Consider the following 58488-nt stretch of genomic DNA (forward strand, 5'->3'; position numbering starts at 1 on the left):
TCAGCCTCTCCCTATACCTCAAAGCGTCCAACCCTGGCAACTTCCTTGGAAATCTTATCTGAGCCATTTCAAGTTTCACAACATCCTTCATATAGCTGAGAGACCAGAACTGAACGCAGTTTTCCAAAAGTTATCTAACCAACATCCTGTACAGCCGCAACATGACCTCCCAACTCCTATAGTCAATGCATTGACCATAAAGGCAAGCATTCCAAATGCCTTCTTCACTATCTTCCAGTGTGCTTTCAAGGAATTATGAACCTGCACTCTTACATCTCCTTGTTCAGCAGCACTCTCCATACCATTAAGTGTATAAGTCCTGCCCTGATTTGCCTTTCCAAAATGCAACACCTCACATATAGCTAAATCAAACTCCATCTGACATACCTCCGCCCACTGACCCATCTGATCAAGATTCCGCTGGTGTGTAAGCCTTGATTTCTACACTCAAGCCATAGTGTGGAACTTAAACCCAGAAAAATGTGACTCAGATACCAAATATGAGAGTGCTGTACCAATTCAGCCACAGTGAACAGTCTAAATTCAATACTGCAAAGCTTTTCAAAAATGACACTATCCCTGATGTTACTATTATGAATAACATCAGATTCTATTTAAATTGTATTTGGTATTTGGTTTAATTTGGTACATGTACCAGATTATAAAGATGTGCACGTTTATATAATGTACACATCGTTAAGAATTTCAAACTCATGCATTACATTAGAAGAACTAAGTTCCATTATACATTCAACTGGGTCTAACAACAGAATGTCCTTTAACATAAATTGTGGTCCTACTTGTGCCTATTGTGGGAAAGCTCATTTTGCACAACAGACTGTTTATTTTTTGTGTGTGAACTGGGGAGCAACATTCAAAGGTTTGTTTATTTTTTCAGTCAGATCCTGATTCATGGCTTATAACTAAAACTCCAGATCCTTCTATTCATTACATTGGTTAATGGAAAAGTTGTAATACATTTTCTTGGGTTTGACTGTGAATGTTAGAGATAAGATTTATTTGTGTTCTTTTACCTTTCCAGTTGAATGGTACCAAGTGCCTCTAGAGTTTGAAGTGATTTTGCTAGGTTAGGTGCATTAGCCAGAGGTGAATATAAAGCAATACGATAGGGGAATGGGTCTGGGAGGGTTACTCTACGGAGGGTTGGTGTGGGCCACATGACCTGTTTCCACCTGACCCTGTAGGTATACTATTCTATTCTATGAATATTTATATTGAATTGATGAAGGGTCACTGGCCCCAAAACATTGTCTCTGCTTTCTCGAGAGTTCCTCCAACAACTTCTGCTTTTGTTTTTATTAATGATTATGTGGCACCTTTAAGATAATGAAACATTCTAACAATGACACCAAGCGACTTAAGGAGATAGAATAAAAAGCTTGGTGAAAGTGGGAGGTTTTAAGTGGGACAGAGAGGTGGGGAGAACTGTCCTGGATTTTCTGGGGCTATTCCATATTTTGGCTTTTCATCCTTTGTTGCAGATCAGGTCTTTCCAGGACGGTTCATCCCAAACTCTGCCGTCAGCGCACCCCTCTGCCTGTCTGTGAGTCAGTATCCTGGTTGGGCAAGCAGGTGTGTGTGCACCAACAGACCTGAATGCTGCAAGTTACCAACCAAAAGACCCCAGTCACCAGGAGGGCTGCTTCCAATCTGAAAGTTGCCACTGTTATTATTCTGAATTCCACCTCCATATCAATTTGTCCCTTCAGTTAACTCAAGAGTTGGTCAATCTGCTTATTACACAAGGTGACTTTTCTTTTGCATTTTTAAAGAAATTTTTTTTAAGCAAAACAGGGCAGCATGGTGGGTCAATGGTGGGCACTGCTGCCTCACACCCCATGGACCCTGGTTCAATTCCAACCTCGGGCGACTGGCTGTATGGAGTTTTCAAATTCTCCCTCTGTCTGTGTCAGTTTCCTCTGGCTGCTCCGGTTTCCTCCTTTAGTCCAGATATGCAGGTTAGGGTGGATTGGCTATGCTATATTGCCCATAGTGTCCAGGGATGTGTAGGTTAGGTGGATTAGCCAGGGGGATACCAGGTTATAGAGATAAGAGATAAGGTGGGGGGGGGGGGGTGAGTCTGAGCGGGACACTCTTTGGAGAGTCAGTGTGGACTTGTTGGGCAGAATGGCCTGATTCTACACTGTATATATGCTGTGTACATCCTTTTTTAATTATTTCAGGAAAGTAGGCATGACTGGCTTGGTACTGGACTTCCTTCTTGGAACATAAGCACACCAACAGTACTGTTGGGAAGGAAGTTCCAGGATTTTAACTACAGTGAAGGAACAGTGATAAAGGAGCCTTGGTGAGTTCTTATGGTGCATCTTATAAATGGTACACACAGCTGCCACTTGATGCCAGTAGTGGACGGAGTGAATGTTAAAGATGGTAGATGTGGTTCCAGTCAAGCAGGCTGCTTTGTCCTGGATAGTGTCAATCTCCTTGAGTGTTGTTGGAGCTGCCCTCATCTACTCCTGAACTCTGTCATGTACTTTGTGAACATTAGAAATTCAGGTGAGTCACGTGCCTTAAACTTCCCAGCTCCTGACCTGTTCTTGTAGCCACAATATTGATGCGGCTGGTCCAGTTTGGTTTCTAATCAAAGGTAATCTCCAGGATGTTGACAATGGGGGATTCAGTAATTATAATGCCACTGAATGTCAAGGGGAGAAGGTTAGATTCTTTCTTTTTGAAAACAGTCATTGCCTGTCACTTGTGCAGTGATATTTACTACTTATTATTGTCCCAAGCATGGATATTATCCAGGCCTTGCTGGACACGGACACAAACTACCTCCACATCTGAGAATGGTGCGGAACATTGTGCAATCATTAATGAACAACTTCACTTCTGACCATACAATGGAAGTAAGGTCATTAATCAAACAGCTGAGAGGTTTGGATTGAGGACTCAACCCCAAGAGACTTCTGAAGAGCTGAGATGATTGACCTCCAAGAATCATGACCATCTTCCTTTGTAGTAGATATGAGTCCAACTAGCAGAAAACTTTTCCCAATTCTCATTGACTCCAGTTGTGCCAAGACTCCTTGATGTCACACTCAGTGAAATGCTGCCTTGATGTCAAGGGCCATCACTCTCAGCACACTTTCAGAATTCAACTCTTTTGACAATTTTGAACCAAGGCTGTAATGGTCAGGATCTGGTGGCCCTGGGGGAACCAAAACGGAGTCTCACCGTAAGGAAGTGCGCCTTGATAGCACTGCCAATGACACCTTCCATCATTTGAGTGATGATTGAAAATCGATGGGTGAGGCAGTGATTCTCAGGCTGGATTTGACTTGCTTTTTGTGGATGGAATATATCCAGGCAATTTTTCACATTGTGGGGAATGCCACTGCTGTAGCTTTACTGGAACAGCTTGGAACTAGGGTGGGGGGGGGGGGGGGGGGGGTGCCGATTCTAATGCAGAACACTTCATTATTATCGCCAGAATGTGGTCAGGGCTCAAGGAGTGCTTGAACAGGGATCTGGAGTTCTATTGGAACCGCTGGCTTAGTTAAAATATGAAGAGGAGTGGAATAAAGTTTTTAAACTGTATATTTCAAGGGAGATACACCACGTTCTAGAGGAGTTATGCTGCATTCTAAAACAGATACACAGCGTTCTAAAAGAAATACACCGCGTTCTAAAACAGAAACACGGTGTTCTAAAGGAAATACACCGTGTTCTAAAACAGAAACACGGTGTTCGAAAGGAAATACACCGTGTTCTAAAACAGAAACACGGTGTTCGAAAGGAAATACACCGTGTTCTAAAACAGAAACACGGTGTTCTAAAGGAAATACACCATGTTCTAAAACAGATACACCGCGTTCTAAAGGAAATACACCGTGTTCTAAAACAGAAACACCGTGTTCTAAAACAGATACACCGCGTTCTAAAGGAAATACACCGTGTTCTAAAACAGAAACACGGTGTTCTAAAGGAAATACACCATGTTCTAAAACAGATACACCGCGTTCTAAAGGAAATACACCGTGTTCTAAAACAGAAACACGGTGTTCTAAAGGAAATACACCGCGTTCTAAAACAGATACACCGCGTTCTAAAAGAAACATCGCATTGTCAAGGAGTGATGCCATTTTCAAAAGGCCGCGGGTTGATGCAGGAGCTGAGGTTCCGCCCACCTGGAGGTGGAGCTCACTGAGGATCATTACCCGGTGTGGTAGAGGAGGCCGAGTTTGGCGAGAAGCGGAGGGTTCCGGAGCCACTAATGGTTTTCCTGTCGCTGTCCCGCTGGATCCGGAGCCGAGGGCCTGACCGCTACTGGCGGGTCCAGGAGGTGTTGAAGCATGCCCGGGTGAGAGAGGCCGAAGTAAACTGCATCGGGTCCTGGCCTAGCGGGTGGGTGAGAGAATCGAATCAGAGTCCGGCACCTGAGACCTCCTGCTGGATGCCTTTGGCTGTCCCGGGCCTTTCCCATGTCATTGAGACCCGATCCTCATGAGAGTCTTTCTTTTTTCCCCAGCATTTCCGAGGCAGGAAGAACCGATGTTACAGCCTGGCTCTGCGGGCGGTGAGGAGAGCCTTCCTCTATTCCACCAAGGCCAGGAGACTCAAGAAGCGGAACATGAGGACGGTAAACGGGCAGGCGGGACAGACCAGGGGTGGCCGCACGGACTGGGCCGGGGCCGGGGCAGGGGCCGGGGCCGGGGCCGGGGCAGGGGCCGGGGCCGGGGCCGGGGCAGGGGCCGGGGCCGGGGCAGGGGCAGGGGCCGGGGCAGTCGAGTGAACCCTGACAGGCAGCCAGCCCTCCCTCCGAGGGCCGTAGGAACTGATGTGGTTCTGCTAAAGATCGGCAAGTCGTACCGAGTAGATATCTACCTCCCAGTCATGGTCACAGTCTGTGGGTCAGGCCCGTGGGGAGAGAAGGGGTCTGTTTGAACAAATTTGAGGTTCGGTCATCTGTACACTTGGGAAGGTTTGAGTAAATACAACCAGGAGGCAGTTTGAATGGGAAGGTGGTGAACTGTGAGGCTTCAGGTCAAACAGCCTCTCTTAAATATTTTAGGACCATGATCAAGAGTTGAGTCCACGCACAGTGGTAGACCTTCAGAGTAACAGAGCAAGAACTAGTTTATACATTTGTCTTCATCCCTAGGGTACTATATTGGCAGTTTTCCAATTATCTGGGACTTTCCCGAATCTAAAGGTTCTTGGAAGATTACTACCAGAGCATCCACCATGTCTGTTGTTATTTCTTTTAAAATCCTATGAAGCAACCCATCAGGGCCTTTTGCCCAAGTCTTCCGCCTCCTCCTCCCACCCCCCTCCTTCTACATTTAACTCTGTGATTATTTAGTAAGTTTGGAATGATGTTAATGTCCACCCGATGAAGACTGATGCAAAGTACTTCTTCAACTGCTTGGCCATTTGCTCTTTCCTCATTATTATTTCCCCAGCCTCTTTTTCTTTAAAGGAGTTATGTTCGCATTGGTCTCTATCATGCTTTTCATAAATTTACAGAAACTGTAATTGTTTATTATTATATTATTTGCTCGTTTGCCCTCCGTGTACTTGCTTTTTGTCTGGTCGTTTTTAGAGCTTTCTGAAACCTCCTGTTTATCACTTTGCCATGTTATTTTTTTCTCTTTCAATCTGGAACTATCCTTTCCTTTCTTGGTTCATCGTGGTTAGTTATCCCCTCCCCTGGAGTCCCACCTTGCCTGTCCTCAGCGGGTAACTGTTAAGTATTGTTCCTGGTAATTATGTCTCTGTTTTAAGTGTGCTGGTGTTTGGAGATTAATAGGAATTGGGTATCGGGCACTAGACTTCCATTTATTGCTCACCCCCAATTGCCGTATCCCACCTGCTGCACAAAGCTGCCTCACTTTAATAGATTTACAAACCTGAACTATTGACTGCAAGAGAGAGTGAACCCAAACCCACGTTAGGGAGATGCTGTATTTTAAATCATCAGAATGGGCACAAGTAGGCAAGTACAAAAACAAATTGCTGAAAAAGCTCAGCTGGTCTGGCAGCATTTGTGGAGACAAATCAAGAGTCAACATTTCGGGTCCAGTGACACTTCCTCAGAACAGATGCTGCCAGCCCTGCTGAGTTTCTCCAGCAATTTCTGGGGGGTTTTCTGATTTCCAGCATCTACAGTTGTTTTACAAATAGGAAGTTGATTCACCTGACTTCCGTTGAAAATGTACCTATCCTAAACCTCCTGTATTAACCCAGTTAAAAGGAGATCTTGAAAACTGTTTTGTTCTGTTTCAGCTTTGGATAAACAGGATAGCAGCTGCCGCCCGGGAGCATGGACTGAAGTACCCCATGTTGATCAGTAACCTGGTTAAGGTGAGGTTGCATGTCTAAACGGACCTGACTGACTTTCAAGGGTCAACAGGTTAAATTTAATTGAGGCCATAGTCTCTGGCACTGTATATTATATTTGATTCTGTTGGTAGCAGGCACCTTGTGGACTCTAGGCCCATTCAGGACACAATCTAGCTGCCACTTCAATTGAGGACACAACAGAGGCATTGACTTTTGTATGTGGTGTCGGGCAACTCCAGCTGACAGGACTAAAGACCAGTGTGGGAGTTCTCCCAGTGCCTTGGCCAACAGTCACTGTTTTTGTATTTAAAAAATCATTATTCCAAGTTGCTGCTTTAGAATCATGCTGAGCATTGCCACAACCACTGTTTGGAGAGCAAAAGGCTTTCTGCTTGCAAAATAAAACAACTTTCTTCCTTTTTGAAAAGCTTTAGGATGGGCGCCATGAAAATACGAAGTCTGTAAGTGGTTCATCTTTCTGCCATGTGAAGTCCAAAAGAGTGCAGGAAAGCTAAAGTAAATATTTAGAGCAGGAACGATCACTTATTTTGTTCCATCTTGTGTATTAACATTTTGGGGGAAAAAGAATAGATCTCGCTAAAGGAATTCAGTTGCAGGTTAGAAATGACGGTGAAGAGCAGAACCATCAATACATTCAGTTCCATCTTGCATATCCATTGTTCTCTCGAGAGCATCAACCTGAGCTGCTTACTCTCTGAGGTGGATATGTTGCAGGGCTCAGCGAACAAACATAAACATTAAGTTGCCAAAGGTGTTGACAGAAAGTGGCCCAGAGTGTAGTCTGCCTGATGGCTGCTGAAGCAGAGACAAGGTTTGAGAGTAGTGCAGTCAAAGGTCAAAGACCAGGATCGTTAGCAACTTTCCAAAATGATCAGTGGTATAATGTTGGTGTTTGACCAGGCTTGACGTGGACCTTTCCTGTGTATTTCTAAATTGAGTATCACAATGAACTGAGCATGCCTAACTGGTGTGGCTTCATCAACACATTGTTGCACCAGCTGAGGTTACCATGGGAGACTCTCCTGAGGCATGGTCACCCTCTGGTTAAACCACTACCAGCTCACACACTGTCTGCCTCTCTCTCTCTCTCTCTCTCTGTCTGCCTCTCTCTCTCTCTGTGTCTCTCTCTCTGTCTCACACTCTCTCCCTGAGCCACTCTCTCTCTCTCTCTCTCTCTCTCTCTCTCTCTCTCTCTGCCTGTCTATCTCTCTCTCTCTCTGTCTTACACTCTCTCTCTCCCTGAGCCACTCTCTCTCTCTCTGTCTCTCTCCCTCTCTCCGCCTCTCTCTCTCTCTCTCTGTCTCTCTCTCTCTCTGTCTCTCTCTCTCCCTGAGCCTCTCTCTGTCTCTGTCTCTGTCTCTCTCTCTCTCTCTCTCTCTCTGTCTCTCTCTCTGTCTCTCTCTCTCTCTCTCTCTGTCTCTCTGTCTCTCTCTCTCTCTGTCTCTCTCTCTATCTTCTGAGCGTGGGTATCCCAATGACCAGGACTGCATTTTAATAAGTCATTTATATCCTATGACTTGAAACATAAAGCTACTTTTGAAAATTGTATGAGGTGCTTTTCTGCTAACTGAAATGCTTGTTCCATGTTTAATAGTGTCAGGTGGAGTTGAACAGGAAAGTCCTTTCGGATTTGGCCATTTATGAACCAAAGACATTTAAGTCCCTGGCAGCATTGGCTAAGCGAAGGAGAGAAGAAGGCTTCCATGATGCACTGGGTGATGGCCGAGAACCCAATGGTGTGTTTTCACGCATTGTACATTCGAGTTAAGGACGGAATGTGAATACTTGATGCAAACACTTCTCACCATGGCTGACTTTACTCCCATTTTAACTAAATGTTTATGACGGATATTTGCTTTTCCCAAGACTTTTGGTCACTTTATGGACTTGACTGTGTTGAATGAGAATTATGTGTGGAATTCGTTGAATAAAGATTTTTTAATATTGAAATGCAGTAACTTGCTGGGTGAGGGAGAGGTGGGCATGCTGGCTGGAGAAAGAAGCATTTGAAATCCTCCTGAGGACTTTGGTTCATTCACAGGAAATGGAGTGGAAAGGGGTGATGTTGTTGTGCTGTGGAATGAGTGAATATGTCGGCAAGCAGGGAGTTTTGTGAGAATCCTATTTGTCAGATTGCAGGTTTTGTTGCCTACGTCTGTCTCATTGTTTCCTTCCAATACTGTTTACAGCTTAACCCAAATTGTAAGTTGTTATGTTGTATTTCGTCATTGGCTGCCTTTTTATGACATGACATACACCTGGTCAATCAAACACAATGCAGTTTTTACATAATGCCTCTTCTATAATATCAATGTAATTGAGTTAACACTTCACTAGTGCAGGAATGTCTATGAAAATGAGACACATTATAGTGGGGAATCCAGAACTAGAGGGCATAGGTTTGGGGTGAGAGGGGAAAGATATAAAAGAGACCCAAGGGGCAACTTTTTCACGCAGAGGGTGGTACGTGTATGGAATGAGCTGCCAGAGAATGTGGTGGAGGCTGGTACAATTGCATCATTTAAGAGGCATTTGGATAGGTATATGAATAAGAAGGGTTTGGAGGGATATGGGCCAGGTAATGGCAGGTGGGACTAGATTGGGTTGGGATATCTGGTCGGCATGGATGGGTTGGACTGAAGGGTCTGTTTCCATGCTGTACATCTCTGACTCTACTGTTAGCTGGGTCATTGTTTCTGTAAGGGAGCTATGACCTGGCATTCTTAAGTAGAGCTAACTCCGAGTGCCTCCAACAGTTGCTGCTGCTAACCGTTTGGTAAGTCAGCCTTTGACCGAGGTCACAGATTTGAAACCATTGAAGGAAATAGAGCGCAAAATGGGATTTTCTATTATGGAGAAGGTTGTTCAGTTGGGATACCAGACCCCTGGAAGCAAATTCCCTGGGAAGCTTCAAACATGTAACAAGTTCTTGAAAAGTTAAGATTTGGGTTCTAGGGACAGAGGAACTGGAGCATGCGATTAAATTGGACCTCTCCAGCCTGGACACGGAAGCCTGATTTGGTCCAAATTCTGTTACTGAAATTTGCAGAGATTGACAGCAAAAGTTTTCAAAGTGGCTGGAAGTGTTGCATGTTTTAAACAAAAACAAATCACAGAGACTCTCCCTCTTCACTTTAATGGATGTACATTTTCTCCTGCTCCACGGCTGTGTCCCATCTCTTGCACTGATATCCATCCACTCTCTCCCTCTGTGTCTTTCCCTCAGCTTTCCTATTCCATCATTTACTTTCTTTTGTTCCCCTCTTCGCTCACTTTCTCCTGTGCTCTCCGAGTTTCCTCTATCCCTCACCGCCTCTATCCCACACCGCCTCTATCCCACACCTCCTCTATTCTTGTTCCTTTCTGTCCTGCTAAGAGAGAAAGCTATCTGGAATTTCATAGGATTGACTAATGAAAGATTTGCCTGGGTGTGAGGTAAGTGTCAAAGATCAGTGATTGCTCGCTACACACTGAACTACAGACCCTGACTTCAGTTCCCAAGGTTTGTCTGGATGGGATTGGGAAAAGTTGCTGTCCTGGATGGGAGTCCTAGATGAAAGTGACATCTGATTATCTGAGCTGCTGAGTCAGTTTGTGTCTGGAAGCTGAAGGATCGTGCACACGCACACACACACGCACAGACACGCACACACAGACACACACGCACACACACACGCACACAGACACACACGCACGCACACACAGACACACGCACGCACACACGCACACACAGACACACACACACGCACAGACACACACACAGACACGCACGCACACACGCACAGACACACACACACACGCACAGACACACAGACAGACACACACAGACAGACACACACACAGACAGACACACACACACACGCACAGACACACACACGCGCGCACACACACGCGCACACACACACGCACGCACACACACACAGACAGACACACACACACACACGCACAGACACACGCACACACACACACAGACAGGGATATATGTGTTTCATGTCCGTTAGTGACCACATCACAGCTAGTCTGGTCAGTTGAGGCTTGGGAAAAGCTGTGGTGGAGTGGAATTTCTGTGTTACCTGTTGAAGGAGTTGGAGAGCAAGGATGTCTTGCTGCAATTAAACAGGGCCTCAATGAGACCACCCCCAGAGTACTCTGCAGTTTTGCTCATTTATCTGAGAAAGGATGTCTTTGCTAAAGAGAGAACACAGACTGACGTATCAGAGGTTGAATCACTTATGTTGGCTGGAATTCAGAAAGAGGGCGAGCTCATAGAAACCTGTAAAATTGTAATAGGGTTAGATAAGATAGATGCAGGAAGGACGTTCTTAATGGTGAGGGAGTCCGGGGTCACAGTCAAAGGATAGTGAGTGAACCATTTCGGCCTGAGATGAGAAATTTATTCACCCAATGAGCCTGTGTTTTCTGTGGGAACGAATTCCAATTGAGGCCAAGACATTGTATAATTTCAAGAAGGAATTGGATATAGCATTTGGGGCGAATGGGATCAAAGGATAAGGGGGTGGGGGAAAGCAGGAACAGGCCATTCAGTTAGATGATTGGCCATAATAACAAATGGTGGAGAATGGCCAATTCCAACCAGAAACCCAGGTCTAAAATACAGAAAACAAATGTAATGTTTACTGAAAACATGATAGTTGGCTGTTACTTTGGTTGTTGCCTGCTGATAGAATCATAAAAGAATCAGATTGATTAGAGCACAGCAGATCTTGTAGCAATTGTCTGTGCTGACTCCCACCGAGAGTAACTTGGTTGGTCCCACTTCCCATGCTGTGTCCCAGTGTAAAAAGGTCTTTGTGTAGCTGCCCAGGGAAAGGGAGAGGGTGATATTTATTTGATTATCCCAAGAATTGGTTTCTATCAGGGTTTGCTTTCAGTTTATTTATGTTTGACCCTAATTCATCCACCAAAGCTCCCCAACATGAGGCAGGGATATTTGAAGCTTCTTAACGCTTAGGTAAAAAAATCATATGCAGTTTGGTGATTTGTGTTTGAGGGCTGGAGCTGGGCTGCAAATTTCCGGGCCATGAATGCACCTGTAGGTGGGATAAGCAACTCTAAAATACCTTACCTTGAATGTGAGGGGAATTCGGAGCTGGTGTTGATTTATGGAGATTGTGTTAGCAAACATTTGCTGCTATGGTTTGTGGATGGCAGGGTTTTCTCTTTTATTTGTTCATCAGATGAAGGAATCACTGGCTGGGCACCTGAACTGATTGGCCTGCCAGGTCATTTCTTGTGACACCCAGGAGTCAACAACATGAGTGGGGATTTGGAGTCATAAGTGGGCCAGACAACATCAGATTTCTTTCCCTAAAGTGTATTAGGGAATCAAATGTTCTTTTAATGCTCATCAGGTCATCATTGTTTTATATTTCACTATCTGTCACAGAATTTGAACCCATTGTCTGTCGAAGTCTTGTCTAGGACACAGGATTATTACCACCATCATTTCCTCAGGAAGTGACATGGCTGATCCAGTGCTGGATATCCCTGTAAATAATGACTGCCATGCTCACCTTCAGCATGCATGAGAGGAGTATTTGGCTGACCGGTGATATTGTTTACAATACAAAAACAGGCCCTTTGGTTTATCATATCCGCACTGGTTATCAAACATCCATCTATTCTAAATACTTTTTCCAACATTTGGTCCAAAATGCTTGTGTGCTATGGTGTTTCAACTTCTCATCTAAATAGTTAAGTGCCTTGAGGATTTCTGTCTCTCAGGCAGTGAACTCCAGGCATCCAGAGCACTGTAGGTGAAAAATACTTTCCTCAAACCCCTCGCTCCTAACCTTAAAACAATACTCCTTTGTTATAGACTCCTTTTAAGGGGAGATGTTTCCTCCCCCAACTATCCTGCCTGTGCCGCTCAAAACTTTATACACCTCAGACATCCCAAAACCTCCTCGCTCTCATGAAAACATCTCCACCTCTTTATTGGTCCACACAGAACTGTGGACGCTGGAGATTGCAAATAAAAACGAGTTGCTGGAGAAACTCAGGTGTGGCTGCATCTGTGCAGAGAAATCAGTATTTTGAGTCAGATGACTCTTCCATCAGGACTATCTAATGGGTTGATAGGGAAATATTTTGGCAAAGTTTCGAGACAGATTGGGTTTCTTGTCAAGTGAGACTGAAGAGATCAAATGTGGCCTGAGAGCAAGTGGGCATTGACACTGACAATCATTGTAAACTAACATACATCTGTTAGAAGTTAAAAATCACACAACAACCATCAAATGGTTGTGATGAAGGAGCGGCGCTCCAAAAGCTAGTGCTTCCAATTAAACCTGTTCTATTATAACCTGGCGTTGTGTGATTTTTCACTTTGTACGCCCCAGTCCAACAACAGCACCTCCAAATTTTACATCTGTTAGGGTCTGCTTCGTTTGGAGGTGACTGGGGTTAAAGAGTTTTCCATTCAGATGTGATTAGTTACGCCAGTTCCTGCTGTGTAGCTGGGAATTGAAGTGGGAGTGAATGAGTGAACAGCTCATGTTAAACTGGAGGCAACGAGAGGACTTAATGAACTGGTGGAGCTGGTATGAGAGGTACCACCAGCGGGAGTGTGAGCACATGGTGGATATCCGGGAGGAGCCACTAGGGGGAGTGTGTGAGCACATGGTGGATATCCGGGAGGAGCCACTAGGGGGAGTGTGTGAGCACATGGTGGGTATCCGGGAGGAGCCACTAGGGGGAGTGTGTGAGCACATGGTGGATATGCGGGAGGAGCCACTAGGGGGAGTGTGTGAGCACATGGTGGGTATCCGGGAGGAGCCACTAGGGGGAGTGTGTGAGCACATGGTGGATATGCGGGAGGAGCCACTAGGGGGAGTGTGTGAGCACCTGGTGGATATGCGGGAGGAGCCACTAGGGGGAGTGTGTGAGCACCTGGTGGATATCCGGGAGGAGCCACTAGGGGGAGTGTGTGAGCACATGGTGGGTATCCGGGAGGAGCCACTAGGGGGAGTGTGTGAGCACATGGTGGGTATCCGGGAGGAGCCACTAGGGGGAGTGTGTGAGCACATGGTGGATATCCGAGAGGAGCCACGAGGGGGAGTGTGTGAGCACCTGGTGGATATGCGGGAGGAGCCACGAGGGGGAGTGTGTGAGCACATGGTGGATATGCGGGAGGAGCCACGAGGGGGAGTGTGTGAGCACATGGTGGATATCCGGGAGGAGCCACGAGGGGGAGTGTGTGAGCACATGGTGGATATCCGGGAGGAGCCACTAGGGGGAGTGTGTGAGCACATGGTGGATATCCGGGAGGAGCCACTAGGGGGAGTGTGTGAGCACATGGTGGATATCCGGGAGGAGCCACTAGGGGGAGTGTGTGAGCACATGGTGGATATGCGGGAGGAGCCACTAGGGGGAGTGTGTGAGCACATGGTGGATATCCGGGAGGAGCCACTAGGGGGAGTGTGTGAGCGGCCCGGGCCGGACGCCCGGATGGGTTTAGCTGCTGCACCAGGCCGGGCCCGTGGCCGCCATATTAGCGCCGCCGTCGCTTTTCCGTGGTGCCGGGATTCGGTTCATTTTCTCGGGGAAGGACAGGCGGCGAAATCCCGCCGGGGTGGCGATCCGCGGTGCGGCTGCTCGGCCAGGATCCCGTTCAGAAGGCGCTGGGACTGGATTTCATGTCGAGGTAAACACCGAGGGCCTGCGGGCGGAGGACGGACGGGAGGGAGGGAGGGAGGGCCGAGGTGTCCGGCTCGGGCCTGGGGGGCAGAGGCGGCTCGGTGCCGGGCCTAAGCCGACCTCCCCATCCCTCTCCCTCACCGGCTCCATCCCCTCCGGGTGTCGCTGAGAGCCCGGGAGTGAGGTCTCTGAGTCTCTGTGACACCCGGAACTGCCAATGGGTTAAAAATCCAAATGAAATCTCAGCCTGATGCTGTGTGTGATCCCTGAGAGACAGCTCCCACTGTGACCACCCCGTCAACAAAGCGGCTCTCGGAAATTTGAGCTGCCGGCTCCCTTCACCGTGATGACTCTTTGAGATCCTGAGGAAGAAACACGCTCAGAGATTGTTGGAGATACTCGGCAGATCCTGCAGCTTCTGTGGAGAGAAAACCGGTCACTTCTGAAGAATCGAAACGTCGACTCCCCCCCCCCCCCCCCCCCGATGCCGCCGGACCTGCTGAGTTTCTCCAGCATTTTCTGTGTTTGACTGGAGAATAGCTAGTGTGGCACCTTTATTGTTGAAGAAGGTTAATCGGTATAAACCGGAAAACTAAAGGCCAGTGAGTCTATCGAAATTTCTCATGGACATCATCTTAGTTTGGAGAAGCAAGGATTAATCAAGGAAAACCAACATAGCTTTATCAGGGAATCATCATGTCTGACAGGTTTGATCCAGATGTCGAGAGATAACGAATTGTGTGGATGAAGTGCAGTGGATGTAGTTGGTATGGATTTTGTAAGGCTTTTTCATATGGGAGACTAGTCAAGAAGGTAAAAGCCCATGGAATCCAGAGCAAATTGAATCTAAATTTGGTTTAAAAGCAGGTGATTGCTGAAGGTTGTCTTTGTGATTAGAGGCTTGTGTCTAATGATGTACGACAGGGTTTGGTTCTGGATCCCTTGCTGTTTGTAGTGTACGTTAATGTCCTAGACATGAATGTATGAATTTTGATCAGTAAGTTCACAGATGATACAAAATTTGGAGGTGTGATAAATGTTGACAAGGAAAGCCGTAGACTACAGTATAACGTAGATGGTCTCATCAGATTGCCAGACAACAGCAAATGGAATTTCATCCTGAAAAGTGTGAGGTGATGCATTTTTGTAGGACAAGGGAGTACATGATGAATGCAGGATGCTGAGAAATACAGAGGATCAGAGGGATCTTGCTGTGCAAGACCACAGTTTCGTGAAGGCGATCTGATAGGTGGATAACGTGATTTAGAACACATATGCAGTACTTGTCTTTTATTAGTTAAGGTATTGAATAAAAGAGCAGGGATTATGATGGAGATATGGTTAGGCCACAGTTAGAGTGCTGTGTGCAGTTCTGGTCATCACACTATAGGGAGTATGTCATTGCACTTGAGAGGGCACAGAGGAATCTACAGGACTTTGCCTGAGCTGGTGAGTTTAAGCTTTTAAGACTAGATAAGCTTGGGGCTGTTTTCCTTTGATCAGAGAAATCTGAGGAGTGACCTAATTGGGGTATGCTACAATGGGGGTCATAAATAGTAAGAAACATTTCCCCTTAGAAGGATCCATAACCCATGGGCATAGATTTAAGGTAAGGGCCAGAAGGTTTAGAGGAAATTTAAGGAAGAATTTATTTCACCCAACAGATGCTAGGTATCTGGAGCTCACTGCCTGAAAGAGACAGAATCACTGCATATTCAAGTACAGTATTTAGATAATCACTTGAAATGTCATATGTACAAGGCTTTGGGCCAAGCACTGAAAAATGGATTAGAGTAGATAGGTACTCAATAGCTGGTGTGATATCGTAGGTTAAAGGGGTTCTTGGTGGTGTATGACTCTGTCTCTAATGTAGGGCATGAAGCAGCCAATTTCTGCACAGTAAGGTCAGTTATGTTTTGTGATATTGGCTGTGATAAATATTGGCCAGGATGCTGGAGGTTTTTTTCCTGCTCTTTGAAATGATGCTGTGGGATTGTTAACATCCATCATGGGAAGAAAACCATGTCTCAGCATTTTAACAGCTCGGCAGAAAGGCAGCACCTCCTACAGTGCAGCATTTTCTAAGTACTGCACTGACTGTCCTCCTGGAACTTTGTGCTTGAATCTCTTGAATGAGACTTGAATTCACAGCCTTCTATCTCAATGGCCGTTGCACTGCTGACTAAATCATCGCTGATAAACACCCCGGAGTTTTTCACAAAGACCCATAACCAAGATTGTTGCATAAAATTAAGGCACTAGAGAATAGGTTATCCTGGATGTTTGTAAGGTTTTGGCTAAGATATGAAGTGACAAGTACTCGTTAAGGGAATGATACTGAACTCGAAGGCTGGATCCTGGGATTTGTTGCTGGGGCTTCTGTTCTTTCTGGTGTACAATGTGGTTTTGGAAATTTTGCATTTTGGACCAATTTGTAATTATCAAACTTAGGTGTTGATGTGAAGGACTGGGTAAGCAACAAAATTGGACGCATTCTGCAGAAAATGATGCAGGCGAAAGAGCTGAGGATCTGAACGGAAAACCTTGTTGAACATAAGTGCAATGTTAGTGGTGGTGATGAGGGGCATGTGCCATCTTGGACTGTACAGAAAGGAGCAAGCACAAGCCCAGGAGCTGGAGATGTACACGTCACTGGTTCGACTCCATTTTGGGTATTGGATGCTTCTAGACATCATGAAACAGATTTGAAGGAAGGGCAACTAAGTTCATTAATGTATTGGCCAAGATATAAGAAGAAAGATGCACTTAATTTATTGAACAAAAATAGCTTGGGGTTGATCTCAAGATATTTTGGATGTTGAAGGAAATAAACAAATCCATAAACATTGCTCAAGGTAACTTTCGGTATTTTGCAGAGCATAGCTCGTTTGAACTTGCCTATTGCAGTTCTGACATACCTGCTGCCACTGGTTATCAGAGTAAACAACCAGGCTTGTTTGTCTAGGCAGCACTGTCTTCACCATTATTGTTGTAAATAGTCAAGTGAAATACTTCCAGTCAGTGTTGCTAGTCTTCATTTGAGTACTTATCTCCTGTTTAGTGTTCATGCTACTCTCACAAGACAATTGTGTTACAGTGATTTAAAAGGAAAATGATTTCCCTCAAATAAACAATCTTGCCAATACTCTTCAAATTTGTCACCTTAGACCTGACTAAAATTTTATGTCAACACATGGTTCACATTTTATGATTAGGTCTGGACAGATTCAGTACCAATTGAAGTGTTGAGATTCTTTGCTACTGGCCTGTACAGCTAGGCTGCTCCGAATCGCTGGTACGACGTAATGCACTGAAATGTGGAAAATTCTTGGGAAAACATACTTTTCTCGTACCCAGCACCACCTCTTGCTTGTCATAGCCCTGCACATGATAAGGGAAGTGTCACCATGATGTTTTGGCAGGCATTGTGTAGCTTGTGTTTGGCCTTTAGTCATCTCACTAGCTGAAAATATTTGTATTCTGCTTCTTTACAGAGCTAATATCCCTGCCACTCAAGGAGAACACAAAAGAGGCTGCAAATGTATGTCCACAGTGTGTTCTGAGTGGGCAGATGGTGTATCAATGTTAGGAAATGTGAGGTGTTTACATTGGTCATAGACTAGAAAAGCAGAATTTCTTTCATGCAGTGAAACTGTAAATGTTGATGTTCAGGGGGAGTTTGGATGTACTCCTGCAAAGATACAAAATTAGCAACAGTTGCAGCAAGCAACTTATTGCAAGGGGATTACAGCATGAGAGTAAGGAAGTCTTGCTACAATTGTACAGGGCTTTGGTGAGTTCGTACATGGAGTATTGTGTGCAGTTTTGGTGTCTACTTGTAAGGAAGGATATACATGCACTGGAGACCGTACAGCAGAGGTTCATGAGATTCATCTCAGGCCTGAGAGGATTGTACTGACTACCGAGAGGCTGAGTAAACTGAGTCAATGTAAGGAGAAATTTCTTCATTCAAAACGTTGTGAATCTTCAACCCCAAATAATTGTGGGTAGTCTGAAATAAAAACCAAAAGTGCTGGAGAAGCTCAATAGATCTAGCAATATCTGTGGCAAGAGAAACCAGGTTAATGTTTTAAGTCTAATGACTCTTCTTTGGCACTCTGAAGTTCTGAAGGATAGAAGAAGAATCATATTGGATTCACAATGTTAGCTCTGTTTCTTTCCCCACAGATCCAAATCATCTGGATTTCTCTTGCACTTAGAGATGGGCGGCACGGTGGCTCAGTGTTTAGCACTGCTGCCTCACAGCACCAGGGTCCCAGGTTTGATTCCAGCCTCGGGTGACTGGGTGGAGTTTGCACATTCTCCCCATGTCTGCGTGGGTTTCCTCCCACAGTCCAAACATGTGCAGGTTGAGTGAATTGGCCATGCTAAATTGCCCATAGTGTTGAGTGCATTAGTCAGAGGGAAATGGGTCTGGTTGGGTTACTCTTTGGAGGGTCGGTGTGGACTTGTTGGGCCGAAGGGTCTGTTTCCACACTGTAGAGAATCTAATGTAATCTTAGTGCAGATGGAGAGATAAAATAAACATAATTTTCATTTATTTAAGTATTGTCGTTGATCGTGTTTATCAAAAGATTGAGGGCTGCGATAGCTTTTTGAAATTGCGCAATAGGAGCAGCAAAGTGGAGTTGAGGCAGCAGGTCGGTCATTGTCAATTGCTGTTACTTATATTCTCTTCCACCCTGATCTAATTGTTATACTTTTAAAGGTTTGTGTATCTGAATCTCTTGGTCTTTTAGTCATGTAGTGCATATTATAAACCTACCAAATTGCACTATCTCTCGCTCTCTGCATTAAATTTCATCCATAAAGTGAGGTGTTGGCCTAGCAGTATTATCACCAGACTGTTAATCCAGAGACCCCAGGTAATGTCCTGGGGACCAGAATTTAAATATTACCATGACAGATGTGGAATATAAATTCAATAAAAATCTGGGAATAAAGGTCTAGTGTCTGGGAAGGAAAGCCATCTGGTTCATTATTGTCCTTCAGGGAAAGGAGTCTGCTGTTGTTGCCCGGTCTGGCCTACATATGACTCCAGATCCACAGCGATGTGGTTGACTCTTAACTACTCTGGGCAATTAGAGTTGGGCAATAAATGCAGGCCTAGCAGCGACGCCAACATCCCCTGAACGAAATTTTTAAAATGTGTTCAGTTTATTAATCAGCTATTAATTGCTCAGTCATCTCAGCAGTTAATCATGCTGCCTATTTTTGTATCATTTGCAAGTATTGGGATTCTGACACAGATCAGAGAATCCTTGAAAGAAGAGCTGTATTCCTAGTGAACCTCCATCCACACTTCTGTTCCAGCTGCCTGTCTGTGAAATAACCATATTGTGAATTTTCTTTATGTAAACATTTTTAAAAATAACCTATCTGCCAAACACAGCTCTCTATTTTCAAATATGTACTGCTTCCTTTACATTTATCAACAGAGACATGATTTAATTATTTGTATTTTGACACCTAGAAACTTACCCATTTATTTTTATTTTCTTTATTCTTTTGTGGAATGTAGGTGTTGTCCATCCCTAACTGCCCTGAGTGTCTTGCTTTGATTTAGGGGGTAGTTAAGAGTCAGCCATGTTGCTGTGAATCCAGAGTCACACATTGGCCAGGCCAGGTAAGGATAGCAGATTTCCTTCCCTAAAAGACATTAGAGAGCCATGTAGTCTACAAAGAAAATATGAACAGGAGTAGGCTATTCAGACTTTTTGAGCCTGCACTACCAATCAAAACGATCATGGCCAATCATCCAATTCAGTAACCTGTTCCTGTTTTCTCCACAGTTTTTGATCCTCTTAGCCCTAAGAAGTATATCTATCAAGAAGGCACATGACTTCTGTCAAGTGACTGGCAGGACACTATTGTAATCATAGATGGTACTGCTGAATTTACAAACAGGCCAGAAGCCATAGTTTTATGACAATCCATGGTATCATGGTCACAATTACTGGTGACCAGCTTGACGTTATTTTTATTGAACTTAATTTCCACCAGCTGCCATGCTGGACTTTGTCCCCATGTCCCCTGGACATTATCTTGGGCAACAGGATTACCAGTCGAGTGACATTACCACAGTATCCCTGCATTTATACTGTTTATCTCCTTTTAGCAAAGGTCAATCTGTCCAGAACTGTGGCAGTACTTCCATATTGAGTAATGTTTGAGCTTGTGATCTGTTTCTGACTGACCTCAGCATTCTAAAGTCCAAGCAATCAGGGCTAAAGTTGCTTCCTCTTTGTTTGAATTCTTTCCAATAATACTTCATCTACAGTAATCTTCATCTAGGATCCTTTCATTCTCATTTTCACATTGGGAAGCTAAGGTGTTCATTTAGTATTGCCAGTCAATTCTTTGTGTTTACTAAAATGTTTTCCTTGACTATATTGTTTTACTTGCCCTTTCCCAAAATTGGCATTTTCTTTCTCTGTTCCACCTATTTTCATATTTTCTTTTCATTTTTCTAATCTATTGTTTGCATTCCTTTTGTGTTTTCAGAATTCTAGATTTTGCTAGTTCCAGGTTTGACAATGTGCATGTTTTTAAATTAAATTTGAATTTCTTCATTGAAGGAGCTCCAGCTTCTAATGCAGCAACTTTATCTCTGGGAATTGACCCCAATGTGAAAAGTTCCCACTCTTTGTGCAGTGTTTTAGTTCATTTTCCAATTTATCTGGGGTTCATACCTCACTGTAAAAATTTTCCTCATTTTGTAATATTTTAGCTGTTTCCAGATGATGTTGACCCCTGTGTTCATGACTGACTCCAAATTATTTCCTTAACTTACCCAGCGCTGTAAAACTCAACTGATCTTGAAAGTAGTCCTGGACACGTCGTAGAGACCCCTCTCCTTTGATGCCTCTTTCACTGCTCTTACTTCATTTTATTTTTCAATAATTGCAGCCATTTATTATAGTTGTTTTGTTTCTATTTTCTCTTTGTCTAAATAACTTTTGCAGTAGTCTTTGGTCGTGTATACAATAGGTATGCAAGAGAATAGAAGTTCCCTTAACTAACCACGAAGGTTCAGGTTTTGCATTATCTGTATGTTGGCCCTTCTCTTCCTGCTGAAATTGTTCCCTCTTGAATATTACCGAACCAGGAGTGTTTAGTTCCTAGTCCTGCCTTTGCTTAAGCTGCATTTCTGTTGTTGCTGTTTAATGTTCCCAGTAGGCTGTTCAAAATGCAGAGTATTCTATAAACAGCATCCAAAAGCACTATCTAAATCAGTATGTTTCAAGACCAATAAAGAGTGAAACATTGCTGATTTAAGAAACTGAATTTGGGTAAATAACACTTTTTGGAAAGTAAGAGAGCAATTAAATCACGGCACTGCTCGGTTCAGAATAAAAAATAAATGTGCAATGAATCCAAAGATAAGGAAAACTCAGTGTGGTTAAATTTGATCTGGCTCAATTTAATTAGATGGAATAGTTAGTAAACAAGATGTCTGATCAAACATGGGCAATTTTCAACTACGGAACAAATTTAAGGCAAACTCCCCCACAATGGAGTTCAGTGGAAAGATAAATTAAAAATAAACCTAAAAGGTAGGGCTCTTAAAAAGTCATGAGGGAATGCATCAAAGGGAGGAGATTAAGAAGACTAAAAGAAAACATGAACCAGATTAGCCAGTAACAGGAAATTAATGAAGGCCATCTATAGACATTTTAAAAAGTGTGAGAATAAGTAAAGAGGAGGACTGTTAAGGAGGAATGGTGCAATCCAGTTTTGAAAGTTATGGGAAGATGAGAGAGCTCCTAAATATTTGGTGACAGGTTTTTATTAAATGGTAGCAATAATGTCGGGGAACCAAACTGAAGAGAGAATCATATTCTGCCGAAGTTAGCACACTGCATGTTGGGTATGTTCCTGGGCTCTGACACAGACCCACTGCTGTTGACGGAAATCAGAGAGGCAATAGCAGAGGTTCTGATTGCAATTTTTCAATTTTCCTTAGATATACAAATTGTGCCATGGCCTGAAGGGTAACCAATGTAACACCTCTGCTCAGGAAAAGAGAGGAGGATAAACCAGGTAATTATTGATGAGCTAGTCTAATATCAAGTGTGAGTATACACTTAGAATCTATTCTTGCAAATAAAATTAGTTAGGCATTACAAATGTATTAATTAACTAAAAACTGCCAGCATGGGTATATTAAAACAAATTATATTTGACAAATGTTTTGGAAAACCTGGTCAGTTGGACTTGTAACGTGAATGTAGCTGGTGTGCTGATTATAGATTTTTCAGAAGCCATTTGGATGAATTTTCAGAGGGTGCAGGAGTATTGTACAAGAGATAACAAACCCTAAACAAAGCATTAGTTTTAATGGGTATTGCTTAGATTGAAGCTTAGATGGAAGTTGTGTCCTGGGGTCAGCATTTTGTTTCCTGAATATTTAGATGATTTAGACTTGCGCACAGGAAACATCGGAATTTGGTGATAACCCAAATTAAAATGGTTGCAATCAATGAGGGCAATTTTGTATCATTTGAGGAAGATATAGGTGAGCAGAATGCACAGATTTTGCCAGAAACAATTTAAGTGCCAGTGAATGGGAGACAATAATGAAGTTATATAGCCAGTGGTTTGGCCACAGTTAAGAGTTTTGTGATCTCCCTTAGGCCTGCTGTTAAAGGATGGAGATTAAAACTATTGAGAGTATAGTGTAGATTTACCAGATTAATAAATGGGTGAAAACAGTAGCTTTTTTTGGGTGTAGATTTGCTTGCTGAGCTGGAAGGTCCATTTCCAGACGTTTTGTCACCCTACTAGGTAACCTCTTCAGCACTGGGCCAACGGGCGAAGCACTGCAGATACTTCCTGCTTTCTATTTATGTTTGGGTTTCTTTGGGTTGGTGATGTCATTTCATGTTCTTTTTTCTCAGGTGGTGGTAGATGGGGGTCTAACTTGATGTGTTTGTTGATAGAGTTCCAGTTGGAATGTCATGCTTCTAGGAATTCTTGTGCATCTCTGTTTGGCTTGTCCTAGGATGGATGTGTTGTCCCAGTCGAAGCGGTGTCCTTCCTTATCTGTACATACTACATTGGACAAAGAGGCAGAAAACTAGCCACCCGGATACATGAACATCAACTAGCCACAAAACGACATGACCCTCTCTCACTAGTATCCTGACATACAAATAAGGAAGGACAACACATCCGTCCTAGGACAAGCCAAACAGAGACATGCACAAGAATTCCTAGAAGCATGGCATTCCAACCGGAACTCTATTAACAAACACATCGAGTTAAACCCCCATCTACACCCCCTGAGAAAAAGAACCGGAAATGACATCACCAAAGGAAATAGCATCACCAACCCAAAGAAACTCAAACATATAAATAGAAAACAGGAATCAGCAGCAGTGCTTTGCCCGGAGGCTCACTGAAGATGTTACCTAGTATGGTGACAAAGCATCTGGAAATGAGCCTTCCAGATCAGCGGGCAAACCTACATCCAGAACATCAACCTGAGCTACAAATCTTCTGCTTTATTAAATTCAAGCATATTTGTGACTTTGAAAACTGATTAAATCTGCTCTTAGCCTCCTTAGTGGAAAACAATCCTAGATTCCCTGGCTGTCAGTGTAAATGAAGTTTCCCCATTCCGACTAAATCTCTACTGTCCCCTCTGCTAGCCTCTATTGTTCTTCCCAGAGTTGAACACAAAACTCCATCTGAGGATAACTAGTGTTTAATAGAATTTTAGAATAGCATCCTTGCTTTTGTAATCTTAGCCTCTGTTAATAATAAAGCCATGTGCTCTTCTAATACTGTTCTCAACAGTGCTCTGGTGCCTTCACCGATTGCTTATGTACACACACCCAGGACCACTACCACATCCCTGCTCTTATTGTTGACATGTACGTCCATTTATATTTCCTTCCCCTGTTCTTCCACCAAAATGTATCATTTCTTTCTTGTCATGAGAAATTTAATTGGTGACGTGTGCCTATTTCATGAATCCTTGTTCTTAACTTTGTTACCATCCTCCTCATGATTTACTACATTTACTGACATGGAGGAAACATACTGCTGGTCCTGTAAAAGGCAATTTCAAGAGCTGGGAGTTCAACAAGATCTCCAGCCCAGCAATATTCAGATTACTGTTGCTGCATGTACTAGCTGGAAGGAACATGCATTTATATAACTTAGTTTAAGGTGTAATTTTTCCATTGTCTTCAAGTTATCTCAAGGTGTTTCATGTCCAAAGATTTTTTGAACTATTGCTCAGTGCCATGTGAAACTTTGTAAACCCATCTTATCAGTTTGTACTGTAGACCACCACAGTCACCTTCTCTGGAAATGATCTTGTGTGTGTTCCTTGCACAAATAGCTTATGCTGTCTATCTAATGAAATAAAATAAAAGCTTAAAACCCTTTAAACTGCTGAATGAGATAATTGTTTTTGTTTAACTTAGATGAGCAACAACAGTAATAAGCGAGCTCCAACAACAGCAACACAGAGACTGAAACAGGACTACCTTCGAATAAAGAAAGACCCAGTGCCTTATATCTGTGCTGAACCTCTCCCATCTAATATTCTTGAATGGTAAGTACATATAGCATTAATAAATTTGCTTAATAAATTGTGCATATCACATCTCACCATCATCGTAGTTAAAGGTGAGGAAGCTGATTCAGCCAGTCTTGCTTCTCACTGGTTATGAAATGACTCTGAAGTCCACACTACATTGCAACTTTTAATTGAGACTCAATTTGTTCATGATTTTTCACTCCACTATTCTATCCATGTACTGATCACTGAATTGCCTTTTACTAAATTCACTCTGTATTTCCCATGTCCACTAACAATTTAATGTGAAATATGTTTCAAGCTTTTCCTTCCTGTAACTATCTTCCTTTAGTGTCCTATCTGTCCAAAATATGAAAAGCAGAATTTTCTCCAGTTTGAAAATTTCTTGAAACCAGGCTGGAGACATTTGGCTTTTCTCTTAACTACCTCCAATGTTTGAATGATACTAAACAGGGCACAGCACAGAAGTTGATGTCTGTCCAAAGCACTGCTCGGTTTGCTGTTGACATTTTGTGCTTTGGGCTCTTCTGTTTTGGCTTTTATTGTTAAACATGGTTTAACACACTGGCTGAAAATGTTGTGTCCAACCTGATGAGCCTTCTAGGTTTGTTTTGTTTCCAAATTCATCTGAAGCGAATTATAGTAACCTTTCATTTTTAAAATTTGTGCCTGATTATCACTTATTCCGCTGTGATATTGAATTCTTCTCTGTGAGATGGTGCGACCATGCTGCAGTTTCTGTCTCGCTGATGCCAGCACTGTCTAAATATGGATTTCTATGACACACTTTCCTTACTTTGCTCCAGTTTTATACAAAGTAGTGAAAGAAATTTGACCCTGTAACTATGGGCACTGAGCAAAATAAGTCACTAACTGAAACCAGTCTCATTCCTAAAAATAAATCCTAAATCCTTTTGGCTGTTACTGGTTGAAACTGTAACTAGGTAGGACCTGAACCAATCAAATTAAACAAAATGTTTTGTCAATAATCTTTGACTTATCATTCTACTTTCTCTCACTTTAGACAAGAGGTTCAGAATAAAACTGTTACCTTAGGTTTTAGTATGTTTTTGTTTTGGCTGGTGCTGTTGCTAGATGTTCATTTCAGTGCTCTTTATTTAGCTAGGCTATCTGTGATAATGGTGATGGAGGAGTATGAGATGCTGTAAGTTGAGAGGTTTCAGGTTGCAAAGTTCTGGGCAGTTAATGATGACAATTGCTTCCTGGATGCCTAGTTTTTGGGCTGCTACATTCCAATTCTTGCTAATTTATTAGTGACTGCCAACAAAGCTTGCTTCAAGATCTTTTGTCTGCACATAGTGTAGATTGCCTAACAATAATTAATTGTATGCAAAAAGACAACAGGCATTACCAATCTTGGAACCCGACAACATGCTGGCCTCTTGAGGGATTTCTACAGGACTTTCTGTGGGCATATTTAGGCTAATGGAAAAAGAGGGAAATTCCAATGATGAAACCCAACTCCCACGCTGCCACCATTTTGTTTACCAAGGTGTAAAGGGTGTGAATGTCCTGTTTTGCTATTTTCAGTGAGGCTGCGTCTACATTAAAGGAGATCCAGTGTAAAAAAAAGTATTGGAATAGTCGTCATTTATGACTTTATATCATTGTATGTAGAGGTCCATAAACTGTATTTGTTACCAGAAACCCTCTGTGACTTTACCAGAGTAGCTGAAAGTGCAACTAACTCTTGTCAGCAATACAGCCACGTACTATATATGCAATATAAATTTCCAGTTGTGTTTACTATTCTTTCTAAGAATCAGAATAACTGTGTAATATTTTAAATGTTGTAAATGTTTCTATCTTATGGATCAATGGTGGTAGGGTGGGGTGGGGGAGCAGAACCCTGCTGCACCATAAGTTATTTACCTTGAGGTCAGTAGTTAACCTGAAATTTGTGTTTTCCAGTAGAAAGTACTTGATTTATCACCTTCTTTTCAGTTTATCATTTTATAATAAACTGCTTACTGCACAACTTGCTAAATATATCCCTTCTGAATGATGATTCATAGTTGTACAAAATTTGAATTTATTTATGGTTTTACATTAGATATTTAAGTGCTATCATTTAATTAGTTAATCTCTGAATATCAAATGAAATGTCCAGTTTTCCAAAATCCACCCCCTTGCTCTTGTCCCCTTCACTCACACTGATAAGGAGCATCAACAACCCAACATTGATGTAGTCTCAAGCTAATCATTGGTTTATTGATTTAAATTAGTCATATTTGGGTTTCCAACTGGTGACAAGGCTAGTTGCTAATATTTTGTACGTCACTGACCAAATCTCTGCACCACCTCAATGTGGCTGCAACCTTCAGGTTGTAAAGGTACTTTTTATTTTTAGAAATTGCTGTCAAACCAATTACAAATTGGTTTGGAATGATATTGATAAGTCCTAGCCATCAGTAATTTGTGGCGCATTTTTAAAATAAATGAACATTAAAATAATAAAAATGTGCAGTGTCCCATGTTAGATCTCTCATATTGCTATCTCTGTGCTATCATTTGTAGCTGAAAATATGTTGCTGGAAAAGCGCAGCAGGTCAGGCAGCATCCAAGGAGCAGCAGAGTTGACGTTTTGGGCATGAGCCCTTTTCCAGCAACACATTTTCAGCTCTGATCTCCAGCATCTGCAGTCCTCATTTTCTCCTATCATTTGTAGCCAAGGCCTTCAATTTTCTACAAGATTATCAGAATATAGCGTCTTAATAGGTTAAAGTGTATCAAATGCTTTATGGTAACCCTGTATTCACTAGTGTATAATTACTGCAGCATGTTCTTTGAGAAATTTTACTCTGTTTCAATTCTCCACCACCAGCAATATACTGTAAATTCATTTTTAGGCATAACATGCTGGTCAAAGATTTAAAATCAAAGCTTAGATTACAAATCGCCTTGTGTGCGCTAAATTTAAGCACAGAATTCTGGAAGTAGAATGAGAAAAAAATGGTTTCCTTAACATTTACTATTTTTTGCTAGGCATTACGTGGTACGAGGCCCTGAGAAAACACCTTACGAGGGTATGTATTGTTCTCATCTGATAACTGGCTGATATATTAATATATTCTGTTTGTCTCACATTCATTAGTTGTTATATCATCATATAATTAACTGCTGCAGAGTCTGCAAAATATATCCTTTATTGACAGGTGTTCATTTATTTTCTGTTTCATGATTTGGCAGTAATGGCAAATTTCTTAATGGTTCTGTTTCAAAATTTTAAGTATTGTCATTTAATTTCTTATCCACTGGCTATCAAAGGTGATGTACAACTTGTGTGTTGGGCAGTTTTCTATTATCAAACTTTTTCTGAACATTTAAGGTAGGGCAAAAATATTGTCGCAGTAATAATGCTTTATCATGTCTATTAATGATTGGATTTGCTATTAAATAAGAATGTCATAACATCAAGACCTTTGCTTTAAATTAAAGCTTAATGGTAAAGAAATTCTGTTGCCCCACTGAATACAACGGGATCTCGATCAGATGGTCCAATGGGCTGAGAAGTGGCAGATTGAGTTTAATTTAGATAAATGCAAGGTGCTGCAATTTGGGGAAGCAAATCTTAGCAGGACTTATACACTTAATGGTAAGGTCCTAGAGAGTGTTGGTGAACAAAGAGACCTTGGAGTGCAGGTTCATAGCTCCTTGAAAGTGGAGTCGCAGATAGATAGGATAGTGAAGAAGGCATTTGGTATGCTTTCGTTTATTGGTCAGAGTATTGAGTATAAGAGTTGGGAGGTCATGTTGTGGCTGTACAGGACATTGGTTGAGCCACTGTTGGAATATTGCGTGCAATTCTGGTCTCCCTCCTATTGGAAGGATGTTGTGAAACTTGAAAGACTGAGAAAATATTTACAAGAATGTTGCCAGGGTTGGAGGATTTGAGCTGTTGGGAGAGGTTGAATAGGCTGTATTCCCTGGAGCATTGGAGGCTGAGGGGTGACATTATAGAGGTTTATAAAATCATGAGGGGCATGGATAGGGTAAATAGACAAGGTATTTTCCCTGGGTTGGGGGGTGTCCAGAACTAGAGGGCATAGGTTTAGGGTGAGATGGGAAAGATGCAAAAAAGACCTAAAGGGCAACGTTTTCACGCAGAGGGTGGTACGTGTATGGAATGAGCTGCCAGAGGAAGTGGTAGAGGCTGATACAATTGCAACATTTAAAAAGCATCTGGATGAGTATATAGGCCTGGTGCTGGCAGGTGGGACTAGAATGGTTTGGGATATCTGGTCAGCATACACGAGTTGGACTGAAGGGTCTGCTTCCATGCTGTACGTTTCTATGACTCTATGGTGAATGATGTAATAATGAATACCTATTCCTATTTAAAACAGAACTGAGAAGGAATTACTTTGCTCAAAAGGTTATGAATCTGTGGAATGAATGACTTCCGAGTGCAATGGATGCTGTGATGCTGAATAAACCTGAGGAGATAGACTGACAGATATTCAATTAGTAATGGTTTAAAGGTTATGAGGAGTGGGCAGGAAAGTGGAAATGAGAGCGAGATATGATGAGCCATGATTCTATTAAATGGTGTAGCAGGGTTGAGGGGCTGAATTGCCTACTCCTGTTCCTAGGTGAAAGTGAGGACTGGAGATCCGAGTCAAGATTAGAGTGGTGCTGGAAAAGCACAGCAGGTCAGTCCTGCTCCTAGTTATGTTCAATGTTCTCTTGCTTTGAAGCAGTGAGTGTAGTGAAAGATTGTAAGAGTATGTGCCCATAAATTTTGTGAAATTTGTGAAAATGGAGATATTTATTTGTATTTGAAGACCAGTGTACCTCCCAAGATTGAACAGCAGTGAGTAGGTCTGGGAGAGTGTTCACAGGAAGTAAGTGGGCAAATGCAGAAGCCAGGTAAAGCCTGGAGGGCAGGCAGCTGCCCTGAGGATGGAGTAGATGTGAGTAACCTCAAGTTAGATTTTATTTAAAAACAAAAAAAAGGGTAATTCATGTCTGTGCTGTAAGTTTGGACCGGTCAGCTAATTTTGTTTTTGCTAATGCCTATTCTCTGCAACCTCTGTAAAAACAGAAATGGGAGATGAGACTTTATCACAACCAATATTATATAGATATACTACCTACAACTTACATTTTGAGAATTGGATTTAACCATTGGCTGTTTACTTGTAGACTTGCAGGAATGTTTTCACATTCACTGTTCAAATAAGTATTAATAGAGGATAGCTACACCAGTGGGATAAGATCTTTATGTATCATCAGTGGACTGACCAAAAAAGAGAATTTATTCAGATCGTGATTTGTACAAGAAACGAGATTCAAATGTTATCTTTTTTTTTATCTTTATTGTAATGTATTATTTTTCACTAAATGTTTTAGTTATGGGGTGAATTAAGTCTCTGTTATATGAAAGAATTCTCATGGATGTGTGTGCCCTAATTACAGGTGGATACCAGTGAAATCAATGTTGGCCAATACAGTTAAAAGCAGAATGGTCAAAATTAGTTTGATGGTGTTGATCCTGATGAATACTCTGTGGGAAGTAATATTTAAAATATTCTTTGTCTCTGACTGAAAACGTGGAATGGGGAACATTGTAGTGATCATGGGAAAGGATAGCTCTGTGAGTTATTTCAAGAACTGGGATAAAACTGAAGAGATTTGCTTTATTTTATTGTGACGAGACTGTGGCTTTAAGAGGTATATTTTGTCCTGGTTTGTTTTAAGAAGGAGCTTGAAGAAGGAGTGCCAAGCATTTGTGGTAATGTAAACAACTTGTGAGGCCTTGATTTTTTTTAAAAAGTTGGAGCAGTAGAATTCTAATGGAGATAACTTGAAGGACTTATGTCCAAAGCGTTGATTCCCCTATTCCTTGGATGCTGCCTGACCAGCTGTGCTTTTCCAGCGCCCCACTTTTTTCGACCCTGATCTCCAGCATCTGCAGTCCTCACTTTCTCCAAGTGGATCAAGGTTTACAAGGAGAATGCGGTTGAGAAACTTATCAGCCATGATTAAATGGCAGAGCGGGGAGATCCAAGATGGCGGCGACTCAGCAAGTCTGAGTCTACAGAGCCCTTCCCAAAACCTGGGAAAAGTGGGTTTCCTGCCCCCACCACACTTGCCAAACCACCCAAAAAATTTCTTTAATCTTAATTAGCTGCTGAATATTATATTTAAACAGTCTAATACTGAGTGGATAATGAGTAAACCAAAGGGATCCCTCAGCTCTCAGAAAACAAAGACCCCTCCCCCACCCTCCTCTCCTCCGGCTGCAACTGATGTAAAAACAGGCCTTATAGAGATGATTGCTAGATTGGAATCGACACTCATCAATTTCATCGCAGAATCCCGACAGAGATGGAATGCATTCGAAGAAAAGCTGCAGAAACAGAATCACTCTATCGGAGAATTGCAGGGCCGAGTGGAGGGGGCGGAACTAAAGGCCACGACCTCCGAGGCTGCAGCTCAAACAGCTGCAGAACAGGTGCGAACCCTCGAGCAGAGAATCAGGGCCTTTGAAATCTACATGGATGATATTGACAACAGAAATCGGAGAAAGAATATTCGGTTGCTGGGCCTTCAAGAACAAGAAGGGAAAGGACAGTTAGCAGCATTTCTGGAGCGATGGCTGCCCCAGCTTTTAAACCTGGGGGCTGAAACTGACCGGGTAAGGGTGGAGTGGGCCTACCGGGTCGCAGTACGCAGATCTGGCCCAAACCAGCGCCCACGCCCGGTCCTGTTCCGGCTGCAGAGTTATAGGGAGAGGCAGATACTCCTGGATGCCTCCAGAAAGCTTGGAAAGGATCCTAAAGCTATGATTCATGAAGGATCCAAGATTATGTTATTTCAGGACTTCTCCCCGGCTTTGGCACGAAGAAGGAAGGCGTTTGATGAGGTGAAGAAATGTTTAAGGGACTTAGATATTCAATACACCTTACGCTACCCAGCGACGTTATGCTTTACCCACGAAGGATCCGAGTATAATTTTAGATCATCGGAAGAGGCCAAGAAACTTTTAGACTCGGTTAAATAAATCGTAAGAGACAATTTATGTTGGCTTGCCTCTCCCACACTCCGTGGGGATAAATGGATACTTTATTCTACTTTACTTTTGCCTCTGGGAGCGGGGTTGTCTTCCTTGCTATGTTATTATACTTAACTGTAATCTGTTGGAGTTGTAATTTTATAGTTATGTGTGTTTGTACGTGGCATTGATGCTAGCAGATATACTCAGGTATGGGTGGGGAGGGGTGGGGGTGCGGCGCTCACTGTTAACTCTAGCTCGGTATTATATCTAAATCCTATTAAGGAGCGCCCGGGTTGAGGGTGGGACACTGTTTGGGAGAGGATATGGTGGAACGTTGGAAAGGTAGTAAGGCCCCCTGAGAACAAGGGGGAAGATCTCCATTCAAACATGTTTAATTTTTTTTTGTTCTTATTGTTTGGAAATAACTTCCTTTTTATCATACTGTTATGAGTGTATTAGAGAACATTTTCTCTTATTTGAAGAATGTAAGCGACTCAACTATACACTCTGGATGATTGTGGATTAGTTGAATTTTGATGATTATATATTTAAGATCTATTTTTATATTAATGTTTGTGCTTGAAAATTCTGCTTATTTTTGTAAATTTGTCAAAATGTTAAATTCCCAATAAAAATATCTATAAAAAAAAGGCAGAGCGGACTCGATGGGCTGAATGGCCCATTTTCTATTGTGTCTTATGGTCTAAGCAGCCTGGATGGGTGTGGTCAGCTCTCAAACCAGGATTTCCCTACTGTTTCTTTTTAGCTTTAAGCAGTTGTGGTTGTGGAAGTGGAAGCAATTTTTCCATTTCTTGATTATAGCCAAAAGCTGGGGATTTTCTTCGTAGGCTGCTAGAATACGCGTGAGACAAAATCTGTTTTTCTGAATTTCCCATTTTGCAACAGGGTGTGACTATGGGATGTTGCTATATTGGAAAAGTTGATTAGTAGTCGTTACTGTATCTGTTATTGTTTTCCAATAGAGATAAGTTATTCAAAATTTTCTTTCCTCTGTTATATTTTAATTGTCGTCATAGAGCGGTGCAACATGGAAACAGACCCTTCAGTCCAACTCATCCATGTTGACCAAATATCCTAAATTAATCTAGTCCCATTTGCCAGCATTTGGCCCATATCTCTCCAAAACCTTCCTATTCATATACCCATCTAAATGCCTTTTCAAGTTTGTAATTGTACCAGCCTCCACCACTTCCTCTGCAGCTCATTCCATACATGCACCACCACCCTCAATGTGAAAAAGTTGCCCCTTAAGTCCCTTTTATATCTTATTCCCCTTTCACCTTAAACCGATGCTGTCTAGTTTTGGACTCCACCCTGCCGCCCCCCCCCCCCCCACCCCACCCAGTGAAAAGACCTTGGGTATTTACCCTATCCATGCCCCTCATGATTTTATAAACCTCGATAAGGTCATTCTTCAGCTTCTGACACTCCAAGGAAGATAACCCCAGCCTATTCAGCCTCTCCCTATAGATCAAACCCTCCAATCATGGCAACATCATTGTAAATCTTTTCTGAACTCTTTCATCCTATAGCAGGGAGACCAGAATTGCACGCAGCATTTCAAAAGTAGTCTAACCAGTGTCCAGTACAGCTGCAACATGACCTTCCAACTCCTATACTCAATGATAAAGGCAAGCATATCAAACACCTCTTTCACTATTCTATGACTCCACTTTCAAAGAACTGTGAACCTGCAATCTTTGTTCAGCAACACTCCTCAGGGTTTTCCATTAAGTGTATAAATCCTGCCCTGATGTGCCTTTCCAAAATGTTTTTGACTAAATTATGTTTTGCTTAATGTTGAGCAGTTTGATTGCTCGGAATGCATCTGGAACTCCGCACTTTGCATTTGCCTTTAAAATAAGAAAAAGTTAGAGTCTAGACGACCTTCTTAAAATTTTTTGAGGGGATCTGGTCCATAACATTATATTGGAAAGCAATAACCTTGTTCAAACTGTGAATGTAATGTAGTGTTGACTCTACTGGCTGTGCATCTAGCCATGTGCAATACAAAAACAAAATGTTGGAAATGCTCAATTGGTTTGTCAGCATTTGGAGGAAGAGCAAAACCAAATTAGTATTTTGGCTAAATTAACTATTGGTCTGTTATTCTGTTTCTTTCCTTATGCGTGCTGCCTGAACTGCCAGGTTTTTCCAGCACTTTTTCTTTCTGATTTCCAGCCTCTGTGATATTTTGTTTTTGTGCTGGAACTCTCTATGCTCCATTTTTGGCGTGACCAAAGTCATAATGTAATAAATAACATTGCAAGTTTTAATTGCAGAATATGTTAAAATGAAGTCTACACAGATTCTAATAGTGCTCTTGTTTTCTCTCTAAATCTAGGCGGTCTTTATCATGGGAAGTTAGTTTTCCCCAGAGAATTTCCTTTCAAGCCCCCTAGTATTTATATGATCACACCAAATGGAAGATTCAAATGCAATACAAGGTAAGCAATCTCGTAAATAATTTGAAACTTTCATTAATAGTGTCAAAGCAGAGACATTAGCATACTGTACAACATTGTTAAAGATTATTGTTATCTGTTCATTTCAAGTTTTATCCTTGGTTATGCATATTGAATGGCATTTAAATTTTCTGTGTTTATTTTTTTAAAAGAACTTCACATTTCTGGTTACGTAGCTGAAATTCTAGTCTCATGGAGTCATTATAGAGCAATAGTTCAAAATTATTAAATGGTTTTAAAGTTGGTGCAAGTTTAGATGCTCCAAAGGCTAAACATTTTAAACTGAAGATTTTTAATATTGTTTTGAATCACTAAAAGAGTAAATCATGGAGCCTTTCAAAGCATTATTTTTACATATCATTAGCAATAGAAGAAGTCACTGATAATTCAGGTATTTCCAGGTACACTCCTTGCAATCAACAAAAGCCATAATTCCCTTGGAAACTAATTAATATTCCAGTATGTTTGTACTCCTGAGATACCCCTTTCTCCCCTGATAGACTAACTGAAAAGCTACAAAAATGCCTGTGCCAGATGTCCCCAGCATCACGGTCTTCAACCAATTCAATTCTCTCCATCAAGACATGGCTGAAAGCATTAGATACTGCAAAAGCTATGGGCCCTGAGAACATTTCGGCAATACTGCTAAAGACTTGTGCTCCAGACTTGTCACATCCCAAGCCAAGCTGTTCCGGTACAGCTGTAACATTAGCAGCAACCTGACCATGTGTGAAACTGCCCTGGTATGTCCTGCGCACAAAAAGCAGGGTGAATCCAACCAACCAATAACCAATTGCCTTAATTGGCAACCCATCCACTATCTTGAGTATTCACTCTAATGCTATATCATAGTCCCTTCGCTGCTGGGTCAAAATCCTGGATCTCCCTCTTTAACATCACTGTGTATTAACAACATACCTACCCCACATGGACTGCAGCAATTTGCAAAAGCAACTAACCACCACCACCTCCAGGACAATACTTGTGAACGTCTCCAACGATACTCACATTCCATGAATTAATAAAACAATTTCCTTTCTGATTGAGAAACCAGTGATGGGCTGTATTCTTTAAACTCTAAGCTAGAAATCAGGTTACTAAAAGAGGAAATCAAACAGGAGCTCAAGCAGATAACACTTTTCACTAGATCATGATAAATAATTTGTCTCCAGTAGTGGAAATCAACTCCATTGAAATCATTAATAATGCTCATTAGCTGTAACACATCCACAAAGAAAATCTTTTAGATGCTCATTGTATCCAAGTAGCTACAGCATGTTGGTACTTGGCAAAGAAGAGATCCATAAACATAGTTTATTTTGGATCCAAAGTCAATCTGTCTTTCATTTGGAAATGCAAATTAAGTCAAAGTAAGATTGTTTCTTTCACATTCTGTAATGGATAGGACACATGATGTATAGTTTTGTAATTACCCTGTTTTTGCTTTTATGGGTTTGTGAAGCAGGGTAAATTCTATACCAGGAGTGATAGGTTTACTCTCTGTCAGACTGCACACTCCTGAACAATTAATCATCTACTGCCTGCCTGATATACAATACCTAATTACTTCTAACATTATTCATCTTTCTAACTAAGATAACTTATTTGTCTCAAGTGATGTAGAAGCCAGAAATGTGAGTTAATTCTATTTCTAGAAAAGATGATTTAACATCTTGGGCTTATCATTGACTGGACACTTAACTGGATGAGCCATATAAATATTGTGTTTACAAGAGCAAGTCCGATTAGATATCCTATAGCAAATAACTCACCTTCTGATTCCCCAAAGCTTGTATAACATCTACAAGGCACAAGTCAGGAGTATGATGGAATACTCCCCACTTGCTTGACACCATCCAGGACAAAGCAACCTGCATGCTGTGCACCACATACACGAGCGTTCACTCCCTTTGCCACTGATACTCAGCAGTGGCAGTTTGTACCAACTATAAAACACACTAGAAATTCATCAAGGCTCCTTAGATAGCACCTTTCAAATTCACAACTGCTCCCATCTGGAAGGACAAGGAAAACCTACATGGGAGCACCACCATGTACAAATTCCCCACTAAACCATTTACAATCCTGTCTTGGAAATATATCATCTTTGCTTCAGTGACAATGGGTCAAAATCTTGGAATTCCCTTAATGATATTGTCTGCCCAGCTCAAATGGACTGCAGCAGTTCAGGAAAACTGTTCATGGCTTTCTCAAGAGCAGCCAGTGGTGCCCAGATGCCACAAATAGAAAAAAATCTAGCAGTTGGGATCCAATTAAAAGTCTGCATTGGATGGCTCACTACCATTGTCCTGTAGTTGCATTTAATGTTTGCAGCCATTAAATGACTGCCAGTCAATTCTTAACAATGTTCCTAATCTCGCTGAATTGATTGAGAGCTGTGAGTGTAAATCACCTTCCTCCTATGAAGAAGGCAAGTCATTGCTAATTACTGTTACACAGATCATTTGTCAGTAGCTGACTGTAGGCCAGCAGGGAGGCAAGTGAGTGGCATTTCAGATCTCTTAATGACTTGCTGTATAGCCTTAGCAAACAATAAGCCTTAAAGCTCTTTGAACAAAAGTGTTCATATCTTTTGAAGGAGAAGTAAATTGGAGTGTGTTGGAACTAAAGATATGTAAAATAAATATTGCATAATTTTAATTAGTATAACCTTTAGAAATTTCTTATTGCACAGCAGAAATTCTTGGTGGCTTAGTCTCCCACAGTAGATTAACTGCAGTTGTTCATGGAGGCTATGTGCCACCACATGCTTGAGGACAAGCAGGGGTGAGCAATAAATGGTGACCTTGCTAGAGATGCTCATGTCCCATGAACAAATTTAGGAAAAAAAGTTGGCACAAGTTTTTCCTCACAAATGTGTGATAGACGTCTGAGCATTATCAGTTTCAAAACATTTATTATCTTGAAATAGATTTAAAGGAGAGGCCTGTATTAGCCTATTGATTTTTTTTTCTTTAGAAAGTAATTGAACAGTAGACTTCCTGCTGTAAATTCTAAATAATACACCCTATATTTGTTACAAAGTTAGAACTTAAACATGATTTGATAAAGGTAGTTTTTTCCAGATCCACTAGTAATCATATAATTCCTTTATCTGCATTTACGTGTCCAATAGTTAATATTTGTCATGTCATTGAATTTAATATGTTGTGATTCCACAGTTGCCCATTTTTCCTTTTGTTCCCAAATCCATTCATACCTGGCTTCTCCTACTATTTTTGGAGTATCACTTGTGTATAACTCGTTTTAACATTGGCAATTCAAGTAGTTTTGTCCTGTGATTGTTCATGTTTTTAGTCAGCATTTCTAGCCATCAGAATTTTGTAATGTTGTAAACAAAGCTTAAAAACAGACTTTGGACAATGATTTGTGTAATTGTTAGGTAACATTTCTTTTTAACACATGCACTGCAGACTTACATTTAGGATATTGACATTATTTTACCAAGGATGTATGAACTTAACTATTTTTGCTTGAATTCTCAAAAGCAACAAAAATTTGAAGTTTACCATAAACTGCAAATGACTTCAATTGTTGATTAATACTCTTGTTTCTGACTGTGCCTGACTGTAGCATCACTTGAAGTCTTGAATGAAGAATCTCCATTCCTGGCACAAGGCATTGCTAAAATAAAATATGTACATTAAAATGTTGTGTTTATATATTTTCCACATTTTTGGTCTTGGTTTCCCATTCTATTCCTCCCTTAAAAGCTAGTGCACTCTTGATTAATGAAGAGCTTTGTATTTGATTTTCCATGACTTTGCTGGTACTCTAGCTGGCAGAGTACTGGTCCCTTCACTGGAAGGTGCTGAAGTACTGGTCCCTGGCCTCCCTGTCCAGAATAATATCACTAGTTTTCTGAAGCTCCATCTGATCTCACTATGTGGGAACTCACAGGCTGACATCCAGCTGTGTTCTTGAGCTTTGCCTTAAAATAATGCATTAAACTCTGTAGGCAGAGTCCCAAAGAGCAGCAAACTTTTATAAATTGCCTAAAATACAGTTTGTGAAATGTGATTTACTACCTCATTGATGTCGATCTGTAGACTAAGAAATTTGAAAAGTTGTATAAATCATATTCGGAAAAAAACAACCTTAATTACAGTAAAGATCTTTACTTTGCAGGTTATGTCTTTCAATCACTGATTTTCATCCAGATACCTGGAACCCTGCCTGGTCTGTCTCTACAATCCTGACTGGTCTTCTTAGCTTCATGGTAGAAAAAGGGCCGACATTGGGTAGTATTGAAACTTCTGAATATACAGTGAGTTCCTTCCATTAATTACTAAAGAAAAGCCTTTTGCTATCATGCTGTAGATTTTTCAAGGTTTGAACAGCGTGATGTTGCTGCCTTTCACATTGTATTCTTATTCTGTTCCACTCCACCTCCCTTTTCTTATAGTCCCCTGAATCTCCTACATCTGGAGCTAAGGATGGTCTGCCTCTAAGTTCTCTTTCTCTGTATTGAGCATAATACTCCCTAGACAGACCAAGAGTACAGTTCAATGGAAGTGGATTACTTTTATGTCTGTTCCTTGTTTTCTAGGTCTATTATGTAATCATCTTCTTATTTTATGCTTAACTTGCATTCTTTCCAAATTTAAGCATCTTCAAAATACTTGCTATGTTCTCACTTGCAACCAGTCCCACTTACCCATCACCCATGTTCGCTGTTCTGCTTTTTGTTCTTGGTCAACCAATGCATTAATGTTAAAGTTTCCATTCTGTTTTCAAATTCTTTTTGTCCTCCCTACAAATCCCTACTCTCATTTCCACCAGCTCAGTTCCAGTCCAATACATCTCCACATGCTGCCATTTCTGACATTTTAGCCATTCCTGATTTTAATTAGTGTGTAGCTGCCTCAGCTTTGCTATCGCTTCCTTCTATCTCTTTCTCTGCCTTTTCACCTGACAATCCTCATTTAAAGTGATATTTATACTGGCCACTTTTACCAAGCTTTTGGTCCTCTGGCTTAAAGTCTGCTAATTTGGCAGTGTTAACCTTTGTTCTGTAATGCTTCTCTAAAGCATCTTGGGATATTTATTACATTAAAGACAGTACATAAATAGCGAGTTTTGAGAAGATTTGTAGCCCTGGTTGAGGTTTTGGTTGTAGGTTTGCTCGCTGAGCCGACAGGTTCATTTCCAGACGTTTCGTTACCCTACTAGGTAATATCTTCAGTGGGCCTCAGGCAAAGCAATGCTGAAAATTCCTGATTTCTATTTATATGACATCACCAACCCAAAGAAACCCAAACATATACCTAGTAGGGTAACGAAACATCTGGAAATGAACCTGTCAGCTCTGCAAGCAAACCTACATCCACGGTATATAAATTAAAGTTGTCACATGAAAATATGTTTTGTTCATTTTATAATTTATTGATCAATCTGCCAGTCATCAATGCCAAATGTATCGGGCTCACGTATAAGTGGATAGAGAGCTTTCAGGTGCTCCTTGAGTTTGGTACAACGTAGAAATTTATTAACCAAATTTCCACCTTTCACCTCTATATTTAGGGTCACGTTCTGAAATTATTGGACCTTTCTGTCAGGGAGGGGCTGTTTGTTCTTTTGTCAGTACCATGGGAAAATAAACTGATCTTCAGTTTTTGACATTAACACATTTAATCATCTTAGCTGGGTTTTCTCTCTATTTATTTGCAAAAGTTAATAATTTTGAAGCTTCTGGTTTCAGAATAATTTATTTTTTGGGATGTTCATTGCTGTGATGAAGCTGATGATCTTGTTTGCTTTCAAAATCTAATCCTCTTGCCGTAAGCCTTTCGAAATGGTTGGCTACTAGCATCCCAAGCCCTAACAATGAACAACCTGTTGTAAGTTTTACAGCAGGTTTGTTGTGGCTATTCAATGTACTGGGAAGATTTTGCTAGTTTGTCTGATTTCATAGATTCACAAGTGTCTCCATTGCTGGCTTGTCAAAGAATAAACCTGGGGGGGATCCAAGATGGCGGCAACCCAGCAAGACTGAGTCCACAGTGCTCTACCCAAAACTTGGGCAAAGTGGATCACCCACCCCCACCACACTCACTAAACCATTTATAATAGTTGTTAACCTTAAATAGTTACCTATTAATATATTTAAATAGTCTAATACTAGTTGAAAAATGAGTAAAGGGAAGGGAACAGGTGGCTCTAAGAAAGCAGGCACCCCTCCCCCACCCTCTCCCTCTTCAGCTACAGCAAAGATGTCTACAGCAACTTCAGGAGAGTTAACAATGAAGATGAGCTTTGAGGAGATGTTTGCCAGGTGGGAGGTGAAGATTGATGCTTTTATTGATGAGTCTCGGCAGAGCAGGGAGGCACTCTCCGCTGAGCTGCAGAAGCACGGCAGAGACATTCAGGAACTGGAGCGCCGAGTCGGAGAGGCGAAGTCGAAAGCCGCAGCCTCGGAGACTGCGATAAAATCGGCAGCCGACCACGTCCGTTTTCTCGAGAATCGAGTCCAGAACCTAGAAAACCACATAGACGGTCTCGAAAATCGAGCTCGTCGAAAAAATATTTGGTTGCTGGGCCTTCCCGAGCAGGAAGAGGGAGGCCAGCTCACAGCATTCTTAGAGCATTGGCTGCCACAACTTTTAAATCTGCAGGCTGGATCAGGCCAGGTAAGGGTAGAATGGGCCTACCGGGTCGCAGTACGTGGACCCGGTTCAACCCAGCGCACACGCCCAGTCCTGTTCCAGCTGCAGAGCTATAGGGAGAGGCAGATGCTCCTGGAAGCCTCAAGAAATCTGGGAAAAGATCCCCAAGCTATGACCCACAAAGGATCCAGGATCATGCTGTTCCAGGACTTCTCCCCAGCTTTGGTCCGAAAGAGGAAGGCATTCGATGAGGCGAAGAAGTGTTTAAGGGACTTAAATATCCAGTACTCCTTACGATATCCAGCGACACTACGCCTTAGCCACGAAGGATCCATATATAACTTCGGATCACCGGAGAAGGCTAAGGAATTCTTGGACTCTCTTAAATAAACTGTAAGAGATTGTGGACGTTGGTCTGCCTTTCCCATTATTTTGGTTTACATCCCTTCATCTTTTCCTATCTTTCCCCCTATGTGTGTATGTATATATATATATATATATATATAGGGGCGTTTGGTTAATGTTGGTGGGGGGAGGTGGTTACCTTATTCTATTTTACTTCTGTTTTTAGGAGCAGGGTTGTTTTTCTTTCCCCTGTTATTTTGTGGTATTATATTTAAGTATTACGTGTTGAGATTGTAATCTTATAGTTATATATTTATATATGGTATTAATATTCCCAGATATATTTAGGTGTGGGTGGGGGTGGGGTGTTCACTGTTAACTCTAGCTTTATATTATATTTGAATTCTCCTCATTTTTATTGAGGAACACCTGGGTCAAGGGTGGGGCACTGGTTGGAAGAGGGTAAGATGGACTGTGGGAGAGGAAGTGACGCTCCCTGGGAACAAGGGAGAAAATCTCCAATTCGGAATGTTTTATATCTTTTTTACTTAGAAAGAGTATTTTGTTATATTGTTTTGAGTGTATTAGAGAGTCTTTACTTTTGTAAATTTTGTATGCTCCATGCTCGGGATGTTCTAGATAGGGTTTCCCCTCCCGAGGGGTCTCGGATCTGTCCAGATGATTATGGCTAATCAGTCGATTAAGTGGTGCACCTGGAATGTCAGGGGGAGTAATTCGCCAGTTAAAAGGAAGAAAATATTATCAAATCTTAAGAAGGAGAGAGTTGATATAGCTCTCCTACAGGAGACACACCTGTCGGATAAAGAACACTTAAAATTACGACAGGGCGGATTTGATCAGGCCTTTTTTTCCTCTTTTAATTCAAAAAGCAGGGGAGTCGTTATCCTTGTCCGGAAGAATTTCCCTTTTAAAATTCTAAATCAGATAAAAGACGAATCTGGACGATATATTTTGATTAAAGCCCTCATAAATGGAGAGGAATATGGGATCTTAAATGTGTACTGCCCCCCGGCACACCCCTTTAAATTCATAACGGAAGCTTTTTCAAAACTGATGGCCTTTGGTACCCGTCATACAATTATAGGGGGAGACTTTAATTGTATTATGGATCCGGAAATAGACAGGATTCCCAAGAGTACCGCTGGAGTATCTCCCAGATCTAGACAACTGGCGGACCTGAATAAAGAATTAGGATTGGTAGATGTATGGAGATGTCTCCATCCACAGGGTAGAGATTTTTCTTTCTACTCTAATCCACATAAATGTCACACAAGAATTGATATGTTTTTTGCCCCGTCGATTTTTCTAAATTCTATATCAACCTGTAAAATAGGTACTATAGCAATCTCTGACCATGCCGCTGTATACATGGAAACTAAGGTAAAGAACAATGGGATAACCGCTCGGCATTGGCGAATGGACCCCTTCCTGTTAAAAGATAGCAAATTTTTAAAGTACTTCTCCCAAGAACTTAAAACTTTTTTTAGAAATTAATACAGGTACGGCTAGCAATCCGTCAATGATGTGGGAGACCATCAAAGCTTATGCACGAGGTTTGATCATCTCCTATTCAGCGACCCAGAGGAAAATGAAGGGAGAACAACAGCGTCTGCTCGAAGCTCGCCTAAAAGCAGCCGAAACAGCATATGCTGATAGACCTTCTATCACAAAATTGCAGAGGATTACAGCTCTTAGAACAGCTTTAAACACCGCGCTTACTCAAACGGCTAAAAGGGAAATATTATTTGCGAAACAAAGACTATATGAATATGGCGACAAACCAGGTAGATACCTAGCATTTCTTGCAAAGAAAAAGAAAGCCCCTCAAACTATCCCGACCATCAAGGAAAGTACAGGTACCCTGACTCATGATCATAAAAAGATCAATGCGACCTTTAAAGAATTTTATTCTGAACTATATAGATCGCAGGATTGTGAAGATAGGATTAAGAGGATGCAGTCATTTTTTAAAAATTTGACCTTCCCGGGCCTGACTCCGGAACAGGTGTCGGCCCTAAATACCCCTTTAACAGTCCAAGAAATACTTGAGGCAATTAGGCAACTTCAGAGCGGAAAGGCACCGGGCCCGGATGGTTTTCAAGCTGAATTCTATAAAGAATTTACAGGAATATTGGCTGACCCACTTATGGATGTGTATAATTTTGCGTATAGTCAGGTCTGTCTCCCGCCCTCGCTGAAAGAAGCAAATATTTCTCTTATCCTCAAAAAAGGAAAAGACCCAGAAGACTGTGCATCTTACAGACCAATATCCTTACTAAATGTAGACTTTAAAATTCTCTCAAAAATGTTAGCACTAAGACTAGAAAGGGTACTGCCATATATTATAAAGGAGGACCAGACGGGATTTATTAAGGGCCGCAGATCATCCAATAATATCAGAAGGGTCTTGAATATGATCCAAGCCTGTCATCAGGGAAAGATACCAGGAGTAGTAATTTCATTGGATGCGGAAAAGGCATTCGATAGGGTTGAATGGTCATATTTATTTTACACATTGGAAAGGTTTGGCGTTGGACAGGTGTTTACCAAATGGGTTTCAACATTGTATAATGACCCCAAAGCAGCTGTTATTACTAATGGGTTAAGATCGGATGGCTTCAGTGTGGGTAGGGGCTGCCGTCAAGGATGTCCTCTCTCACCATTGTTGTTTACGCTGATAATCGAACCATTAGCAGAAGCCATCCGGACTGATCCTAATATAACGGCCCCGAGGATTGGTACAGGTAAACACAAACTTTCCCTCTATGCAGATGACGTTCTCTTATTCCTCAGTAATCCTTTAACGTCAGTGCCTCGTCTAATTCAAGTTATTAATACAGTTAGTGCATTCTCAGGCTATAAAATTAATTTTTCAAAATCGGAAGCCATGCCAATGGGTGGTCTGGCTATGATACCCCACCTAATGGACGGATCCCTTTTTCCCTTCCGTTGGTCCCTGGAGGGCTTCTTATATTTAGGTATTTTTATCACGCCAGTATTTGGTCAGCTGTATAGGGCTAATTTTGTACAATTAATGGAAAGGATAAGGCAGGACCTCCAGCGACGGAGAGACCTTCCGATTTCCTGGCTAGGTAGAATAGCATTAATTAAAATGAATGTTCTGCCCCGTCTCTTATATCCTATGAGAATGCTCCCGCTGATGCTGCCAAGGCTAGCCCTACGTAAATTATATGGCTGGTTGGGCTCCTTTATTTGGAACCATAGACGGCCCCTTATTAAGCTGAAGAAGCTACAGCTTCCACAGGCAAGGGGAGGACTGGATTTCCCAGACTTTAGGAAATATCAGTTAAGCTCCCTACTAAGTTACATAGCTGATTGGGTTTCATCTGATCCACAATCAATCTGGTTGGATATCGAAGCCTCCCAAGTAAAATATCCACTTACTAACCTTTTATTTTCAGATAAGAGGAAAATCATTACAGACCACTGTAAAAATCCCATAATATTAAACACAATTAAGGCCTGGAATATAATGCGGCAAAATGAGGGTAACTCACATAAAACATCCCCCCATGCGCCAATAGTAGGCGCATGGGGATTCCAACCGGGGATTACAGATGCCACCTTTAAACTCTGGAGATCCAGGGGCATCTCATGCTTAGGGGACCTATTTAAAGATGGGATCCTGATGTCCTTTGAGCAGCTGCGTCTGAAATTTGGAATACCTAATGGGGATCTCTTTCGATACTTCCAAGTTCGAGATTATATACAGAAGAAGACTACATTAATAGATAGTCTTTATAAATCAGACAGAGAACGTAATGTCCTACGACCAGCGGGGGTATCCTCCATTAGTACTATATACCATTTGCTACATGATGGAGTTTCAGGAGACATGGATGACCTGCTTAAAACATGGGAGCATGACTTGGGGCTAGAAATCTCTGAGGATATGTGGAATGACATTTGGGAAAATGCTAGAAGAATTACTATCTGTAACAGAACTCAGGCTATCCAACTAAAGATACTTCATAGGGCCCATATAGCTCCGGCTCGACTGGCAAAATTTAAGGCAGGAGCATCTCCAATGTGTCCCAAATGTAAAATAGAGATGGGTACACTTGTACATTGTCTGTGGACTTGTCAGAAAATCCGCAGATACTGGACTAAAGTGGCAAATACCCTGACAGAAATTTTTGGAACGGAAATTAGGGTGGACCCTGTATCTCTCCTTTTGGGCTTTTCGAACCTCTCATCTCTGGATATGCATGGGAAGAGACAATTTTCTATTCTCTCTTTCTGTGCAAGGAAAAATATTTTGGTGAACTGGGTGGCTGAGGGCCCCCCTGGACTTTCAAATTGGCACAGATTAATTATGGAATATATCCCCCTTGACTTCCTCACAAATATGGTGCACCGAAAGACTGAATTATTTTATAAAATATGGCAGCCCTTTTTGAATTATATAAATGCAGATATTTCGGCCATCCCAACAAGGGCTTTTATTTAGTGAAGATTTCAGATCTGGCTGCTCCGGGGCCCCTTGGGAGAGGAATCCCGCACGAATACGGGTTTTATTATATTTGATGTTTATACATTCCGAGCATGTAAGAGACTTAGGTATACACTCTGGTTAGTTATAGGTTAGATTAGTAAAAAGTTGAGTTTTTTTTTTCTTTCTTTCTGTCTTCGGTTCTTGTTTTGTTTTCTTTTTCTTCTTGTTTTCTTTCTTTTCCTTTTCTTTGTTAAATTATGACTATTGTATATATGATTTAATTGTACATCAATGTTTGTATTTGAGAGTTTTGTTTATTTTTGTAAATTTGCAAAAATGTTAAATTTCAATAAAAATATCTATATATATAAAAAAAGAATAGACCTCCGGCTCAAACAGAGGTGCAAGGAATGTCGTCTACTGAGCTGTATCCTGTATTAGTTCAAAGCAGAGAGGAGACTTTGCGGGTTTTCTGGGGGTTGGACAGTCTACTGGAATTCAAGCTCTGACTTTGATCAAAATTTGCTATTCTGGTACTGGAACATTAGGAAAAAAGAATGATTACAAAGACAGTTTTTGAAATTGCAAACGTGTTTGAATGATTTTGGCTAGCTTTCAGTTTTCTAGCTACTCTTTGGTGCTAACTGATGCTTAATCATCAGCGATGTTTGAATGTATCTAATTTTATGATCCTCTGGATTTTTCAGAATGCTATTCCCTCAAATGCCTTTTGATGTCCAGGGTATCCTTTTGAAACTATTGAAGTTTAAAGCTTTCACTCCTGTTTGCATAGATTTGCAAGGTTTTAGTGTTTTGCTTTTGTTGGTCCTGGTCCAGTTGTTAGGCAATAATCAATGTTGCCTCTACTCTAATAGCATCATAAAGGCATCTCATTACCAGCAAATCCAAGCACTGTTTGAGTCCACTAAGTCATGATCTACTTATTAATAAAGGCAGATGAAATAATAGGCTTTACCTTTTTAAAGAAAAGTTATACATTTTTAATTAATGGAGCGAAATGCCTCTTTCCCTAACTTCTGGGCTATGGTTGCACTTTTATTAATTTTGCTTAGATCTACTTTCCATGGATCTTTCAGTGCAAGATGCTTTACTACAAATGGAGATGCACTTCTGAACTACTTGGATGTCTGAAAGTCTACAAAAGGATATAGATGGGTTAAATGATTGGGCAAGGGTCTGGCAGGTGGAGTACAATGTTGGTAAATGCGAGGTAGTTCATTTTGGTAGGAACAACAACAAAATGGACTACTATTTAAATGGTAAAATATTGCAGCATGCAGCTGTACAGAGAGTCCTGGGTCTCCTTGTTCATGAATCATAAAACATTAGGTGCAGGTGCAGCAGGTAATTCAGAAGGCAAATGGAATATTGTCATTCATTGCTAGAGGGATGGAGTTTAAAAACAGGGAGGTTATGGTGCAGTTGTATAGGGTGCTGGTAAAGGCACACCTTGAATACTGTGTACAGTTTGAGTCCCCTTACTTGAGAAAAAATGTACTGGTACTGGAGAGGTGCAGAAGAGGTTCACAAGATTGATTCTGGAATCGAGAGGGTTAGCTTATGGGGAGAGAGATTGAGTAGACTGGGGCTATACTCATTGGAATTTAGAAGAATGGGGGGATCTTATAGAAACCTTATAAAATAATGTTGGGAATTGATAGAAGCAGGGAGGTTGTTTCCACTGGATGGTGAAACTAGAATGGGGGGGGGGGGGGTACAGTCTCAAAATTAGGGAAAACAGATTTTAGGACGAGTTGAGGAAGAACATCTTCATCCAAAGGGTTGTGAATGAGTGGAATTCCCTGCCCAGTGAAGCAGTTGAGGCTACCTAGTTGAATGTTTTTAAGGCAAAGTTAGATGTTTGAACAGTAAAGGAATGAAGGGTTATAGTGAACAGGCGGGTGACTGGAGCTGAGTCCGCGAAAAGATCAGCCACCATCTTATTGAATGGCGGAGCAGGTTCAGTGGGCCAGACGGCCTACTCCTGCTCCTGTTTCTTATGTTCTTACGGATATTCCCATTAATTTCTACTATCTGGCCACCAGTGTAGCCGTGTAGTAACAGTGGTGGTTAAAACATATCTGCCATAATAATTAAATCCATCCTGAAGCAACCTACACATGCACAGGCGTCAGAATTATGAATAAACTGGAGCTTGATAACCTCGAATCTGTTTCAGCTACACGCTGCACCATAAGCATTGTTTGTGGTTATGTGCCACATTCAAAAAATATTTACCCGAGTAATGATAACAAGGTCAGAAGAATCTTAGTGTGCTGAGCTATGTAGTATTTATGTGTCCGGTCAGCATCATAAAACCTGCAGAAAATCAGGAGCCCAGCTTAAAAATGAAAGATGTCCTTAGCCATTGGTCATGAGTTGGCAAATGACACTGATTACATGAGACCTACAGTAATGTAAGAGCACCGTAGCTGCTTATTTTTTAAAAAGGTAAGGGCAAGTTAATACTCTTGAAATCGGACAGTAGGATATCTCTCTCTTAGTTTCACGATGCACAAGAAGTATTTTGTTCTATTTGTGGCACAGCGCATTTTTGGGCCACTCTATACACTTTGCAGTGAAATTTTCAGATTTTCACAAAGTATTTGTTTTTCACGCATATTTTTTTAATTTTAAGAGCTAGATTTAAGTCTTATTATAATAATGTGTCCACAGAACTGTCCTCTTCCATTTCTAGCTCTCTGTTATTTCAGCACGATTTATCTGAATGTTTGGATAAGGAGAAATGTTGCATTACCTGCTATAATTATTGTCTGTTCAGCTGCAAAGATTGGAATGCCCTTTCTGTTTGCCATGTATTAACCTAGACATACTTGGTATTTTGTTTATGTGAGAAAATAGTTTGCACTATCTTGTTCTCAAATACCTCCAATGATTGAATGCTAAATAATGTTAATTTCATGTTTGCCATAGATGTCTTTGAAATTTTAGGTCAGATAGGATTAGAGGTTTGGGAAGGAAGAAGAGATGGTGACTTGTAACATGGGGCAGAGGATGAACTGAGCAGGGGGTAATGAACAATCTTGGGTAATGAACAATCTTAGCAGTCACAGTAAGATATGAAAACCACAGTCTCACACTGGGTTGGAATGCAAACTCAAAACCGTTTGCTAGCAGAGGAAAGGGCTAATGTGCTCCTGGGCGTTTGTGATCTACTGGACAGGAATTTGGGTCAGTGAAGGGATGCTGAGGTCTAATTTGTTCAATGTTTGGGGTAAATTGAGGCCCCAAAATATGCACAGGTTAGGTTGTGGGCTGAAAATAAACACAATTCAGAGAGTTAAAATAGAACTCATTGTGAGAAGCTAGGGTTGAGGGCTGCAGTTTCACTTTGTGTTAAGTGTCTGCTACTCATTTGTGAGGGATCATCCCATTAGGGCTAGATCTAATATTGATCAAATGATCATGGTTTGTTTTTATTTGCGCTGTCAGCCTACTGGGGCTATACCATTTAGAATCTTGAAAGCACTGATCATTTTTAAGGTTTGATAGATATTAACTTGTTCTGAATAATGCTTTAAAATTAATTTTTGATCAAATACTTTACTGTCTTTGAAAGTTACTTGTCAATTTTCTTTATAAATTCAGTAGTGTTTTATTTTAACTGACATTACACTAGAATTGTCTTGTGGCAGTATATCCTGATTCTTGAATAAATCCAAAGTAATGCTAATGTGTTGAATCTTTTTGTTTTCCTTGCAGAAAAGGCAACTTGCTGCCCAAAGCAGTGCTTTTAATCTAAAGGATAAAGTGTTCTGTGAACTCTTCCCAGATTTAGTAGAGGTAAGTGGTCATACCTCTGGCCATTAGTACAAAAACAATCTTGTCTCCATTGGTATTGAATTACGTAGTGGAACTGATGAAAAAAAATGAAACCAGATTGGGAATGTTGAAATTCTTCAGTTAACTGGACAGGTTGTATCAGATTTTCTTGAGTGAGTGGACACTGTAGAGTTTTGAGAATGCAAGTTGAAATCAAAAAAAGGGTGGATTTATTAGAACAGGAGTAGTGCATGTTGATTGGAAAGATCTGGAGATCATTGCAGCTAAATGTTTATAGCTATCTGTGCTGAAATTTGTTGACCTGACTTATTGTACCACAGTCTCTGACAGTGTTCTCATTTAATCTGAATCCTGCCACAGTACAGAGGAGTCTAATTTAATCTGCGCAGGTGACAGCAGGAAATTGGTTGAAGATTTTTCAAAAATAATTTAATATTTTTTTAAGAAGTTAAGGGCAGGCAGCAACATAGAAATCTACAAATTTCAGAATCTAACTTTAAAATAATGCTGGCAAATGGGAACAGACTAATTTAGGATATCTGATCAGCATGAATATGTTGGACTGGAGGGTCTGTTTCCATGCAATAAAGCTCTGAGTGGTTGAGTTTGTTTCTGTGATCTTGTAATCATAAATTTGAAGTTATTTTTCCTTTGCTCATGTGTAATTCATATTTGGTAAACTTAGATCATTATGATTTGGAGATGCCGGAATTGGACTGGGGTGTACAAAGTTAAAAATCACACACCAGATTATAGTCCAACACGTTTAATTGGGAGCACTGGCTTTAGGAGCGCTGCTCCTTCATCAGGTGGTTGTGGAGGACACAATTGTAAGACACAGAATTTATAGCAAAAGTTTACAGTGTGATGTCAAAGAAACTATACATTGAAAAATACCTTGATTGTTTGTTGACGGATGAATGGGTACTGCACAACACCGTGGGCGGCACGGTGGCACAGTGGTTAGCACTGCTGCCTCACAGCGCCTGTAGACCCGGGTTCAATTCCCGACTCAGGTGACTGACTGTGTGGAGTTTGCACGTTCTCCCCGTGTCTGCGTGGGTTTCCTCCGGGTGCTCCGGTTTCCTCCCACAGTCACAAAGATGTGCGGGTCAGGTGAATTGGCCAAGCTAAATTGCCCATAGTGTTAGGTAAGGGGTAAATGTAGGGGTATGGGTGGGTTGCGCTTCGGCGGGTCGGTGTGGACTTGTTGGGCCGAAGGGCCTGTTTCCACACTGTAAGTCTAATCTAAATCAACAGACAGGACTGTTCCCTCCCAGTTGGTGAACACTTCAGCGGTCCAGGACATTCGACCTCGGACCTTCGGGTGACCATCCTCCAAAGCGGACTTCGGGACAGGCAGTGGCGAAAAGTGGCTGAGCGGAGGGCCACTTCACCTAAGTTCCGTATCCATCGGGAGGGCTTCAACCGGGACCTTAGGTTCATGTCACACTGTTGCACCACACACGCGCGCACAGACACGCGCGCACAGACACACGCGCACAGACACACACTCTTGCAGACTCATGTGCATCCTCTCACAGAATTATACACACACACTCTCACTCTCTCTCTCTCTCTCTCTCTCTCTCAGACACTCACAACCCTACACACACACACACACACACACACACACACTCACACTGTCTCACACATGCACCCTCTCACAGACTTAGACACTCTACACTCTCATACACATACACACACTCTCACACTCAATGCCCCCCTCCCCAGACAGACAGATAGACACACACATATACATATTCGTTTGTGGGATGAATTTGTACTTGCAGAGTTACATTGGCATATGGATGCAAATGAATCCATATAAGACTCTGTCAACTCACTTTTTAGATGAGAATCAGTCCAAACATTATGGCACAGATAGGGAACACAGGGGGCTAACACCTTCAACATATTATCTGGCTGACACCAATTGTTACAGTTAACCTGAGAATGTAACTTTTTTTAAAAAATTTTGTGATTTACATATGAAAGAAGTGTGACTATCAGGGTATTCTAACAGATGAAAGACTCAACAAACAATCAAGGTATTTTTCAATGTATAGTTTCAGTTACATCACACTGTAAACTTTTGCTGTAAATTCTGTGTCTTACAATTGTGTCTCCACAACCACCTGATGAAGGAGCGTCGCTCCGAAAGCTAGTGCTTCCAATTAAACCTGTTGGACTATAACCTGGTAGTGTTGTATGATTTTTTAACTAGATCTTTATGGGACTTTTCCACCCTACCGTCAGTCATTTTTATTACACTTGTAAGGGATTCTGGTCAATACATTTCAGAGAGGTATATTCATGAGATGAATTTAAGAACAAAGGAAAAGGAGAAGAAACCAGGAAGCTCTAAGCAAAACAGATTTAATGACATTAGTTTTACTTCTTTCAACTCTAGGAAATAAAGGAAAAGCAACGAGCACAAGAAGAACTAAGTAATAGGGCTCAGGCCTTGCCTCTACCAGATGTTATCCCTGATGGTGAAGTGCACCAAAATGGTATGCCGCTTCTTAATGGCCATGCAGTGCTACCGGCTGCCAACCACCAAGGCCTTCAGCAGGCCAACCGAAACCACGGACTCCTAGGGGGAGCTTTAGCAAACTTATTTGTCATCGTTGGTTTTGCAGCCTTTGCTTACACAGTGAAGTATGTGTTACGAAGCATAGCACAAGAATAAAGCTGCTGAAGAGACCAAATCACTGCAACCTTGCAAACAAATCGGACTCCTTTTGGGGAATTGTTGCAGAAAGGCAAGATTAAGACTGTTCGTTGGAGTGATGTAATTAAAGTTACATTTGTATATGTACAAAAGTGACCAATTAGAGCCTATGGTTTTGTTTCAGAGATGTATGGATCAACGGAGCTAACAAATAGTTCAAGAATATGCAAGGGTTCGGATTTACTGTACTGGTCAAGTATATTTTACAGTGGATGACCAATATTCTGCTGCTTAATTATGGTGAATCTGAAACTTGTGCTATTTGTAAAAGGGTTGTGTTTTGCAGCAGCATTTTCAGATTTTAATTGTTTACTTCACAATGATTAAAAATCTATGCCCCCAAAATAAATGACTTTTTAATGTATTTATATTACTGTTGTCCTTGGAATATATTGGAAGCATTTCTGAAATAAAAACAAAATGCAGAAATTAAATGCTAAACAGAATAAAACTGAGCATGGACTTAAAAAGTGGGAGTTTGGCAAAATTCAGAAGGCCAGGGAACGATATTGGTCATCCAGTGTAATGTAAGTGACCACCAGAGAAATCAAGACCTTGTGCACATTCCAACAAACTGATTACAGGCTTTTCCTCATTAGGTTTATGGGTAACTCTTTGGCAAAACAGTTACAGAAACCATAATTTATAAATGAAATTTGTTTTGTAATTGTTCTCCATGAAGAAAAGATGCTCAATGCCCCATTTGTATCGTTGGAAACAGTGCTTTAATGGACAATAATTTGCTGCTTAACCAGTTATTTCTGGACAATGTTAAGTTTGCCTTTCCTTTTACGCAATATCTTTAGAATTTTGCAATACGTTTTCCAAAAAAAACCTGTGTAAAAAATTTGATAGAAATGGCAATATACACAATTGTAAATTGGTGATTTAAGAAGCTCTTTGCAATTCCTCATCCTAATTTTATGGGTGGCATTACACATTAAAATAGGGTATTTGGAATTCTGTTAAATGTCCTTTCTAACAAGCAATAGAAGTTAGATTACATTTTCACTTGACTGAAGACACTGTCATTTTGCTAAATTTAAGTACCTTTCTGGATGTAGTTATACATGTCCCACTCGGCTGTTCATCTGAAATGAACGTGTTGTGTGTAATAGCAATGACTGGTTTGTAAATTGACTATCAATAAAATTTACAGGATATAGTAATATTGTTGCTTGTCTTTAATGTCATTGAAAGAAAAAAATCTAAAACTTTCCAAAATTTGTTACTTATTTTCCATGAAGAGACTGATATTAACATAAATGTAAAGTTCACAATTTTATTCTGAAAGTACTGGGTAGGGAAATGTTTGTCATTCGTTTAAGTTTCTACAGTTCTATTTTATAACGTACAAAATATTTGTCAAGCCTTAGAAAGTGTTTCTTGAAAGCTGTATTGGAATTGAGAATGTATTGGTGACTTTTTATTTTTGAATTATTTGAAAACTGAATGGAAAAGCAATGCAAATTCATTAAATTGATGAGCATTAAAGTTATAACTTTGCAAGACTTCCCCGCATCATCCACAAGATTATTTTAATATTTGAAAAAGTATTTTTTTTAAATCCTTATTCTTTAAAAGTGAGAGTTAAATTGCAAGCTTTAATGTAAATATACAATCTGGAAACCATTGATGAACTTGCCCAGAGATCTATTTTAAAGTTGACTTCAGTACTTGATAAGGTTTATGTTCTGATCTGTTTGCTTTTAAAATCAAAAAATTCTTTTTCACAAATCAAAATAGAAATTCAGATCATCCCTTTTGTACTGGATTTTCCTGGATTCTGCCACCATCTCTTCGTCGTTGTTATCCTTTTGAGATTGCTCAAGAAGCAAAGTGCTGGGACACTTGGACGAGTGGAATATGGGGAGTGGGAATGAAGAAGATTGCAGGAGAACATAGATTCATGAGCTCAGTCAGCAATTCAATGCAGAGAAATGTGTAATAATACATTTTGGATGCATACTGTAAAAGACTAAAAGAAGTGGTGGAATTGAGGTTTTTCATTTAAAACACGAATTAAATAAAACGAAAATGAGATCTAGGGTTTTGTTAAATTTTGAAAAAGATTTAGCCACAGTCACTGCACATTTTATGCAAGGATATTTGAATGGTAGTTGTAATAGCACCAGGGCAATAGATCTTTTCACAGATTAACAGAGGACCTAATATGTAATCCAACATAATTTAAACTTGTGTCCTGCTGTTTGGTGAACTTCCTAAACGTCACTCAGGAAATTTCTGTCCATTGGTTGTGCTTTAGTCTCTTTGTCCGGTTATAATTGCCTGGTTAGTAATTCATAACTAATTTTAGCTATTTTGATATTGTGAGCACAGATTACATTGTGAAGTGAAGATTGATTTGCACAGTCCCATCCAACTTGTTGATTCTGTTGAGTTCCAGAGACCTGTTCGCACTTGTAGGCTGTTGTGTATTTTAAGAGTGACTATAATGATCATTTGCCATCATTGCCTTGAACATGGTTTCCTATATCTTGACAGATTACAGCTACAAAAGTAGAGAAAAATCAACTGTAATTCTTTCTTCTATACTGACATGGATCAAGCATCACAGATGATTGTAAACTGAGCTTGTCCTTTATCTATGGCTCAATCATAGTACTGCCCTAAGTCAAAAGATGGTTTAGGTCACGCTGCAGAAGTTTGTGAGCACAAAATCTAGACTGGCAGTCCAAAACAATATCAGAAATGCTGTGCTAACAGAGATGCTTTCTTTCAAATGAGATGCAAAACCTTGATTCTTTCAAGTGGAGGCAAAAAAGCCTGTGGCATTATTTCTTGGAACAGAGCAGTTCTTTGCAGCATCCTGACTGATATTTATCCTCAATCAATAGATTGGTTTTTAAAAAAAAACTAATGATCATTACCATATTGTTGGTTGTGTTGGACTTCAGTATGTAAAATTCACTGCTACCTTTCATGCGTTACAACAATGACCTCAGTACTGGACTAAATTGGCTGTAATGATATTTGAAGCATTGTTGTGGAAGCTACTGTATAACTAAAGCGGGTTGAATATAAAATATGCTGCAACTGTTGCTGTTACACACATGTTTTCGATCTCTTTCTTCTCACATGCTCTTAGTTATCCCACTTGCATGTGCTTTTCATTGCTTCTCTCTCAAATATGTGATTGTTGTATTTTCTTAGTTACCATTAGACTATTTCTGTGCTGTTTTGTCTAAGTCAGTTGTGTACTCTTGCAGCTGCTTTATTCTATTTTGGACAACATGTGAAATGAAGGCCAGGTTTTCCCTCTGGATGCATAAGATCTCTTGGTACCACTGGTAAAGCTGTACTTATTGCCTTAGTTGATAATCTTTCTTAACGTTATTAAGAGATTATTTGGTAATTTGTTGCTGCTTGGAATTTTGTGTTCAATTTGACTGTTTTGTTTACCTACATTGCAATGATTGTAATCTGTCAGTGAGTGTATAGAGACACATGGAAATGCAAGTCATTGTTCCTTTATGTTAATTTACTGAATGCAGTAATAGCTGGAATGCCTCATTGCAGCATTGTAAATGGGGCCAAGCATTTGGGAGATTGAGCCCAATTTTGTCCATCCTTAATTTTCACACACGCACACAGCCACAGATTCATGGGACCCGATGAGCTTCTGTTCTTGCTGATTTTTGCCTTTGCCTTAACCTCCAGAGACACTGGGCCCATTTGTAGGCACCCAACTGAAACCCTGACTGAAATAATTCAAGAAGCTAACTTGGGCATTACAACAGAAATTTCCCTGGTCAATGGGTCACATCGTTTGGGCATGGGAGTGGGGTGATAATTACAAAATGTGGCTGCTCATGTTTTTGCATCAGGATTTATGCTCCTTTCATAGACGTTTTACCCCTGACATTGACCTTTTTAAAATACATTCAAAAGTGATGAGGCACATGTTGCATCAAATTTTATGAGCATTTTCCTCCAATTGGACTTTACCATAAAAGTAGCTGTTGTCTCTGTAGGTGGCCCATAACCGGAGTTTCAATTTCACACGTGATGTCAATTTCACCCATCATCAGGTCCCTCGCAATAGGTACTACTTTAGGAAGATGATGCGATAAATATATTTTGTGCTAAATTTTCTGGAGGGTTCCAACATTGTTCTAATAGTTGTAAATGGTGCCGTAACATGGAGCAGTAAATCAGTTATTTTGTATGACTACTTCAACCCTGTACTTGAGAGTTTGTAACATTCTTTGAGGCGATGTGCTGCTATGTTTTCAGCAGCTGCATGAAAAACTTAAAGTAATGCCTTTGAATCTCTTGCCTTTGAATAGTTTAAATATCCCATCTAAGTGACCGCAATATGGTAGTCCCTTGATGTTTCACTGCAGTGTCATCTGAAATTAAGTTCCAAAATACTCTTGACACTGAAGCACATTAACACTTAAAACTCCCTGACTTTAATATGCCTCCTTTTTTCTCATGCCTGTCAGTGAATGTTTTCATTTGTTTCTGTTTGTACACGCAATATAAATGGAATTACTATTACCAGGATTGGTAAAGTTATTAATAATAGATGCAAAGCAAAATTTGGGCATGTTGGTAAGCTGTTTCGTGGCCAGTTTTTAATTAACTTTAATTTGTTGGCAGGTATTGATTTCCATACGCTGCTTACATTCACAGCTGATGAGTGAATGATTACCTTTGCCGGGACAATGAACACTGAAAAATGCTCCTGGAATCTTGTGGCAAATAAGGTTCCTCCAGAACTCAATTACTGGTTACTAAGTGGGCCCAAAGAACAGAAATTTGAACGCATCACATGGCCTGAAGTAAGAATCCTGCAGGTGGTTTGTCCCAATCTGCCAAGCCATTTCCCCAATCAACTGCAACTTGGTTCCAGTCACATCACTAGTAAAGCAAAAGAAAAAGAATGTTTGAGACCAGAGACATGCAGCTGTTCATAACTGGATTGGATTTTGTTTCCATTTTTCAGATGCTATCAGAATTCACATTAGTTGTTATGCCTTGTGCAATTCAATGGAATACCACAAAGTTGTTTTCTTAAATTTATTCATCAGAAGTGGATGTGGCTGGTTGGGCCATCATTTAAAGGCTAGCTCTAAGAAAGTTTCTGCACAAAGAACTTTTATTCCTTTGTGGGATTTGGGCATTGCTGGCAAGGCACTGTTTAGTGCCCATCCCTAAACTAGTGGCTTGCTAGGCTATTTTGTACATGCAATGTGCTGAGATGTCTCCCTTTCCAGTTTATGGAGGAGCCTTCCCAAGGTTGTGGGTTCAATCAAGGGAGGACTGGCAAGATGATACCTCACACTAAGTCCACTCTAGTGCTTGGGCTTTTAAAAATCTTTGTTAAATGTCAGTCTGTTATTTGATCCTTCAATCTCATTATTTCTCAGCATCACTCATAATTCGTTTAAAGCTCATTTGGTGTTTTCTAAAATGAAACCCAGTTTATGTTACACTGTACATGTCTAATTATTTTTTCTTTTTTAAAGGCTTTTTTTTATAAATCCCACACTCTGTATATTTTGTCCAGTTCTGACTTTCATGTGAAGTTTCCCAACACTTTATCTTTTTAGAAACATAACTACCCTTGGTATCTCCTATTCAAAACTTATGTTCTATAAATGATATCTTTTGAATAAAATTGAAATATTCCAGAGTTGTTATATTTGTAATGTTCTTGGACTGATGTTGCAGCATGTACAGTCAGGAAGACACCAGGATTACCTGTTCATTAATATTAATTGAGAGCCACAGACAAAATACATGATTTCAGACAATACATGATGGTAATAATAATAAAGCAGTACTTCAGAGTTTTTCTCCCCTTTTTATATATCAGGTAAAAGTGAATTAAATGAGCGGATTAAAGATTTTGCTTTCCACTTGTAGGTTTAAGACATAAACCCAGGGATTATGACGTCAGGAGAGGAGGAATTGAGTTCAGATAACAGTGGGTTGATAATTCACCACGATCTGAAACTGCCAGAGTCAATGCACTTACAACCTTTCATTACAAATATCCTGTGGTATAAATCTCAATTCGACGACATTTTATTGGAGATAACTTCGTCTTGTCACCAAGTAAAACACAACGGTGAGTGAGTTCCTGTCAGTAGAAACAGGGAGGAATTGGTAAAAATAAACATTTTTTTCTTCGTGTGTTAATACTTTTAAAATGCAGCAGTTTGACAGATTGGAAACTCATTGTTTGAATCTGAGAATAAAGGATGTGGTAAGCATTGATAAGAAATGTAGTTTAATGTGATTACATTGAATTATACAACTACAAAATCACAACGAATGGCTGATGAATGAATGTGCATGCTTTTAAGCTTTTCTTTTAGAGCTAGGCATAAAATATTCACATGATTCAATAATCCAAAGCATA

The 58488-nt window shown here is 40.9% G+C and overlaps 2 protein-coding genes across 3 annotated transcripts; both read left to right on the top strand.

Annotated features, from left to right (window-relative positions):
• The first annotated feature begins 4172 nt into the window (after positions 1-4172).
• On the top strand, positions 4173-8298 carry mrpl20 (mitochondrial ribosomal protein L20). The gene is made up of 4 exons (XM_060852154.1): positions 4173-4345; positions 4514-4624; positions 6271-6348; positions 7943-8298. Exons 1-4 carry the CDS (start codon positions 4259-4261, stop codon positions 8114-8116), a joined length of 450 nt encoding a protein of 149 aa, XP_060708137.1. The 5' UTR covers positions 4173-4258; the 3' UTR covers positions 8117-8298.
• A 5490-nt stretch (positions 8299-13788) lies between these two features.
• ube2j2 (ubiquitin-conjugating enzyme E2, J2 (UBC6 homolog, yeast)) lies at positions 13789-53263 on the top strand. 2 transcript variants are annotated; one of them, XM_060852153.1, is made up of 8 exons: positions 13789-14014; positions 21995-22071; positions 24465-24595; positions 27587-27627; positions 33967-34069; positions 38237-38375; positions 49280-49360; positions 51774-53263. In XM_060852153.1, the coding sequence occupies exons 3-8, from the start codon at positions 24465-24467 to the stop codon at positions 52050-52052; spliced, it is 774 nt and encodes a 257-aa protein (XP_060708136.1). In that variant the 5' UTR covers positions 13789-14014; positions 21995-22071; the 3' UTR covers positions 52053-53263. The 2 variants fall into 2 exon arrangements, with proteins under 2 accessions (XP_060708136.1, XP_060708135.1); XM_060852152.1 differs by lacking the exon at positions 21995-22071.
• Positions 53264-58488: the final 5225 nt, after the last annotated feature.

The sequence above is a fragment of the Hemiscyllium ocellatum genome, chromosome 37 (assembly GCF_020745735.1).
Source record: "Hemiscyllium ocellatum isolate sHemOce1 chromosome 37, sHemOce1.pat.X.cur, whole genome shotgun sequence".
Taxonomy (NCBI): Eukaryota; Metazoa; Chordata; class Chondrichthyes; order Orectolobiformes; family Hemiscylliidae; genus Hemiscyllium; species Hemiscyllium ocellatum.

Bases quoted from the DNA above. Each gene is read 5' to 3' on its own strand.
- ube2j2 (XM_060852153.1), top strand. From the start codon at position 24,465: ATGAGCAACAACAGTAATAAGCGAGCTCCAACAACAGCAACACAGAGA. The intron at 24,596-27,586 runs GTAAGTACATAT...ATTTTTTGCTAG, and splicing joins CCATCTAATATTCTTGAATG to GCATTACGTGGTACGAGGCC. The intron at 38,376-49,279 runs GTGAGTTCCTTC...TTTTCCTTGCAG, and splicing joins TTGAAACTTCTGAATATACA to AAAAGGCAACTTGCTGCCCA.
- mrpl20 (XM_060852154.1), top strand. From the start codon at position 4,259: ATGGTTTTCCTGTCGCTGTCCCGCTGGATCCGGAGCCGAGGGCCTGAC. The intron at 4,625-6,270 runs GTAAACGGGCAG...GTTCTGTTTCAG, and splicing joins AGAAGCGGAACATGAGGACG to CTTTGGATAAACAGGATAGC. The intron at 6,349-7,942 runs GTGAGGTTGCAT...CATGTTTAATAG, and splicing joins TGATCAGTAACCTGGTTAAG to TGTCAGGTGGAGTTGAACAG.